Source organism: Dreissena polymorpha, chromosome 15, assembly GCF_020536995.1.
Source record: "Dreissena polymorpha isolate Duluth1 chromosome 15, UMN_Dpol_1.0, whole genome shotgun sequence".
Taxonomy (NCBI): domain Eukaryota; kingdom Metazoa; phylum Mollusca; class Bivalvia; order Myida; family Dreissenidae; genus Dreissena; species Dreissena polymorpha.
The window spans coordinates 66504668-66571511 of record NC_068369.1 but is presented as its reverse complement, the minus strand read 5'-3'; the positions used below and the strand labels follow the sequence as shown (position 1 = coordinate 66571511).

General features: G+C 36.0%; 2 long non-coding RNA genes across 13 annotated transcripts; both read right to left on the bottom strand.

Moving 5' to 3' along the window:
* Positions 1–7584: 7584 nt before the first annotated feature.
* LOC127860992 (uncharacterized) lies at positions 7585–8484 on the bottom strand. 2 transcript variants are annotated; one of them, XR_008040010.1, is made up of 2 exons: positions 7813–8484; positions 7585–7738 (listed from the first exon to the last, which is right to left on the bottom strand). It is a non-coding gene; the product is annotated as an uncharacterized LOC127860992 (long non-coding RNA). The 2 variants fall into 2 exon arrangements; XR_008040009.1 differs by having other exon boundaries at positions 7887–8484.
* A 2215-nt stretch (positions 8485–10699) lies between these two features.
* Positions 10700–35480, bottom strand: LOC127860990 (uncharacterized). Of its 11 annotated transcripts, none has more exons than XR_008040000.1 (13): positions 35417–35480; positions 34744–34801; positions 30605–31348; positions 27130–27256; positions 24735–25863; positions 22117–22301; positions 20672–20902; positions 20090–20143; positions 17076–17185; positions 16363–16491; positions 14778–14883; positions 13116–13209; positions 10700–12040 (listed from the first exon to the last, which is right to left on the bottom strand). It is a non-coding gene; the product is annotated as an uncharacterized LOC127860990 (long non-coding RNA). The 11 variants fall into 11 exon arrangements; XR_008039996.1 differs by having other exon boundaries at positions 24735–25866; positions 35417–35479; XR_008039997.1 differs by having other exon boundaries at positions 20680–20902; positions 24735–25866; positions 35417–35479.
* Between the last annotated feature and the right edge of the window lie 31364 nt (positions 35481–66844).

Sequence of the window (66844 nt, the reverse complement as noted above, 5' to 3'; positions counted from 1 at the left end):
TGGGCTTTAATGACATCAGTAATGTATAATTTTTTCTTTCCCATTTTATGTATTGTAATATATTTTATCAATATATAAATTTGTACACATATAAAAATCGTAATATACCGCTTTAATGTAACAAAATCATCGATATTAGGTCCATTTCTACACTAGGTCACCGAACGATACTTGAAAAAAAGGGGAGCAGCTCATTCATCTGTCTTGACAATGTACAGTTTACGATTCATTTGTTTGAAAATAGAAATTGTATGAATCAGACCATCGTTATATATAGCTATTTCATATAAATAGATGTAATAACACATATTCACCTTTGTCATTACATTATGAGTTTTATATTCCTTACTAAAATGTATTTGTCAAGTTCGTTCACTGAATGATTTGTCAAACGCCGCCATCTTAGGTTACATTCAACTAAAACATCGAGTATCTCTCCGTAGTGCGTAATTTCTAAAGAGTTTTTCTTCTCTTCTTGAATAAAGCTATTTAAAAATCTAAGGCTTGTATTATGTGCCTTTTTCTAATATCCACATGTTTCTGCAGTATGTTTATCACGTCAATTGCATTTTAAGTTAAAAAAAAATGAACTTTTAATTTGCGTTTTCTGTTATATGGGGCTTTTGTCGAAAAATTCTTTGTCGAAATATGGCTGCCAAAACGATTTTTGTACTGGTGCCTGCATTCGTATGACATGCCCTTTTATTGAAATTAATAAAAAAAAACATATCGATCGTTAAAAGTATTACAAAAGTTTGCAATAGGGGAAAGAAGGCTTGAAAATTGCTTTAAAAGGTTGCAGTATTAGGCTAGATTGAACTTTACCGGTACGCAGTTGTTTACCACTATCGACAAAGCGGGGTTTTGGGGGCTGTAGCCCCCGATACTAAGGAAATATATAGGATAAAATGGATTATAAGATGTTGCGTTAGTTGTTATGTGTTAGGTGTTAAGGGTTAGGGTTAGGGTAAGCTGTTTGATGTTAAGTGTTGCGTACCGGTAAAGTTCAATCGTCCCCAATATTATAATGCGATCATTTCGGCATTGAAATTAGTGTAATTTAAATGGTAAAACCACAGATAATGGAATGTTAATCTTGCAGAAATTCATCTGCAAGCATGATTAAAACGATTTTAATGATTATTCGACCAATGTCCAGTGTGACCATTGGAGTGCTAGACAAGATGAGTGATGTGAATATTATGGACAAAATGAATGGGCATGTAAGGGATGGGATGCGGATCCGATTGGGAAGAATAAGTGTTCAATTTTCGAATTACCTACTAGCAAATACGATGATCTCCATATATTTAAATTTCAGATTGGAGAACAAGATTACAAAAATACACAACGATACGCATGCATTCCATTCACGCCATTCTCTCTTGTTTCGTATGCTTGATCTTTTATCCCTTAAGCCACATATTGCGACAAAATCAGTGGCAGTCTTGCTCTAGGCTTGAAGAATGTTAACACACTGTTAAAGCTTTATTTGTTCAAATATCTCAGTTATTGAAATATAGTTGAAAAACATCTTAAGTGCATAAAAGACAAGTGTCTTGCAGTTTGTGCCGATATCTTAATTAAGGTATGTGAATACATCCTTGAATACGTCTGAAATCGGTGACAAAATTTCACTTTGCGTGAAGTATAACCGTGCATAACCGTGCAGTACACAATGAACTTTTAAACAAGAACACAGGCTAATAAAAAAGTAATTCTGATGTATTTTACACTGCCATAGCAGCATAAATCTGTATTTTATGTACTCGTTGAAATTCTTGTTTTAAAAAGTGCTTGTTCCAGTCAAATCTCTGTGTATGTTTGGTATTGAAAGTGTCGTTAAATGGTTTTACCAAAACATACTGTATGTGTGGCGTATTCTGCAATAACTATAATGTCAAGTAAATAGTTGAATGAAATCCACAGGATTCAAATCCGGACCTCTGCGAGTCAGATATAACGCGCTTCCTCTGTGTCTGTCAGGCTTAATACTGTTCAGCCTATTGAAAGTGATATTATGGGCATCTAACAATTTATAGGTGTATATCGCAGCCCGTTTTTTTTATTTTGGTGTTTTCACTTCATATACACTTATATTTGTTAATGCAGCATCAACATCCTATAATGCTAAAACAAGATCCCGAAGAGAAAAAATGCATTTGAATATGAAAATGATTCGATTTCAATGTGAATCAAAATTGAGTGTTAGTGCAGATTCGTTCATACGACACAAGGGCACTATTTTGTTGAACGTATCATTTCGGCTTAGAGGACTGGGTGAGTCATGTAAAATATCGAATATATATATATTTTTATAAACAATTAGAAGAAAGATGAGTTGCAGATAATTGGACAGTTACCACATTTTAACTAACTCTTTTGGCCTGTTATTTCTTTTCAGCTCAAATCAACAGTGAAAAATGCCCATAATATCACTTTTAAACGCCTTGTAAGAAAATACACGCACTTTAAAAATTATCATTACAATGCATTCCAGACGCTTTACTCTATTAATAAATGTATTTCCTTTACAGCTCAACGCGATTTTACAACTATGCCCCAGATCGAAAGGTTACTGCTAATACTGTATTGAATTAATAACCTTAATGATCTTGGGAGTAAATATTTCAGTTTTTGTTTTCAGTATTCATTTAACATCTCCAGACTTATCAGAAGTTACAGTCAGGTCCAGCTGTTAAATCTTCATACTAGTATGCAACAACTGACCTTGTAGTGTGATTAGGATTCTTTAGTTATGCATACATGCATTGCACTTGACAACACCGTCTTCGAATAGTGATGCTTTTTGGTATTTTATTTCAGATGTACATCGATGATGAAAGTTACCAATCTGGACAAGATCTGACAGACGCAATTAAGTGAATCGACATTGTGACGGTTGTTTTATCGAAATTATGTTATTAACGGTATATGGTGATTAAAATGTATTTAACAAATTACAACATGCTTGCTTTGTGTAATATACGAAATCAAAGCCATTGCTTCGGTATCAGCGTTGACTTCAGTTATCCTCGGTTATCATCGGTTGACGTCAGTTATCCTCGGTTATCATCGGTTAACTTCAGTTATCGTTGTCGGTTATCATCATTTATCATCAGTTATAATTCACTCTCATCGACACATCATTGAATAGACCACTTGACATAATTCGATAGTAATATATAATGATTCTTAATAAAATATGTATCGGTATTCACATTTATATTCAACAAACAATGTTTAATAAATACAAACATTCACATATCAGGCATTAAGCAACACAAAAACGCACTGAATGTTTCTACATGACACTTGATGATCTTTGGGTAAATATGAGCCTCGTTCTGGGAAAACGTGGCTTAATGCACGTGCGTAAGTGTCGTCCCCAGATAAGCCTGTGCCGGATAAGCGTACATACGCCGTATGCTGCTATAATGGTGTTGTACGACGCAGACGGACAAACGGACATACGCCGTATGCTGCTATATGGTGTTGTACGACGCAGACGGACAAGCGTACATACGCCGTATGCTGTTATATGGATTTGTACGACGCAGACGGGCAAGCGTACATACGCCGTATGCTTGTATATATGGAGTTGTACGACGCCAGATTTCTTCTTACACGGACTAATGACGAATAGCGTTCCACTCTGCAACATAGACACTCAAAATGTTAATTTAACAACACTTGCAAAATTTTGTTTCGTTTTTATTTGTGAGCGTAAGCTCACAAATAATTGTAAAGACAATTTTGCAAATCAGTATTGGCTTTACTTACGTTAGGAACTGTAACCGTGACTGCCTGTGTGTATAACTGCAGTAAAATTAAGCAGACGACGAATGCTAGGCTAGGAGCGTCTGATCTAACCACCGCATCTAGCCTGTTTATAGTTCCCACTGGATACACTAAATTTTGTGTATGTATTTAAAAGTATTTAACAGCTTGTAAGACAACGTTGGCCAGTCTAGTGTTGATCATTAAAATCTGTACATATTGGCTGCTTTCAGGAAAAAGGGGCTTAATGCAATGTCATATAAGATAGCCTGTGCACACTGATTAACAACACGTCTCAATATGTCTTAAGACACACTCTTTTATAAATTTGAATTGGTTGTGGTCACTTCAAACTTGCGATATAAAAGAGCTATCACATACTTTTGAAACTGAGTTGCGTCTAAGATTAAAAAACAGCGAACAAAGTCAGTAGCCTTCGGCGCCTTGACTTGAAAGTTAATTTTGTGCTGTTGTTTTTGTAAGCAAACAAATAATAATAGTATGAATCTTTCGGCTCGAAGAGTCAAAAGTTTTCTTGTCCGGTCCCGCGACTTCGAGCCATAAGGAGTCGACTAATAATGCAAGGGGAATGGGTGGAGCAGAGCGCCGTTGATATTTCTATTAAAGGCACGGACGATAAAAATACATATTGGGTGTATAACTTTTTTACTAATTCGCCAGGAAGCTCTTTACTGCCACCGCTCCTTAAAGGACGTGGCCTCTGCATCATGATGTATAATGATAGATACATGCGACCTCAGGTCATATCATCTCCGGTTCCAGCGACGAACCTTTTTAGTTAGTGCTCACAGTGAAGACCTTTTAGTTGGTTCGAACGTCTAATGAACACGAAAAATACTAGAAGGTCATGCTTGAGAGCGGTCTTAAATCATTCGACCCCCTGGTGCGAGTGTGTAACCACGAGGCAACGAATCGGCTCAAATAATTTAGCCTATGAAAACGGGGCTTAATGCAGCCCGCACGTGCTTATTAGGTACGACACTTTACGTTTTTATGATATTTTGTCAAATTTAGTCTCTTCTTAGCGAAAATTTTAGCAAAAGGCTAAGCCCCCCGTGCGCATTACAATACCATGCCTCGCTCGTTGTCGTTGTCCGCTTCCCTGAGCAATAGGCAAACAATCTGTGGACGGTAATCACACAAATAATGAAATGAACAGGTCGCTTTATTATTTGAATAAACCGACGAGTTTTCATTCAGATGTTATCAATTATGAAACTCAATAAATATAATAATATAATCAGGATATTTTTTAGACCGATGATCAGACCTCACACTTGGGGCATGTTGGTCCAAAAAATGTGTTAAACATTAAAAGCTAAATAACAGTTAACTTCATAGCGACACGATTCAGATGCATGTGCAATACAAAGACAAGACACTTCAATTTAATGACCATTTAATTACTAAATAATTAAACACATACCAGAAAACTAGAAGTGTGACTGTCTGAGAAACGATTACATAAAAACAAAACGATAATCAATAGGACAACAACATCTCGAATTTATTAAATTGATGTTGAAACAAAGCATCATATAGCTAACACTCAATTCATTAAGAAGTCGAAATAAAGCGTTAAAAGGATAAACAAACATACAGTCGCCGTGGCGTAGTAGATATGGTGTCCGCCTCGAGATCGGGAGGTCACGTGTTCGATCCCCACTGTCGAATCGTTCTTTAAATCTCCCCATAGACACCAAGTACTAGTTCTAGTCCGAGGAAATGGACTCAGGAGCGTGTTCAAATAAGTTTAAGGCTTTCCATGCAATCGAGCTAAAATAAATAGGTTAGACTAAACTAAACTAAGGCGAATCTACAAAGCGGCTGTGTGTGTCCATCTTTGTTCATCTTTAGCAACATAAAATAGTCAGTTGTTTGAAATTAATAATATTCTTATAGCTAGTTACTATTCAAAGGTTATGATGTACCAAAACACCGATACTCACAAGTATTTCAGATAGAAATATCGTCACAAGATGACCTACGTGCGCCAGTAACCGTAAAATCTATTCCGTAGTGAAGTTATACGACCCCTTGCTTGTCAACTTGTTTTTCTTGGTATATCATATTACGTTCTTGATGGATCATTATATTAAGTACCTTTTATTTGATAGTTTCAATGCGTATGTTATTAGCAAATTGTATGATGTTGGTCATTAAAACTTAAATGGTCGAACATCTGGATTAAAAAATATGAGCCGCGCCTTGGGAAAACCGGGTTTAATGCATGTGCGTTGTGGTCCAAGATTGGCCTGTTCAATTCGAAACTATCCGCTTGTATGGAATTTTTCAAGGGAATTATCGTTTAAATTATCAGCCAGTCTATGTGGAAAATGTCGTTTCAGATTAGCCTTTGCTGTTCGACACTTTCCACTTGTATGGTACTTTTGTTTTAAGGAATTATCCTTAAAAAGAAGCCACCCGTTTATGTGGAAAGTGTCGTTCCTGATTAGCCTTTGTGGATTGGGCAGGTTAATCTGGGATGACATTTTATGAACATGCATTAATGCTAATCTGGGACGACATTTTACAAACATGCATTAAGCCCAGATTTCATATTTTATCTTTATATAGGATTATATTCCATGAACTTTTCTTATTAGCACAGTATTTAGTTTTGGCCTATTTTTTACCATTTTCTGTTCAGAAGCAAAGTGAAAATGACTACATGCGAACAGCATAAAACCAGAACAGCATGCACTTAAAGGGATCTTTTTAAGTTTTGATAAATTGACAAAATTGAAAAAAGTTGTTTCAGATTCGCAAATTTTCGTTTTAGTTATGATATTTGTGAGGAAACAGTAATACTGAACATTTACCATGGTCTAATATAGCCATTATATGCATCTTTTGACGATTTAAAAACCTGAAATTATTAAGCGTTGCAACGCGAACCGATTTAATAATTTGGAGAGTTCTGTTATTGTCGTGTAATTTTGTGAAACTACTAAGATTGCTTATATAAAGTACAAAATACATCTCTCATACATACTTGGCAGGATGGCCGAGCGGTCTAATTGGTTTTTACTCCAGGACTCCGGGGGTCACTGGTTCGAGCCCTGCTGAAGGCTTCTTTTTGCATGTTTTTATTTTATTCTTGTTTTTTTTACTGGAGCTTTTTAGATCCAATGTTTACATTTATCAATATAAAGCATTTAATGAAAAACTTCAAAACATGCCAAAATCTGTGAAAAGGCCCCTTTAAATCGTCTCGTTCGTTTGATTAATAACTGAACTTCTTGAACGAGCTTACAATTTTCTTCCTAGGTCAACGTTTGTATGCCAAACACGAGTTTTTATGCACTAATTGGATGAAATATACTCGTGTTTATAAACATTTGCACACGAACGTCCTGATAACGCAAACATTTAAAGAAACAATGGTCCACATCTTCGGTGTGGTATCATCAATATTGATTTCTTAATGAGATAATAATCGTATTAGATATGATCTGGTGACCTAGATTTTGGATGCACGTGACCCAGATTCGCACTCATTCTAGATATCGTCAATATAAGTATTCGGAGAACGTTGACTGCAGATCGATTAATAAAAGAAGCCTCTGCAGTGAAAACAAGTTTTTTTTCTAAGATTTGACCTTTAGTTCTAGTTTTTTGACACATGCGAAACAGATTCTAACCGTCGTCAAGATATTTTCAACATACTCATTCGGAGAAAGCTTAAATTTTACAGTATTCACTACGGATGCTAGTTGAGCTCAACGCTGATAAAATGTAACAATAACTTTTCAGCTTTAAGCCGAAACTTATCAAGTGTAATCTAGTTGGAAAGAATTTAATAATGATAAACATATACACATTTGTTTAAGTGACATTTTTTGCAGATCATGTACTTTTAATAGTCACAATTACAAAACTTGTAGCACAGTATGGTCATACCTGATGAATTTAATAACGCACATACACTATTCACCTTATCTTGTAATCGATTATATAAAAATATATTTATCCAATGTTTATTACTAATAACGCTCATACATTTTTCACCTTATCTTATAATCGATTATATAAAAATATATTTATCCAATGTTTATTACTAATAACGCTCATACATTTTTCACCTTATCTTATAATCGATTATATAAAAATATATTTATCCAATGTTTATTACTTATAACGCACATACACTTTTTACCTTATCTTATAATTGATTATATAAAAATATATTTATCCAATGTTTATTACACAAAATTCATGAGTGACTTACGGGTGCAGATAGTGAGAACTAATTTAAAATACTTAAAGTAAATGACTTGACATGTTCAGAGGTACACAACACCTATTCAACAAGGAGACAACATTGTATTTGTTTGTTTAAGGATATAACATATCTAGAATACAAATAGAGACAATAGCAGTTTTGACATTTTTAAGTACATTACATCATTATCCCTTGACTTTTAATTGACTTATTTCCAATAACCAATTTTAATTTGTATTTCTTATATAAGAATAGATAATTTAGAATAGATAACTTAAGATATTTTTACAAAACAATGAAACATATTTTCAAGAAGTTCAATTTCAAGAGTGCTTTTAATATTATTAAATGAAAAACATGGCATATAACAAGGTTTTTCAATTTAAAGCATGGTTTTCTGTTTACCACAAGCCCACAGCAGTCATTTGATATACATCTGTACTTCATTTTTGTGTATATATAAGTTTCATAAACTAAATTACACAAGCGTTGCATCTTAAAGATTGAACAAAAATGAAAATGATTTGAACATATGCATGAAAACAGTGAAATAGTTTAACTGATTGAACAACAATACAGTATTTATTTACACTGACAATTCATTTGTTTTTCATTTTTTAAATAAAAATGGCAAAATGTAAAACGCATAGTCAACACGAATTTCATCAGGCTATTAGCACATTTAAGCACATCAAAATATGTTCTGGTAAATGGGGATCTACATTATATACATATAAAGCACAGACATATTATGTCCGTATGCAAACACCTACACTTGATGAGCAATTGATCACCTTTGTAATAAATTTGTAATCGAACGACTGAACTATATTTTCATAGTATTTTTATTTGAAATCACAACACACTTTCAATGCATAATAATATTCTTTTTCCACTTGAATATTCTTTAATCAGAATGCAAGAAATCAGCACAAACACATCAATAAAATAAACATGTAAGTCTCTTCAAGTCACATAAACTTAAATATTTGATAACAAATTAAGAGTACAAGGCATAACACAATCAATAAATAAATCAAAACTAATGTGAACAACCAAACTATCTGATCTTAAGATATTTTCTGGTGTTTTTCAATTGGGAGATTTCTGGAAACTGGCCGCAGTGAATGCACTCCATTAACAGCTTATGTGGCCATGTCAACGTGTAACAAATTGTAACATAACTCGTAAATAGTCACATTCACTTATCAGCTGCACGTTCATAAAATATACTATAAAAAGTACAGAAAGTACAATGTATAGATTCATCATTAAAATATACACATTTCTGAAGAGACATTTTGTGTCAAACATTCACTTATAATCGTCATAATTACATGTTATTTTTTATTCTACAAATTCCATTAGACTAATTGTCGAGTATATCATGTAAATAATTTGATTTTCTCTATGAATTTACTTGTTATGTTGAGATGTGAACACATTAATTTTCTTACAAGGGAGACTGTGTTTTTATTTTTGAAGCAAACAACATTGCTCTAACCTGAGAACAAAAAGAGACAACTGCACTACTTAACAATTGCCAGCATATTACATCACTCTGCCTTGATTTGTAACTGACTGATTTGTTGCAGTTGCTCTATATATCAATTGCACAATTTACCTATATACAGAGATCCAACATTTATTGTTGGTAAAGTTACTGAGTGATTGAGAGGATGAAAATTTGGACTTGTAAATGTGTATATACACGATATAAAACATAAAAAACTATTATGTTCAAAAACAAATGTCAACACTTATGAGCATGTAAGTACATGTATATTAAATATCAACACAAAATTGGCAAAATCAAACATAACTTTGACATCAGTCATGATTTTTCATAATTCTTTTAATAATTCATTTTTAAATACTCAGTTTCAAAACATTGAAAGCTTTCCAAATAAAGAGGCATTATCTTATAATTTAACAAACCATATCAAGTCAAATAAATAAGGTAGTAGTAGTACATACAGAATTGACAATTGAAAGAAGATTAAATGATTTTGTCTTTATTTAATGAATATTCATTTCGAATAGTGCCATACACGATTCTTGATAATACTTCTATATTGCATCTAACAACAGAAAACTGAAACTTGTTTTTTACATGAATATAATCCAATACATATTTTGTATATAATGTTACCAGCATAATTTAAACAGCTTTCAATTTTCTTAAGCTCAACGTATGAAATAATGTCTTAAGTACAATTTAATTTTCATGCATTTATCATTATCAGGTGCAAGTTTCATAAGTTATTGATAGACGTGCTATATTTGTGCTTAAAGTAATAATTAACATACACGACTTAATCAAATATCCTTTATATCATTATATTTAACTATATTTAACAAAAATATTCAATGTTTAATGAATGACACCATCAAAATTCAGTCCCCAAAGACATGACATATTGTTTTGCTTTAAACACATCTTTGCTGGTCACATTAATTTATGGTTTCCCCTTAAATTGTTGTGCTTTGTCATTCTGCCATTTCATTCTGAACAAGGTCATTTATTTTTCGCCCGTTACAAAGTTCAAAGATGAGATCTGTCAGAGTTTGTGCTTAACATACCATGAGGAATGTAGAGAATATCTATCTTAAACAGTATTTATCTCTGAGCTCCTAGTTTTGACTGGGGTCATACGGTAACAACTGCTGCAACTGGCTGTGTTGCTGATTGTCTCTGAGCTCCTAGTTGTAACTGGGGTCAATTTGGTAACAACTGCTGCAACTGGCTGTGTTGCTGATTGTCTCTGAGCTCCTAGTTTTGACTGGGGTCAATATGGTAACAACTGCTGCAACTGGCTGTGTTGCTGATTGTCTCTGAGCTCTTAGTTTTGACTGGGGTCATACGGTAACAACTGCTGCAACTGGCTGTGTTGCTGATTGTCTCTGAGCTCTTAGTTTTGACTGGGTTCAATATGGTAACAACTGCTGCAACTTGCTGTGTTGCTGATTGTCTCTGAGCTCTTAGTTTTGACTGGGGTCATACGGTAACAACTGCTGCAACTTGCTGTGTTGCTGATTGTCTCTGAGCTCCTAGTTTTGACTGGGGTCATACGGTAACAACTGCTGCAACTGGCTGTGTTGCTGATTGTCTCTGAGCTCCTAGTTTTGACTGGGGTCAATTTGGTAACAACTGCTGCAACTGGCTGTGTTGCTGATTGTCTCTGTGCTCCTAGTTTTGACTCGGGTCAATACGGTAACAACTGCTGCAACTGGCTGTGTTGCCTGACCATGAGGAATGTAGAGAATATCTATCTTAAACAGTATTTATCTCTGAGCTCCTAGTTTTGACTGGGGTCACTATGGTAACAACTGCTGCAAATGGCTGTGTTGCTGATTGTCTCTGAGCTCCTAGTTTTGACTGGGGTCAATTTGTTAACAACTGCTGCAACTGGCTGTGTTGCTGATTGTCTCTGAGCTCTTAGTTTTGACTGGGGTCAATACGGTAACAACTGCTGCAACTGGCTGTGTTGCTGATTGTCTCTGAGCTCCTAGTTTTGACTGGGGTCAATATGGTAACAACTGCTGCAACTGGCTGTGTTGCTGATTGTCTCTGAGCTCTTAGTTTTGACTGGGGTCAAGATGGTAACAACTGCTGCAACTGGCTGTGTTGCCTGACCATGAGGAATGTAGAGAATATCTATCTTAAACAGTATTTATCTCTGAGCTCCTAGTTTTGACTGGGGTCATACGGTAACAACTGCTGCAACTGGCTGTGTTGCTGATTGTCTCTGAGCTCCTAGTTTTGACTGGGGTCAATATGGTAACAACTGCTGCAACTGGCTGTGTTGGCTGACCATGAGGAATGTAGAGAATATCTTTCTTAAACAGTATTTATCTCTGAGCTCCTTGTTTTGACTGGGGTCCATACGGTAACAACTGCTGCAACTGGCTGTGTTATCTCTGAGCTCCTAGTTTTGACTGGGGTCAATATGGTAACAACTGCTGCAACTGGCTGTGTTGCTGAATGACAAGTTTTATTTCGTCAATTGGCGTCTGCAAAAAAAGAACAACGTGATACTGTAAATGTGTTTCCGTCTATTTTTGATACCAAACGAAAAACAAAACTTGCATAGGGTGTTACGACTTATATGACTTGAATCCATAGATGAAACAATGGCTCGATTGGTCAATGTGGATTTGAGTGCTACTTAAAAGTACCCCGGGTACTCTTCAAGTATACTACAATATACCCCGGGTACAGAAAATACGCTTAAATGCACCCAGCCAATATTTCACTGTACTCGAGGTTTACTCCTACCCAAAATCCGATGTGATACAATGCGCTAACGAATTACGAAACTAAATTATCTTTGAAAAAAAACTGACTCAACATTCTTTGAGAGTATGAGTTTCGATTATACTGGGGCAATTTTACAGAACACTGATATAAATATGAACATACTAACTAACTTGAGAAAATGATCAAACAACGGCCAATTTAGCGTTAGTATTCCTGGGTACATTTTCCATACCCTGGGTACATTGTAGTATGTTTAAGAGTACCCGGGGTACTTTTAAGTAGTACCCGGGCTGACAAAGACCAATCAAGCAAAATGATGGACCTGGGACTATTGATACAATAATAATTAATAATAATTATTTTAGATAAAGTATAACCTCTTTGTTACAAAATAATTTGGACTGAGTTTTTATAAAGATCCTTTTTATTATCAAATACTACCTCATCAATAATGACAATAAGCAAAGGCCTACTAGACGATAGTCCCAAAAACATGAATTCAGCGAGAGTTTTTCTGAGAAAACTCAGATGATTTTTATGAAGTAAGAAAATGGTTTGGCCACCATGAACCCACATTCCAATTTTGTGTCAAAACTCTACTACTTATGTCAAAGGAAACATGAATCCAAATAAACAAGAAGGAAATTTCACATGATAATAAATATATTTGGTTTCATCACACAAGAAGCAATACTTTTCGAGGTTCGAGGTTATACTAGAACGTACAGCTGGATGGATGTATCGACGAACAAGGGTCAATCTACATGCACCCACCCATCTCTGAATTCAGGGGCTTGCCAAAAATAAACACATCGCTTGAAAACTCACCCGTAGACTGAGGGTCCTGCTTCAGGGGGATGCTTAATGAGCTGTGACTACAAATGCTTCCAGAACAATCTCAATGCTTTGCTATCCGGGTTTCCTGGAAATAAAGTAAATCATGAGCAAAATGAAACAACAAAACTGAAGACAACACTAGCTTTTTCAAGGATAAAAAACTGGCTCAACCCGGTAACATAATTGTGAGTGTCTTAATAAGATATAGACTTTCATATAAACGAGCACACATATTTTAACAAAAGCTCGCCTTGTGCCCACGATGTTACAGAGCTGGGTAACCACTTGAAACTGTGTACACGTTCAATGAAATAAAATTAAACTATGTAGTTGTTATAAATTACTTTCATTTGGTTTTAAGACCAAATTTTATTTCAATGGTGTTTATACAAAACACAAATATCAAGTGGTGTGTAAGAAAGACCAGGGTTATATATAAATTGTTCTAGAACACTTTTTGAACATTCACCAATTGCAACAGATTTTGCTTTTATGGTTAAGTATAAGAAGAAGAAGAGCTTCGCTAATATATTGTTTTTTGTAAAGGTGAAGGGACCTATCTCAATACTTCATCAAACAGAAGGAGGGATGGGTGGAGAGGGTGTATAGTGTGAAGATGTGGTCTTTTATTACATTATCTTTCAAAAATGAAAAAAAAGTTACATAACTTGCCTACACAGTCCCCCTTATGATAGTAAGCATGTGTTCCAAGTGCGAAATCAATAGACATGATGCTTAAGAAGTAAAGTGCACCAAATCACAAAACTTAACAAAATTTTCAATGTTCTAAGTATAAAAGGGGCAATAATTCTGTCAAAATGCCAGTCAGAGTTAAATAACTTTGCCTGCACAGTTCCCTTATGGTAGTTAGTAATTGATGCAAGTATGAAAGCAATAGCGTTGATACATTAGAAATAAAGTGGACATAAACACAAAACTTAACCTAAATATCACTTTTCTAAGTATAAAAGGGCACATAATTATGTCAAACTGCCAGCCAGAGTTATCTCACTTTGCTTGCCCACTCCCCTCATGATACATGTAGTAAGTGTAACAAGTTTGAATGCAATAGCTTTGATACTTTATAGAAAAGTTGAACTTAACACAAAACTGTTTATTGCATCAAACATGTGCTCAAGATGGTTCCGGAATATGCCCTTACTAGACAGGGCTATACTTCTAATAGGGGTCGCATGAAACAACAGTTATAATATACACACCCTAGTTGTATTGAATCCTGTCAAACTGACACCTGTTTGTTAATTGAAAACTCTATTAATATGGGCATTGGTCATAAATCTGAGACATGGTGGGTGCGCGAAAATGATATCTCCTTAAAATAAGTGATTCCACAGTTTGACGTCATTGAAATGTGCGTAAAAAACGTCAAACTTTGTTTAAATTATAGATTGGTGGACAAAACTAGTCATAATGTGCGTATCTTTATCAATAAATTTAATATGATTTATGACAAACACATGTTTTGTGGATATTCTTCAGACATATTATATTTTAATACTTGCGTTTATATATTTACTCTAGTGAAAAACATAACATCTTTCATTTGTGCATGGAAACCAATTATTATTTCAATAACATAAATCTGTACTCAAATAAAAATATATAATGCGTACGTTAAAACAAAACACATACAAGAGTAGGTAAGCTGCTTGAAATTATCACATGGTTTCTTGGCTTCCTCAATTGCATGGTTTCTCCTTGCAGACTTTGATGCCACATTACGCAGTCAACTTGTTTACTGCAAATGGCAAAACAACATTTTACAGATAACGTTTAAAGATTATTTCTTAGCTGTAATCAAATCCCTTATCATTCAATAAGACACTAGTTTTTCTGCATATATTCTGCAAACAGAGAAAGAGTATGCAATTTTTAAAGGAACGTTTTTGGTTGTTCTTGCTACTGCCCTGTGTAAGAGTCCCTTTATTTACAGATAAAGATGGAATATTATTACATAAATTGGTTTAAACGTGTGCAATATGTTTAACAATTATTATTCAAACGGAACTAGTACAGTTCATGGAATAAAATAAAATACATATTAAACAAAGATACGCTTGTATATTTTAAAAAAAGCCTACTTTAAATAATCATCAAATTAAAAGCAGCCAAAGCATATCACAATACCATACAATATGTAATGCAATATATTGGAATAATTTGTAGTTACCGGTAAATCTGTTTTTATGTGTTGGCGTATTAATTTCTTTTAGTTATGTCACTGACTTATGTCAGTCAACTTTCTCACAACATATTTGAACAAGTCTCTTTAAAATGTTACACTTTCTTACTTCCATGACCATCCAAGCCCATATGACCATAACATGACCCACAGGTCAGTACAGGGGCAGGGTGCAGGCCATCCTTAACATGACCCACAGGTCAGTACAGGGGCCGGGTGCGGGCCATCCTTAACATGACCCACAGGTCAGTACAGGGGCAGAGTGCGGGCCATGACCCACAGGGTGCGGGTCATGACCAACTGGTTAGAACAGGGGCAGGTTGCGGGCCATGACCCACAGGTCAGTACAGGGGCAGGGTACGGGCCATCCTTAACATGACCCACAGGTCAGTACAGGGGCAGAGTGCGGGCCATGACCCACAGGGTGTGGGTCATGACCAACTGGTTAGAACAGGGGCAGGTTGCGGGCCATGACCCACAGGTCAGTACAGGGGCAGGGTGCGGGCCATCCTTAACATGACCCACAGGTCAGTACAGGGGCAGGGTACGGGCCATCCTTAACATGACCCACAGGTCAGTACTGGGTGCGGGTCATGACCAACTGGTTAGAACAGGGGCAGGTTGCGGGCCATGACCCACAGGTCAGTACAGGGGCAGGGTGCGGGCCATCCTTAACATGACCCACAGGTCAGTACAGGGGCAGGGTACGGGCCATCCTTAACATGACCCACAGGTCAGTACAGGGGCAGGGTACGGGCCATGACCCACAGGTCAGTACAGGGGTAGAGTGCGGGCCATGACCCACAGGTCAGTACAGGGGCAGGGTGCGGGCCATGACCCACAGGTCAGTACAGAGGTAGGGTGCGGGCCATCCTTAACATGATTAGAAGAGGCAGAGTGCAATAAAAATAAAACATAATAAAAGCAAATTTGAATATAGCAATATAATAAAATATATTCTTAAACAAAACAAACTAGTTAATATTAAATGGTTCAGAATATACTAATATCATACAGACATATTTGCATTCATACCTCTCGTAGTTTAATGCATATGCACCACTGTTGTTGATGTTTAGTATACGACTGCTGCTGAAACTGTTTTTGCTGCTGTGCTGACGTGGCTTGGTTGCTAGGATTCCGCTTGACACTGAACAACGGCCACTGAAAAATAAGTTATATTGGATAATTTGTTATAATGTAATCAAAGATGACAAGTGGTTCAAGGGATTTAATGCTTTTGTTGTTTTTATACACAAATATTAACACACTTCTGTGCACACTATTAGTTAATCCCCCTGAATAAAATAAAATTAACACAGCCTCTGTAATTCCATGTGTGGTGAGATACAGAAACAGTAAATTAATATTATGCAAGAGAGTTACTTGGCCAATGATAAGTTAGAGCTTTGTCACAAAATGATAACTAAACCTCAACCCAGACTTCATGGGGCTCACATGATTGAAGTTTCATCTGATTCCCTTTAGAAATGTAGACATATACATATGTGGTGAGGTAAAACTATGTTTACATAAAATGCAGACGAAACGCCCCTCTAACAGACCAACTTACAGAACATTGACTCCCATATAACCTCTGCATGGTTTGTGGGATTTAATACTCATTGTATTCACATCTCCACCTTGCAGGTCATGTTTTTGTAATATTACTGTGAGATTGGAATGTTAATAGATAATAGATTATAGACTGAGGCTGCTGCTTGAGCCCAGATTGGTACTAATTCGACCTTCGGCATGGAAGCCCCTTTCTCTAAAGGGTCACGCTTGGCACAGTTACACAGTTCTTTAGATGGTCGTGATTTTCAGGGTACTGTTCCATGTTGATTGACAAGTTGTCCTGTAAAATAAAATATCAACAAACTTAAACTCCAGTAGCATCAGCAAGAGATAATTCTACTCATCACTTAGAATGTCCTTTACTTAAGGCAAGTAACCATGTGACAAAATTAGACATATGATATTAATTATACAAAGCATTACACAGTTTTGTAACATGAGCAGCAAACTTAAGAGTGTATGAACTATTATGAAACTTACGCCAATTGCATAAATTCTGGTGGCATTAATGCATAGTCGAGTCGCAACTTTTCCGACATTTCACACACCAAAAAAATGAAGAAAGATAAAACCAACAAAATACTCCCGGTTAGAAGTCTGGTTTACATTGATCGTGTGTACAATGTTCGAAATGTTTAACGGTCTGGTTCACATTGATCGTGTGTACAATGTTAGATATGTTTAACGGTCTATGTTCTTCATTAAACAAGACAATGCGATCTGGCTGGTTACTAAACTTGTAAAAGATAGTATGCCCCAAAACAATATTGAACATTTTCATGATGATCCAATAAAACTTATTTTGAAACGGATAGCAGATGTTAATAAGTGTCAACACTTTTGCTTTTATTGATTTTTTGGTTTTTAAGGAAGCATTTCATTATCAAAATCCAGTTTTTGCGGTAAGTGGTTTCCCTGACTAGCCTGTGCAGATTGCGTTTCCCAGAGGTAAGTGGTTTCCCTGACTAGCCTGTGCAGATTGCGTTTCCCAGAGGTAAATGGTTTCCCTGACTAGACTGTGTGGATTGCGTTTACCAGAGGTTAGTGGTTTCCCTGACTAGCCTGTGCAGATTGCGTTTCCCAGAGGTAAGTGTTTTCCCTGACTAGCCTGTGCAGAGTGCGTTTCCCAAAGGTAAGTGGTTTCCCAGACTAGCCTGTGCGGATTGCATTTCCCAGAGGTAAGTGGTTTCCCTGACTAGCCTGTGCGGATTGCGTTTCCCAGAGCAAGGCTAATTCATGTTTTCAAAGCTACCTTTTAACTCTTATAATAACAACACAAAGTGAACATAAGTTGTTACATAAAAATCCTGTAACATATTATTATTTTTGTCTGCATTTAGTATGAATGGCAAGGTGCAAATATTGACTTCATTTCGCAATAGACATAGAAACCCAACAGTGCTAAGGTTGGTACAACAAAGACATAATTGTTCAACTTGTGAATGGAATAATAAAAATTTAAATTGATGAATAAATTGTGATTGTTAGTGGGTTCGGGAGGTATAAAATTGATGACTTAATGTGTGATTGTTAGTGGGTTCGGGAGGTATAGAATTGATGAGTTAATTTGTGATTGTTATTGGGTTCGGGAGGAATAAAAAGTCACACGGGCATGATAATCAGAATGACATAAAAATCTATAAAATTGTAAGTATCAAAACAACAATTAAAGGACCATAAACACTCAAAATCAATTAATATTTCGTACAATATTTCAAAAAATAAAGTTAACACATAAAAAAATCAATGTTCCTTATAGCAATATCCAAAATTTGATCACTAGATGTGGTCTGGTAATAATGATCAAGATACACATTGCTCTTTTTTTGTTTTGTGTGAATCAATATATTCCACACATGTTCATGCACCATGTAAGTGTCATATGAATAGATATTGTTGCGGAAAAATAAAATGGAATATATTGTGCCACACATATTTAAAAACGAGCATTTTGTATCTCATTAAATCTATGTGTGCATTGGACATCCCGTGTTGTAATTACACTGAACATACACAAATCCTTATATGTAACCTTTTTTCTAAATCAATCAAACTGTTTCATAATTTAAAAAAGCTCAATGGTCCTTCATGGACAAGTATCTGAATGTTGAATTGTTGTAAATGGAAAAAAGTGCCTGAAATGCTCACCTCAATTCAAGGTAAACCTACTGTAGAAGACATGACCTTGTTACATACTTTTTGACCTCACTTTAAACATTCTGATTAACTTTCATAATTGATGTGACATAAATCTGGCCTATAGAGTGATAACCAAGTTTGTTTCAAGGTTTGAACTGGTGACCTAGTTTTTGGAAGCAATGTGACAGATTCAAACTTAACCTATAACATATCATGATAATCATCTTTGATCATGATTGAGTCATGACAATTGAGATGTGAGACCTAGTGTATTGTTACACAAGTGGCCTTGGTTTAAACTCAGGCTAAATATTGTCATAATAAACTTTTTGCCTTGATAATGCCAGAACATTTTGACCCAGTTTCATCAAGGTTCAATAAACATTCAGGCCTTTAGATTCTTTAACAAGCTGACAGTTGAAGCAGCACACAGCACGCTCAATGACATAGGGTGATCACAATTACTTCTCGGGGGAATATACATATGGGAAATTCCTGATGCACTCAATACACAAGCTATGGACACTTGTATTTACGTGTGATTTTATAAACCATTAAAATTATAATCCAATAGTTCATAATTTATAATTAGTCTCTAAACTAGATGTTCGGATCTCCACAAAACAAAACAACATTTTATGCAAAGCTACAAACATCAGTGACCCCTCTTAGGTATCAATTTTTTTTTATAAACATACTTACATTTAAAATGGAACCTCACTTTGTAAAGAGTTAACAATTTAGATATATTGGAACCTGCTGAAAAAGTGTGTGTTTTCCATGTTATTCTGTGTTTTAATAAAGCTCTGGATTCCTAATTCAAGTCTGAATGTCAGGGATTAGCGTGAAACTGTTGCATCTTCTTCGAATGTCAAAATAGTAAAATAAGGTTGTTGATGAACCCTTGAAATGAAATAATTTGTACTGGTCTTCTTAATTGAAGAGCAGAAACCCCAAATCGCATTGAGTTTTAACTATTTGTAAAGCCAGGGTCTCCAGAATGCTTTACCAAAGTTACCCGTTTTGCCATGGCAACGGGACTTACCGATTAGGATGTTGTGGCTGAGTTGTATTTGGGGAACCTGTGAGTATAAGGCCTCTGTAAACAGAAAAAAAGATCTCAGGGCATCCCAGAAATGTTTCCCTGTAAACCAAATAATTCAATGCATTCTGAAATGGCATTAGTTATATTTGAATCAATTTTGTTTGAGTTAAAAAATAATAAGAAATACATTAAATTTGAAGACTTCTGATAGAAAAGAGATACACAATTAAACACTAGATACTATACTTCTATATGCTGTACACTTGATACAAACCTAGCCTACTAAATAATTGTTTATCCCTTTCTAAAAATATTTATTAAGTTACGTGTAACTCAAAAAAGGTGGGACGGACATAAGGACGGATTTAAGGAAGGGCAGAGCGAATAACAGGCAAGAACAAATATTTACGCCCCTCTCCTGCGCCCTTTCAAGGCAATACAAATTGGCGGCTATTATAAATATTACCAATATCATAATAACTGTCAGCTATAATATAGTTTAATCAATATATAAAACGCACACACTATTTAAATGGAAATTTGGAGTAAAAAACTCATCACACATTATACATGATAAATTACCAATGTACCTTGCAGATAAAGTAATCTTGGCCCCTGGGTAAGACAGTCTGGAGCCACAGGTCTAGAGACGCTGCACACTTCGGGTAGAACTCATTGAGCATTTGCCTCACGGTACTTGGGCAGGAAGTGTCCCTTGGCGTCCGGGTCCAGCTGACCAGAGAGCCTTTTATTCAGCTGCGTACAAGAGTCACATGTGCATAATCAGTGCATCGGGTCCTGTAGGAACCGGCTCTTAAAACATATTCCAAGAATTTAAATAAATATCGAAAAATAATGAAGACAATAATTTTATAATGTACTGATAGCATTTAAATAATTGTTTTACTAAAATGGAATAGAAAAGTTTTCATGCATGGAGAAACTTTTGGTTCAGGAGCTGAATTTCGGCCGCAAAATAGACAAACTATGCCCTGACATAGTAAGATTAAAACTTATATTAAATCCAGTGTTATTTGCATTCATTTACCAAGTTTTATCAATATAAAGACACAGAATTCCCATTTGATGCTATGAACTTTTCCTCAATCAGTCAGACAACGGAAAATACTGATGTTAAGTGAACTATATGAGCCACATTCTGGGAAACAATAGGTCTTAATGTATGTGCAGTCTGCACAGGATATTCTGGGATGACACTTTAATAGGACTTAATGTATGTGCAGTCTGCACAGGATATTCTGGGATGACACTTTAATAGGTCTTAATGTATGTGCAGTCTGCACAGGATATTCTGGGATGACACTTTAATAGGACTTAATGTATGTGCAGTCTGCACGGGCTAATATGAGATGACACTTTAATAGGACTTAATGTATGTGCAGTCTGCACAGGCTAATCTGGGATGACACTTTAATAGGGCTAAATGTATGTGCAGTCTGCACAGGCTAATCTGGGATGACACTTTAATAGGACTTAATGTTTGTGCAGTCTGCACAGGCTAATCTGGGATGACACTTTAATAGGGCTAAATGTATGTGCAGTCTGCACAGGCTAATCTGGGATGACACTTTAATAGGGCTAAATGTATGTGCAGTCTGTACAGGCTAATCTGGGATGACACTTTAAGCACATACATGAAGCCGCATATCCCAGAGCACTGCTAAGATACTACTTATTGTTCTTGTTGCTGCTGCTGCTGCTGCTGGGACTGGGCCATAGACAGAGATGGAGCAAGTCCTGACGCTGAAGTCGCCACCCCAAACCTGAGAATTGCCAATAACAACTGTTGTTGAATGGCGTCAATCGCATACTGCCCTCCAGTCCTAAGGTTCACATTATTCGAGAACAACATATCGAGGTCAGTCACATTAACGGACGTGTCACGCAACGCCTGCTCTACCTGTTGGATCAGATCATTTCAGTTTGAGCGACTTGTCCGGCCTAATTTGTCGACGCCCATCATCCAATTGTTGCTAAGCGACATCGATGACGGAAGTCGAACTCACCAAGGCTCTGCTGTTGGAAGTGTTGATGTAGCCAACATGGGAGAAGATATTGATAGGAGGCTTGGTAGTCTGACGCAAGACGTCTCCGTGCTGAATTTCTTAAGCAATTGTAGTATTTGTGCAAGAAGGGGGTTGTCATCGACTTTCACTTCAATGACGTTTGTCATGTTTGCTAGTTAAGTTCACTGAAAAGGAAATGGAAAGTAAACTAAAACCGGATTGTTTAGTGACACATGAATAAGCCTTGCAACACCTTACCTTACAGACCTGTTTTTTAAATGCCAAACATTGTGCCTATAATTGATATTTAGAATATTGCAATTAATTTTTCACTAATTAGAACTCAGAATAACGTAGTATCAATGTTTTACGCGCACCAACTTGAAATTGGAATTTTTTGTGTTTGTAGCAAGGTGTAATATTTATTTTTTTGTAAATCAAAAACAGGCATTACTTGAGCAATTTAGAATGTGAGACTGTACACCTTTAATTGTGTGACTATAGAACTTTAAATGTGAGACTTCATAATTTTAAATGTGATACTCAGCAATTTAAAATGTGAGACAACACAACTTTAAATGTTACAATCTACATTTTTAAATGTGAGTCTGCACACCTTTAAATGTGAAAGTTTATGACTTATACCTGAGACTTAACAACTTTTAATGTGAGACAATATAACTGTATGGCATTTAATAAGAAACAATAGATGTGAGTTCAAAATAGTTATTAAACTTAGTGAAATAAGCAAACTAGAGCTTTGTCACAGACGTGACGAATACCCCCACATGCCGCATTGACACAATATTTTGCATGTCATCTTCACAAAAAACAGCGGACACCATGCTCAATTTTGAAAACGCGCTAAGTGACCCCTTGACCTAGTTTTTGACCCAGAAAGGCCCATGTTCTAACTTGGCCTTAAGATCATCTCCATAAAACTTCTGACCAAGTTTGGTGAAGATCGAATGTAAACTACTTGAATTAGAGAGCGGACACCATGCTGAATGTTAAAAAATGCACAAAGTGACCTGGTGACCTAGTTTTAGGCCCGGAATGGCCCATGTTCTAACTTGGCCTAGAGATCATTAAGATAAAACTTGTGACCAAGTTTAGTGAGGATTGGATGAAAACTACTTTAATTAGAGAGCGGACAACATGGTGAGGTTTAAAACTCACTAAGATACCCCGTGACATAGTTTTTGACCCGGCATGACCCATATTCAAACTTGACCTAGACATCATCTAGATACAACTTCTAACCAAGTTTGGTGAAGATTGGATGAAAACTACTTGAATTATAGAGCAGAAAACATTGTGATGTTCAAAACGCAGTAACTGACCAACTGACCATGTTTTTGACCTGGCATGACCCATATTCAAACTTGACCTAAACATTATCAAGATACAACTTCTGACCAATTTTGGTGAAGATTGGATAAAAACTATTTGAATTAGAGGGCGGACAACATGGTGAGGTTTAAAACACACTAAGTGACCCCGTGACCTAGTTTTTGACCCGGCATGGCCCATGTTCGAACTTGACCTACACATCATCTAGTTACAACTTCTGACCAAGTGTGGTGAAGATCTGATTTAAACTACTTGAAATAGAGAGCGGACACCATGTTCAATGTGTAAAACGTATTAAGTGACCCTGTGACCTAGCTTTTTATCTGGTATGGCCCATGTTCGAACTTGGCCTTCAGATCATCTAGATAAAACTTCTGACCAAGTTTGGTGAAGATCGGATGAAAACTACTTGAATAAGAGAGCGGACATCATTCTGAATGTTTAAAACGCACTAAGTGACACCGTGACCTAGTTTTTGACCCGGCAAGGCCCATGTTCGAACTTAGCCTAGGCATCATGTAGATGCAAGTTCTGACCAAGTTTAGTGAAGATCGGATGAAAACTACTTGAATTAGAGAGCGGACACTTAATACGGACCGACAGACAAGTTCACTTCTATAAACCCCCTAAACTTCGTTTGTGGGTGTATAATTAAGCCAGTTATTCTGATAAAAAACTTTAACATGTGCTATAACTAGGGGCTAGCTCTGTGCAGAGTTTATTTTTACCATTTTTGGATTGGGACAATTAAAAATCATAGTGTTTTGAATTAAATTGGGAAAATGGTTGTAGTTTTTGCTAAACATAATTAAAAAAATTGAGAATAAGTGCTATCAAGATAAATTGCACTAAGGTTCAACTTATAGAGCTGCATAAGGAAACAAACTCAATTTGTAACCTATTAAAACATTGTTTCGGGTCAAACCTTGAATTGAGAACTATAGCCAGTAATTATGGAAAAAATAAACTGTTTAAGATTAGGTATAGGACTCAATTTTGGCCCCAATTTCGACAAATGAATAACACTGTATGATCTCACCTGAAGCTCAAGAAGCTGAGCTGATATGCTGGCCTAGCTGATATTGCCAAAGGCTGAATTTGAGTTCTGATTAACTCAATGTTGCAATCAAAACATTCTTTTTCTTCCGGGAAACCATGAATTGAGAACTTTAGCCAGTAATCATGGATATAGACTTTATGAGATAAGAATGGGGCTGAATTTCGGCCCCAATTTCAACAAAATAATTAACACTGTAAGGTCTCACCTGAAGTTCAAGAAGCTGAGATGACATGCTGGCCTTGCTGATATTGCTAAGAGACGAGTTTGAGTTTTGATTTCTTCAGGTTGAGAGTCGAAGGGCGTATTGGACCAAACAACAACACTGCTGTTATTTTTCAAAGCCTTCTCTCGCATCAATTCAATGCGAGGCCTTTTGGACTCGGAGTGCTAAGTGCTCATAACAGAAACCAGACGTGTTCACTTTAAGCACCTTGTTCAAAATAGTGGGCGTAATTTGCGTCTGTTGCACACCGCATGGATGTATGGATCTCTTAGTGTTTACAACAAAGTCATTACTGCCTTTCTGTGTCAGCATGGATGTATTGTGCTCTGGGTGTTCACAACCAAGTCATTACTGCCTTTCTGTGCCAGCATGGATGTATTGTGCTCTGGGTGTTCACAACCAAGTCATTACTGCCTTACTGTGTCAGCATGGATGTATGGCGCTCTGGGTGTTCACAACCAAGTCATTACTGCCTTTCTTTGTCAGCATGGATGTATCGTGCTCTGGGTATTGACAACCAAGTCATTATTGCCTTTCTGTGTCAGTAACATTGCCAAAAGTCCGTTCTATTATGATATTTTGGCCGCTGAGAGGACAATCTGGGGCAGTCCGCAACCCTACTGTTGTCCAAACTATCAACAGCAGATGTATCCCACTAGGAAAGCTTACGCTTTTTTGTTCCTTGATTTTCTTCCGTTCAATTTCTGTTTGTCCCATAAAGATTGGAACAACTTATTGAAATTTTTATTCTTCATGATATTTGTTGTGATGTCCAACAGCAACAACTGACTGTTAGCGTTACCATAACTACTGCTATAACTGTTTGTGTCTGTAACACTCATCCCTTTCAGGCCCACGCGGAACTCTAGCTTAACAAAACTACCCAGGCTTATGTTTGGAAAACGTGACGTGGGCATTGCGTTTGTTCAGAACAGAATCATGCTCAGAATTTGCTGCAGAACGGAGTTGTTCAACGATGCTGACTTTTTGAGGCAGGCGGTCAAGGGAGAGGAGCTAGAAGTCAAGGGAGGGGAAGGGTCGTTCTGGACTGGGGCTCCTGCAGGCGGGACTGGTGCGGTTGCTGGGCCAACTCGATATCAATGCTGGTGCTCTGCTGAAAACAACAACAACACAGTGGGTGATAGGAACTTGTTGCAAATTATTTTACAATCTATCACAAATTATGCCTCTTGACTGGCTGGGAAGGTTTTCAACAACATGAATTTCTAATCTGGCATTTTATTGGTTCCTTGTCCTTAATAGCATGAAGATAAATACAATTAAGTCATTTTGTATAAAAACAAGAAAAGTGTTGGCTTATGCTATACTTATCTGTTCATTTATATCTATTTTTACTCCATTTTCAGAGATGTATTTTCATAAGCCAATATGCGGATCACTAATGTTAGAAAGTGTCGTCTCAGATAAGCATGTGAAATTCACATCAGCTTATAAGGGAGGGTACTTTCTGACTAGACTGGATTTTCATAAAGAGGATTATTTGTTCAATGAAAAATACCTTTAAGAGGAAAGTGTTGTCCATGATTAGCCTGTGTGGGCTGCACAGGCTAATCTGTGACAACAATTTAAGCACATGCATTAGGCCCCATTTTTCCACATCACAGCTTATTTATCTATTAGCCAATTTTTTTGCTGCATAACAAAAAGAAGGAAAACCATCTGGTTAAACATTTAATATTTTTTTATTGTACTTATTCTATTAATCAGGTCTACGCTGCTGACCAAGGCCTTTTTTCCAGACGCTAGGCATAAATGGGTTAATAGTCCTTGTAAATTTAACTTAAATGGGAAATTTGTTAGCTTTTGGGGTAATACCGTGAATTCTTTTTCTCAGCAAAGTAAGAAAATAGATATGTTTACGAGCACCTGCGGAAACATGTAAACTTCCTCACTCCACTGAAAACAATAATTGACTGTCTTACCCCAAAAGCAAACAAATGTTCCTTTTTGAATATTCGCAATAATGGCATCAGTTATATCAGAAGTCAATCAATGTTGTTTGATTAAAAATATATTTAAGAAATAAAGTATGTTTGATGGATCTTCATACAAATGAGATATAAACTAAACACTTGATACAAGCATTATATGTCCCTTTGGGACTTAAATAAGGATGAAAGGAAGGACAGGGAAAATTACAGACAAGGACAAATTTGTATGCTTCCACTCCCATCAAGCCCTTTCAAGGCAATACAAATGGCAGCTATTATAAATAGTTTACAATTACATAAATGATTTGTTTTAGTTAGCAGTAAGAATAGAGTTTTATTAATATTGCACACACACAAACTATTTTTATTGACATTTGGAGTAAAACACTACAAATTATACATGGTAAATTACATTACCAACATACCTTATTGACGAGGTAGTCTTGGCCCCTGGCCAAGAAAGTATGGAGCCCCGGATTCAGAGTGGCTTCATCCTGTGGGTAGTACTATTTGAACATTTGTCCAAAGGTCCTGGACCAGGAGGAACAGGCTCTTAAAACAAAATGCAGGAATTAAATTAAATATTGAAAATAAATGAAGAAAATAATTTTTAAATGTGCTGAATGCATTTAAATATTTTTTTGCTCAAATTAAAGAGAATTCAACAATTCGATTTAAGCAGATATTTTAATTATGCAAGGAGAAACTTTTGGTTCAGGGTTTAAATTTTGGCCCAAAAATAGACAAAACTATATTCTGACCTTCTATGACTAAAACTGATATCAGATCAACTTTTATTTATTATTTATTAGTGCTGCAACAATACGTCAAAAACCGTATTGCAATATATTGTCAGTTCAAAAACCCGTATTGCAATATATCGCAATATATTGCTAACTTGTACCAAAATTATAACTTGCCAATTACCCAATAATCCCATAAATTCCAATTTTAAAGCAAATTCTGGTAAATATTTACTATAAATGTGCTCAAGAATAATAAGAAACACAAACATTTGCAAATTTTCTTAAGTATCAAATACATTTTTGCAATTGTTACTATTTAAAGATGTGATGAAATAACGTCCAACCGGGGCGTTTTTCCCGCTGAACACGCGTAATTCAGCTGACGTGATGTTCCCGTTTTTATACAACACAAAATACACCCATACTTTCCATGCGACGTTCTACATGTCTGTATAATTTTCGCGCGCTTTTTATTGAGACAAAGGATACAGCACTTTTTATTTGACGCTATAATTTTTTATTGTCGCGTTAGCATTCAAATTTGGAAGCGTGTTTCCGAAATTCGGATTACAAATAATGCTCAAATCAGAATCGAACGAAACATTTACAGCTGTGCGCAATTAATTCAACGATAATCTGTTCAAAAGCATCGAATGAATGCTCCCATGTAACAATGCTACTCCGTATAATACACTTTTTAGAATGCTTTTTTTACATAAAAAATAATTTACACTGCTTTGTTTTGTTTACCTTTTTATCATTATTTCGGATGGCTTTTCTGGACGAAATGTGAATGAATTTTTGTAAAATTTTCGTACCGGTATGATGAAAATCATATCGCAATACAATATGCGGATTGCGTATTGCGATATATACCGATATACCGGTATATTGTTGCAGCCCTATTATTTATTTTCCAAGTTTGATCAATTTAAAAACGAATAATTCACATTTGATGTTAGGAGCTTTTCTTCAATCAGGCAGAAAAAGGACTGATGTTAAGTCAACTATATGAGCCTCATTCTATGAAAATAGGACTTGATGTATGTGCAATCTGCACAGGATATTCTGGGATGACACTTTAATAGGACTTGATGTATGTGCAATCTGCACAGGATATTCTGGGATGACACTTTAAGCACATACATGAAGCCCCGTATCCCAGAGCACCACTCAGATACTACTTGTTGTTCTTATTGCTGCTGCTGCTGCATTGACCGGGCCATAGACAGAGATGGAGCGAGTCCCGACGCCAAAGTTGCCACCTCAAACCTGGGAATTCTTAACAACTGTTGTTAAATGGTATCAATCGCATACTGGCATAAGGTTCACATTATTCGAGAGCAACTTATCGAGGTCAGTCGCAATAAGGGACAAGTCACGCAACGCCTGCTCTATCTGTTGGATCAGATTGTTTCTGTGTAAGCGACTCGTCTAGAACAATTTGTCGATTTCCAGCATTGAATTGTTGCTAAGCAACATCGATGCTGGGATGGAAGTCGAACTCGTCAAGGCTCCGCTGTAAGAAGTGTTGATGTGGCCAACATGGGAGAAGATGTTTGGGGGCTTGTTACTCTGACGCAAGACGTTTTTGTGCTGAATTACTTACAGTGATTTTTTTTGCTTTAATTTGTTACAGCCTGTGCCTTTTGAATTGGGAAAATTAGCGCGATAAACCGTGAAATTGGGAAAAATAGCGCGATAAACCATAAAATTGGAAAAAATGAAGCATTATAAATAGGATTATAAGTAACAGAAGTGATATTGTTTTTAAGTGCATGTTCAGGGAGTTTTCTAGAAAAGGAGTCTGGTCAAATTGTTTTTTTTTTAATCAATAAAAGTGGCAAGTTTGGGAATGATTTATGGACAAAAATGACTAAATTCAAGTTATATATTTTGTAAGATGTTTAAAAAATTAAGTTGAGACCTAGATTTAAGAAATTATAATTAAGTTATATGAGACTTCTTTCTAAAAAAAAATAAGAACTCAGAATAGCGTTGTATCAATAAGTTATGCCCCAAAAACTTAATATTGAAAATTTTGGGTTTTAAACCGCGAAAAATACATAGTAAAGTACAGTTCATAGCAATGTGTAATACTTTTTTTTTACAAGGGATGTGTTTGTCAGATACACAATGCCCCTACTGCGCCGCTTTGATTATATATTTTTGTTCTTGATTATACCCCTTTACAAATATTACTTCCCTTGAAAAAATGATATGTACCTGACAAATGATAAATATAAATTATCTCCCTTTTAAGCGTGTTACTTCCATTTTATTTGTCTGTTTTTACCTTTTATCTTCAGGATGACTTTGACCTTTCACCACTTAAATTTTGCAACTCCATGAGATACACATGCATGCCAAATATCAAATTGTGATTTTTAATAATGCAAAAGTAATGGCCTATGTTAACGTTTTCAGACGAACGGACTGACAGACAGTTCAACTGCTATTTTGCCACCCTACCGGGGGCATTAAAATAAATATAAAAAAACAGGCATGACTTCAGTAATTTTAAGTGCGAGACTTTCCCCATAAATAGTTTTGACTAAAACAACTTTTATTGTGAAACTTTACAACTTTAAATGTGAGAATTAACAACTTAAAATGTAAGACTAACATTATTTTAGATGTGATTCTCGGCAACTTTAACTGTAAAACAATAAACTTTTAACATGACACTAAACAACTTAAAATATGAGACTGTACACATTTAAATGTGCACAACTTATTACGCAAGATACTAGTTGATGTCTACATTTTATGCCATTGTTTTTGTAAGACAGACCTTAGATGTAAAGTTTAGTCACTGGCGTTGAAAGTGTGTGCATAAGGATATGAAAGCAGTATAGTGATTTTGTCTTTGCAAACATCCGGTTTCTAATTAAGATAAAAATCATAATCAGTTATACGTGAACACAAATACTTAACAATTAAGAATTTTTGATTTGTACTAAGTTTCAACTTATGCAGCTTAATAAGGCAAGTAACTCATTGTTCCAACCTATCAAACACTTTTAATATGGCAAATATTGCATTGTAAATTTTAACCAATAAATATTTATAATAAACATTATAGACTTTTTGAGGAATGGAGCTGAATTATGGCCCAATCTTTGACAAAGTTACTAACACTGTAAGGTCTCACCTGAAGCTCAGAAGCTGAGCTGATATGCTGGCCTCGCGGATATTGTTAAGGGCCGAGTTTGAGTTCTGATTAACTTCGGGTTGAGAGTCGAATGGCGTACTGGACCATACAACAAAACTGGTGTCATGTTTCAAAGCCTTCTTTAGTCTCAATTCAATGCGACGCCCTCTCAATAATGGGCTGAATTCGCGTCTGATGCGCACCACATGAATAAATGGTGCACTGAGGACAGTCCGTAACGCTACTACTGTCCTAACTATCTACAGCAGATATACTTCCCAATATATTGTTTCGATTGTTCCTTGATTTGCTCCCGTTCCTCGCTGAATAAAAAGCTGTCTTATAAAGAATTAAACAAATTATTCAACGTTTAATTCTTCGTGATGTCCACAGCGAGAACTAACTGTTAGCGTTAACTGTTAGCGTTACCATAAGTACTGCTATAACGTCTCTCTTCTGTAACACTCATCCCACTCGGGCACTAGAGCTAAACAAAACTACTCGGGCTTGCTTGGGGAAACCTCGACACAGACATTTTGGTTGTTCATAACAGCGCGTGAAAACTTGACGTGCTGAGGATTTATTGCAGAACAGACTTGTGTAACGATGCTGACCCTTTGAGGCCGGAGGTCCAGTGGGAGGAGCTAGGGATCAGGGAAGGCAAAGGATCATTTAGTGTTGGGGCTCCTGCAGGCCGGACTGGTGCTGTTGCTTGGCCAACTGGATATCAATGCTGGTGCTCACCTGAAAACAACAACACTAGAGTGGGGGATATGAACTTGTAACACATTTTTATATTACAATGTATAATACACTACATATATGCCTCTTGATTGGATGTGAAAGTTTTCAACAGCAAAACATAATTATCTGAATTACTAATTTGGAATTTAATTGGTGCATTGTCCTAAATAGCAATTAATGAAAATTAATGCAATTAAACCATTTCATATTAAAACATTAAAAGTGTTGGCTAATGCTTTAATAACCTGTAAATTCATAATTATTATTCTTACTATAACTTTCAGTGTAATTTATAAGCCAAATTGCCGCTAATCAATATTAGAAGCTTTCGTCCCAGATTAGCATGTGAAATCCACATAAGCAAATCATGGAGGACACTTTCTGACGATACTGGATTTTCACAAAAGAAGATACTTATTTTCAACCAAACATACCTTTAAAGAGGCAATTGTTGTCCCTAAGTAGCCTGTGCGGACTGCACAGGCTAATCTGGGACTACAATCTAAGCACATGCATTAAGCCCTATTATTTCACAGCGTGGCTCATTGATGTTTTTAGCCAGTTTTTCCTGCATAACAACAAAAACAAAAGGAAAATCATCTTGATGCAATCCGCTAAAGAACTTCCAAGATTTGGCTCCGTACGAATGGATGGACGAAAAGACAGACGGACGGACGGACAACGCCAAAACAATATCCCTCCACCTATGGCGGGGGATAATAATAAATGGTAGGCAACAACTTCATATTTATGTATTCCCAAAGTAACAAAAACACACACACCATTTTTACCATGCCTTTACAGGTCTTTGGTGTTAAACTCTGTTTAAATTCACACTTGACAACAATTCCAAAGTAAACCATCATGTCATAAAAGTTGTAAGACATATTACAAATTAATAAATATGAAACAATTTAATGGCAACAACTCACTGCTGGTACATATTGGCAGTTCTCTCCCTTGTTAGTGTAAGCTAAATTTATTAAAGGCCACAATATACTTAATGATTTCCCTATATAATTCAATGTAAACGCGACAACTTAAAGAGAAAATAAATGCAACATTTTGAACATAGAGACCACCATAACGATACTTTTTCTGAAAGTTCATTCTAAGCTGAATCGATTTAAGCAATAAAAAAGATATGTCATGTTAAACTAAACATTTACTTTACTCAAATCAAACTCTACTTCTTTTGCGCCTTAAATTTTGCGGCCATTTTCTAGTGCAATGTAACTGTTTTCAGGTCAAACTTGTACTTTAGTCTCTAACTTTATCATATGTCAGGGATTAAATACTGAGCACCTTTTCTTTCCCTTCCAATATATCCAAGAGATAAAGTCAGAACACCAGTCTAAAGTGTAAAACATGGCTTCGAGTAAAATATGATTTTTTTAGTCAGTACAGCCCTACATGAAAAGATTATTTAGTATAATGTAACCTATAAGACAACCTGAACTGTTTAAAACGCAAAAAATATGCACTTCCTTATCATTTTTCATCTATCCTCAATGTGCATGCCAAGCTTCAGATTGATCCTTTACGTAAAAATGTTTGAACAATTAAAATTATTATAATAATGCCTGATAAGACATATGGCTTCCATAGTCGGTGCTTAAATTTATAAAGGGCTTTCAAGAGCAAATAATATTAACTTATATAACAGAATACAGTAAATATACTGTAAACTTCTTTTATGCTATATCGAAGAATAAATATAATATTATTAAAACGTGTTTGGGCTTCTTTCAGTGCGAATTTGTGAGTTTAGATGTGCTCAATACGAGATTCTGTACTTTTTATTATCCCCTGCCATAGGCGGAGGGATATTGTTTTGCGCTGTCTGTCAGTCCTTCCGTCCGTCCGTCTTTCCGTCCGTCCGCCCGTCTGTCCGGAGCCATATCTTGTAAGTGCTTTGGCGGATTTCATTGAAACTTGGTATGAGTATGCATATGGATAAGAGGATGATCCACGCCAAATGGCATTGTACACCATCAGTTAATAATAGAGTTATGGCCCTTTGTATCTTGAAAATGCTTTTTGTGTGTCCGGAGCCATATTTTTGAAGTGCTTTGGCGGATTTTATTGAAACCTGTAATGCGTATATATATGGATAAGAGGATGATGCACGCCAAATGGCAATGTACACCATCTGTTCATAACGGAGTTTTGGCCCTTTGTATCTTGAAACATTGTTGTTTTGAGTGTCAAATATAATACTTTTGTGTCCAGAAGCATATTGGCGTGTGCTATCAATTCAACGAATTTGCTTGTTTTAATTATTTTCCCATACAAATTTTCCAATTTAATTATTTTTCTTTACACTTTTCCATACTCGTTAATTCCATGAAACAAAACGCATTTATTCCATGAAACTAACAAGAACGCATAATATCCTGTGAAAAAATGGTGGTTTTATGTAAATCATGCTCCTTTGTGACGGGGCCTGTTTTGACTAAAAAAAAAACACTGTATACTCAATGAAAACTTAACACCTCCTCGCAATAAGACTCTATACGGCATTAGATGGAATAGATTCCAATCAAATAGGCTTAATTAAATATCTTACAGCTTTACAAAAACTCAAGGCCTGCATGGGGATGACAGAAATTATTGCCGTGTTGTGTTTCTGAGGTGTCTGTATCGGTAAGTTATAAAGCATCGAGCTGGAAAAGGGTTTGAGTTATTGATCATCAAGTAAAATAAGTTGTACTGAAAACACGATATACACAAGAATAGACGCCATTTTACCTTCTGTGAAATCATATCATATCATTCTCGTACACTTCACTTATTTATACACTGCAAAAACACTATTATTCGCGGGACATTATTTTTTATTGATTTTAAGGGTTAAACGATCCACAAATTAAATACAAACACACTGGAAAATAACTTACACAAATTCCATATTTATTGTTTCCAAACTGAGAAAGTCATGCATTAACTACCACGTCCATGAAAGTCTTTTTTTAACCACGAAATAACATGCGGACGAATATATATGATTTTACAATAAACAAACAATTTAAAAGGATATTTTACCTTATGTAAATTCATACCATTCTTTGCCACCTCATCTTAATAAACAGGAAATACACAAGCAGTACTTTTCCTTGAGTATTCATGGGTCTGTTTAACGGACCCATACCCAAAGCGTGTTATATGCTGTTCCTTATGAAAATTATATCTAAATTATGTTTCAATTAGATCTAACAAAGTTTATAACTATTATAATAGGATTTTATTCCTATAATTTGAAGTATAATTAAAACTTATATTAAATGTGTTTTTCCCAAATTAATGAACTTTTAGCACAAAACAAATTCAAAATCCCAAAATTGCATTTTTTCCCAAAGTGGCCAAGAAAAGGCCTGACAAAGCGTCTCTTTTACCTTCTGCGTCATGCTTGTCCCCCACATCCTCAGCATCGTTGTCCCGACCCAGCAGCAACTAAAGCAGCAGAATAGCTTGATGTATTTCTTGTATGTATATTTAGGACTCACGCACACTGATATAAATTTAATAACAATCAATAAGACATGTTCAACATCATAAAATATGGCAAATTAATAAATCTCACATCAAGTGTAACCTTTCTGTAAACGTTGCGTAAAATATCAATATATACTCCTCCAAAGATAACTTAAACAATTTCATATTTTATTAAAAAAGTATTCATCCATATACATTTCTTACATGGCATGGTGTTTATAGAAATGAAAGTCTAAAAATAGCCTCAGTTGCTATGTACATGTGCATATATGTAGAAATATTAAATTTTCAGTTGAAATGCTTTGTTTTTTCATGCACAGTTTACAAGAACTAAATGTTAGGACCATAATGACACAAATGTTATAACAACATAACATAATATGCATTACATCTTATGTTCCAACAAAAACCCTCACATTGTATAATCAGATAACAATATGTGCACATAAATTATTTGTATCTTTAACTACACACACAATGTTGTATTGTAACATCACACACTACTATGTTCGTATGCTAAACAACACATTGTCATTGAAATACTAATCACTAATTACAACAACTAATACATACATGTACACACTATTCCACTCTGAACACCAGGATTGTGTTGCTATCCCACTGTCCCACAATGATGGAGGATGTTGTGCTGCAGTAGCAGACTGACCATGGGTACCTCACTCCATCCTCCCATGTAGCAAGATTAGCCAGCTTACTCTCTCCCTCCCAGCCCACCTGTAGTACAGTGTGGGACAGGTATCCACAGACCAGCACCTGGCCTGCAGGGGTCACATGTAGACCATGTGGGCGCCATAGTGCTGGGTCTGTGTATGTAGCCAGGAGTGTGCCATCCCTGGCCAGGGTGAGAAGCTTGTTGTACCAGCTGGTGATGTACAGCCTGTCTCCTGTGGGACTCACAGCACACTTGTTAAATACTGCAAAACAGAGTAACATCAAGATATTGAATTACTGTTAATGTTAAATAATCTTATTAAACATACTGCAGTGATATTGTATTACATATGTGTTGGTTGTTATAAATAGACAATAAACATATGTTAACATATGCATACATTTGAATTATTTAATAGTTATGTATGGCAATAAATTTCAGTGTTATTGTGTAAAAGTGATATGTCTAAATGCGACTGGTGAGGTAGAAATGAAGTGATATATACAATTGCAAAGATGGAAACAATTACACAGATGAAAATCATTACACAGTTCAATCGTCATGTGCATATGAATGTTACTATATGCAGCAATAATAGATTTCCAACCCTTGTACACATGTGATAACAATGTACTGACATACATGAAACTTACACAAGCAGACATACTTCATACATGTGCTGTGTTAAGACTTTAGTTACGTATGCAAAGTGTTTATAACAAGAACAATAATTTTTCAAACGAACAAAATATTGAGGCTTTTCTATCAACAAAAGCAAGATGTTAAAATGAATAATAATAATTACATACATACAATGTACATTTGAAAACTTCTTAATATCCGTCTTCAGCAATTTAAAGTGTATCCATTTTATATGATCATAATTTATTTTTATTTACAAAACATATTGCATATGAACAGTAATTTGACAACCACAAAACTGAATGATAGGTCAGAAAGTGTGTCTTTGCCAGGAACTCAGTTTCTATTTATAGACACGTCATGTAGTGACAGTCAAAATACTGCATTACTCATATATATAAATCAATAACAGAGAACAACTTTCCTGCTGTTATTATAATTCATTGACACAAACACATTTTACAAATATTAAGTTTAACAATAATTTGTAATACATATTCCTGATGATATCAGGATGAAACCACCATGATTCTTACCTGTATCAGAAGCTGATGTATCTTCATACAGTCTGCAGACCAGTGTCCCACTCAGTGAGTACTTGTACAGGGCAGTTTTAGAGCAGATGAACAAGTCTCCCTTGTGGTGGACAATAGCATAACAGTCTTGTCGTAACTGAAGCCTCCTGTCAGGAACTAGCTTGCTCTGGGTGACAGTGATAAACTGGACCCCATCATCACCCAAAGCCACTGCAGCCTCACTGGGTGTGATGAGACACATGTCCCCTAGCGTAACATTCACACCCCAGTGACTCACCACCTGGTACTGCTGGTTCAGCAGCTTGACTTTGTCATTCTTCCAGTCTGCAACCAAGACTTGCCCATCTGGGAGAGCACATACCGCATCGATCGAGCATGTATCTGAATCCCTAAATATTCTCACTTTGTACTTAGACACCCCTTTCACAGAGAACAACTCGTCTGAAAAGTTCTCATTCATATATATCTCACACTGTTGTATTTTGTCCAGACATTTGTAATGGGCTACTAAGGAGAGTTCTGGTTGATACTTCACTTTCTGCATGGCTTCATGGAGTGGTAACAATTCACCATGATGTCTGATGCAGGTTTTGATCACACTGATGAGAGGAGCTTGATTAAGTTTCAGCTCTTCTTTCTGTTCCTTAATAGAGCCATTTTCAAATTCTGTTAATAATAAGTTTACTTTCTGACGAATTTTATCTACTGTATATTCCACGTTTTCAAATGTTTCATTCATGAAGGTGTCGTCACATTGGACTAAGAAAGATTGTATATTCAGTCGCATTTTCTTCACCTTGTTTCGCTCAAATTCAGCATAGGAGCCCTGCATAGATCTCCTGTTGTCCTCCCTATAACTCTGGAGCTTCTTTAATCTTGAAAGAGTTTTAGAAACTCTGACTGACAATTTCTTTACATCTGATGACTGCCTTTTGACTTCAGAGAAAACTTTAACCTGAGTGCACCGACTGAAAGGAAAAACAAGGATATCAGTAAAACTGATGGATGCTCCCAATGATGTTTTGTCGATATTTGGGTTGTGTGGACAAAAAGTGTTACCTTGAGAAAATCTATTATTAGCCTCGATGACCTTGACCTTGACCCCAGTAACCTAAAACCTCATCAAAAGGTTGAGGTCCATGCAAGGTACCTACATGCCAAATATGTAAGAAATCTTAAAATATTGAAGGCGCTATGAGAAACTGTAAAAAAATGTGACTGAAAAATCTATGATTAGCCTCTGTGACCTTGACCCAAGTGACCTCAAACCTCATGAAAAGGTAGAGGTCCATGCCAGGTACCTACATGCCAAATATGTAAGAGATCAGTAAAATATTGAAGGCGCTATGAGAAACTGTAACAAAAGTGTGACAGAAGGAATTAAGGAAGGAAGGACAAACTGGCAACTATATGCTCCCCATATATATATATATGGGGAGCATAACAACATTTATATAATGAAATCTTCATAACAATCAAGATAATTGGAATACATTATTAATGTACCACATGCTAATATCATAGGTATGGATACGTTACTTAAGATATACATGTACATACAAACACATTGCTATAGATATACTGGCATTCACATTTTTAAAGATCAAATCGATTACATTTCTTTATAAGTTCATTGGCTAAATATGCAAAGCTGCTTAAACTGCTTTTTAGATAAATAGGACATTGTTTATCTCAATTTTAATGCACAGAGATTTTTGTGTGTGTTCCAATCCATATCCACATTATGCTTTGAATTTCTGAAGCTAAATTTATCTAGATACTTCTTGAAAAAATGTTTAGCTCATTTTAATCAAGCGCTGTGTTTGCGATATACAACAGCCCCTATTGCACTTTGGAGCCAAACTGCAGCTATTTAAGAGAAAATTGTTAAGTTCAAGGCCAGTAACTTGGTATAAGATCAATTGACCAGAACAAAACTCAAACTTGATGTTGGAAGACTCACACACACAAAATAATGAATGTATCAGAAAATTTATGGAAAACAATACTGGAAAAGTGTTATTTTAAAGAAAATTCTGAAGCCCAAGGCCATTACTTTGCCAAAAATTAATGGCCCAGAACAAAAACTCGAACTCGATTTGTTAGTCATGTAGGTAGACCCACACACCAAAAAAAGGTCAATATATGACAGTGTTTAGGAGAAAAATTCTGGAAAACTGTTATTCAAGAGAAAATTGAGAAAAGTGCAACTATGCCTGTATTAATTGACCAAAATGAAACATGATTTGAAATATATGCAGATAAACTCACACACGACATAACAGGTGAATATCTTAGGTCTGTAACTTTACCAAAAATCAATGGACAGGAGCAAAACTTGATCTGTAAGTCATGCAGGTAGACGCACATACCAACAAGGGCTGTTTGTAAAAAATGCATGCCCCCCAAGTGGGCTGTCAGTTGTAGTGGCAGCCATTGTGAATAAGTAGAAACCATTATACTGCTTCGGGTCACTGTGACCTTGACCTTTGACCTAGTGACCTGACAATCAAAAGGGGTCATCTGCCAGTCATGATCAATGTACCTATGAAGTTTCATGATCCTAGGCCTAAGCATTCTTGAGTTATCATACAGAAACCATTTTACTGTTTAGAGTCACTGTGACCTTGACCTTTGACCTAGTGACCTGAAAATCATTTGGGGTCATCTGCCAGTCATGATCAATGTACCTTTGAAGTTTCATGATCCTTGGCCTAAGTGTTCTTGAGTTATCATCTGGAAATCATTTTACTGTTTGGAGTCCCTGTGACCTTTGACCTAGTGACCTGAAAATCAATAGCGATCATCTGCCAGTCATGATCAATGTATCTATGAAGTTTCATGATCCTAGGCCTAAGCGTTCTTGAGTTATCATCTGGAAACCATTTTACTGTTTTTAGTCACTGTGACCTTGACCTTTAACCTGGTGACCTGAAAATCATTTGGGGTCATCTGCCAGTCATGATCAATGTACCTATGAAGTTTCATGATCCTAGGCATAAGAGTTCTTGAGTTATCATCAGGAAACCATTTTACTGTTTCGAGTCACTTTGACCTTAAACTTTGACCTAGTGACCTGAAAATCAATAGAGGTCATCTGCCAGTCATGATCAATGTACCTATGAAGTTTCATGATCCTAGGCAAAAACGTTCTTCAGTTATCATCCGGAAACCATTTGGTGGACGGACCGACCGAAAGACGGACTGACCCACAGACAGACATGTGCAAAACAATATACCCCCTATTCTTTGAAGGGGGGCATAAAATCAAGTAAATAATTCTGAAAGCATTTCGTAAAAACACATAAATAACATATGGACTGACAGACAGACGGTCGGACTACTATTTGTCACCCTACCTAATCATGATCATGAACACCTACGTTTGATCTTTGCCACAAAAATCTACTTTCGCTTTCGAGTCAGGATCGGATTCATTCGGGTTGCGCTCATTTGCATAATTTATACAAGCCATTTTCTCATTCGCTAAGTTCCAGTTACCCAAAATTCATTTTGATTTCACAGAATGATTATTCATGAGAGCTACGTCATGCTTCCGACGCTTACCGTATCCAATCTTGTGTTCGCCCGTAAATGTTCGGATATTTCACGGGAGATATAAATGGAATTATTTGTGGCCACAAAAAATAAAAACGAGCATTTTGTATCTCGTTAAATCAATTCTACCAGACAACATCTAACGTTGAAATTTTGCATTTTGCTAAAAGGAACATTGATTTTTTATGGGTTAGCTTTATTTAACGAAATATTCGATTTTTTTTAGCATGATTGTTACTTTAAGGCCTTTTTGGTTCATTTTTTGGCCTTTTAGGTATGCTTTGGGGCCTTTTTGGTAAGGCCTTTTTGGTATGCGCCTTTTTGGATTTCGGCCTTTCTGGACCTAAACCATCACCAATTGGTGAAATCTAGAGCAAGAGATGTATAATTTCTTGAATCGATGCAGTTACTTTTAAGACTAGCTATATTATGTCAAAATTTGCGTTGTGTCTTTAACATAAGACCTTGCTATTTGAGCTTGGGAAACAAATCAAGCAATTGATACACATTCGGATTATTCCCCACATGGTAAATGTTTGTGGTATTACGTTTTTAAATTCATGATTAAAGATAAAGTTACAGTCCAGAAAATCTCAGACAGATGTAGACAGCATACACACACTTAACATACACAAAAGCCACTCAACCATTGTAACAGCTATGTCAAGCTTTCTGTAATCGTGTTACAATAAAGGATACTACTTATTGTGACAGCTGTCTATGAAATATTTTTTACAGTCTTGAAAATAGTTATGTTTAAAAACAAAATCACTTGTATCAGTTTTCTGGAAAACATACATGCAAAGTAATTGTAAAGACGTCCTGAAAATGACCTGAAAATATTTGTATTAATAGGAGTTCAATCACAACAGAAGATAGTGTTTTTTAGAAGCCACAATAAGAAAACGACAGAAAATGTCTCTAGGTAGCAAAAAGCTACCACAGTCATTTGCTACAGCATGATTATTATTAAGAATATAATCACTATGACTGAATTTTGCTAGTAACTATTGCTGAATATGGTAGAATTATTGGCATTAAAATATACACAACAATTTAAGAAGGTAATAAAAATGTATTTGAAATACCTGTGGTCAAGGTCAACACATTTAGAGCAGCACAGCTGACTGTGGTCCTGGCAGAACTTTGTTTATTTATCATGTATGTGAATATCGCATGTTAAAAGATAAATCTTCATTTTCTTAGAAAGTGGCCACTTCATTATTTTATCCCTTCCATAAGGAGACTGTTTATTGAACCACAGACCATGCTTACTGTGAGAGTGAATACATTCTCCACAGAAAAATGTAATGCATTTTTTACAGTAAAATTGCATTTATTTGGGTATTATGCTCTTCACAGATTGAACAGCAATATTCTTTATCCAAAACATGTTCCTCAGCACCAGAAGACACAGGAAATGTTGTGATGTTTAATGATGAGATTTTAGCAAACTTTAATTAAATTGAAATGTAACGTCAGAGTATGGCTATTAAACAAAGTTTATTTTTAAGAAAAACAGTGTCAATTTTGTTTTGTAAGTCAAACAACAAAGAATTAGATCTGAACACAAACCAAGCTAAGCTTGAAAGGACATTCATTGGTCTGATAACAGTGTCTGATAACAGTGAACACATTAAGGATATCAACTGTCAAGTTACTATTGGCTCACATGACAGTCAGATTACTTTCAGCATTGGTAGGCAGTGAATAAGGTTGGTAACTATGCATTAGATTACATTAAACCTGATTGTTACACAGACCCAATGCCGTTGTTATACATATTCCATTCCCACCTCTGATCCTTTTTATACCTTGTTTAGATGTATCAATTTAGTTATTTTAACACAAAGGCTGACTAGGCCAGTCTGGCCTGTAAATTGTGACAGTCTTTCGCCATGATGTCTGTTCTCTATACATGGTCAAGAAATGAAATGCTCAACAGACACACCAATACATCGACAGATCATTTGATCGGAGAGGGATAGGGGCCCAGGAAGACACCAATAGAGGTATTTCAGATTACGTAATCAGCCAATCGCTGAAACCGCTGGAGGCTAGGTCATTTTACCCTCGCACCGGTTGCACTTAACAAAGTACACAGAGGCTATCGATTTAACGCGTTTTTTAACCAATTCAACTGTCAAATTTGACAATAATGGTGTTAAAGTGTGGAGTTTATGGCTGCTCAAACAAAGCAGACCGAGAGGAAGGCTTACAATACTTCAGATTACCTGCTATTATTACGAATCAAGGCTCATTAGCTGAGAAACTGAGCACAGAACGACGGCATCAATGGCTTGTAAAACTCAACCAAAACTTCGCCGATAAGAACCTGGGAAACCTCAGAATCTGTTCTGAACACTTCGTAACTGGTATGTAGTTGCATTATATGCGATTTTTTTGACATGCAACCATCACACCACATTATGACATAATGAACGAAGTATATATTTTGCTTGTGACAAATTCTATTTTTAGAAATTAACTTGTCATCTGTATATATAACAGCTAATAGTACACAAGTTAATAAATATTGATATATAAAATTCAATCTTCCCAACTACCATGATCTAAGTTGGTCTTACAAATAAAATTATTACTTGCAAGAAAGATTGTTAAAGTGGAGTTAATTTTGAAATACAACTGTTCTTCAGGTAAAAAGGCAGAGCTCCATGACAAAGACAACCCAGACTGGGTACCAAGTCTGAAACTAGGAGGGCAGAAGGTGACTACACCAAATCCTGGTTTCATTTCTCCACAGCTGGGCAGGTACAACCGAATCCAGCAGAGGACCAAAAGGAAGCTAGATTTAGACACAGAAGAAGTCTACGACATACAACAATGTGATGATAGCACCACCACCCAAGGCACACAAACTGACATAGACAGTAGGTACATGGAAGGCATGCAAAGTGAACTGACTGCCCTCAGGACTGAAATTGATTATCTGAAATCAGTTTCAGTAAGCAGCAAGATCTCAGAGGAGGCTTTTCAGGGAAATGATGTGAAAGTCAACTGTTTCACAGGTCTAGCCTCCTTTGCAACACTGATGGTTCTGTTTAACTATCTGAAAGAGTTCATTCCAGTGTCCGACAGCTTGACAAAATTCCAGATCTTGATGATGACCTTACTTAGGTTTAGATTTAATTTATCTGTACTGTTTCTTGCGCATGAATTTAATATCTCACAACCAACAGTATCACGCTTGTTAAACTCTATGATAGATGTAATGTATTATCGCTTGAAGAGATGCATTAACTGGCCTGAAAGAGAGACGCTTGTAAAAACTATGCCAATGCAATTCCGTAAACATTTTGGCACCAAATGCGCCGTCATTATAGACTGCTTTGAGATTTTTATTGAAAACCCGTCAAATGTGAAAGCCCGTGCTGAAACATGGTCTGCTTACAAACACCACAATACTGTGAAATTCTTAATTGGAATTACACCAACAGGCAGTGTGTCTTTTCTTTCAAAATCATGGGGTGGCAGAGTAAGTGACAAATACATCACAGAACATTGTGGCTTCTTAGATAAAATTCTTCCAGGCGATTTAATATTAGCAGACAGAGGATTTGATATAAAGGAAAGCGTTGGATCATTATGTGGACATGTGTATACGCCTGCTTTTACTAGACGACAGCGACAGCTATCAGCAGCGGATATAGAGTCGACACGAAAACTAGCAAATGTTAGGATTCATGTGGAACGCATTATTGGGACAGTTAGACAGAAATACCCCATATTAAATGGAACAGTCCCTATTCGCCTAATCATGGGTAAAGATGAAAATGGATTGACCATGATTGACAAAATAGGAGTTGTTTGTTGTTCACTGATTAATTTGAATAATCCTGTTATCTGTTCCGATTGAAATAATTTATCACCAAGATCAAATCAATCATTTGAATTAACTTGGCCAGACTATTAAGTTATTTTACCTCAAGCTTGTTCAATCATACATAACTGTAGCTCAATTGAATGAAGTAAAGGAAGAAAACAACTTGTTTATAAACAATTTTAATTTGGCTATATTTTAATTCACATACTGACAAGTTACTGTGTATCTGAGAATTATTTTACTGGCATATTTTCTGTCACACAACTCATTTTATAAGTAGAAACAACAAATAAATACACAAATATATTTATGCAATGCGTTTATTATCAATTTTATCAGAGTAATAGAATGACTTGCACAAACATTTGTTTTTAATGGCACTGATAAAACTCAACACATGGTAGCATATTCAAATGAGCCATTCTCTGGGTAAACGGGTCTTAATGCATGTGCGTAAAGTGTCGTCTCAGATTAGCCTATGCAATCTACACTGGCTAATGAGGAACAAAGAACTACACTTTCCGTCAAGACTGTAATTTTGCTAAATAAATATCGAGCCTTCCTTTAAATGAAAAATATGCTTAAAGCGAAATGTTGTCCCATATACACCTGTGATGACTGAACAGACTAGTCGGGGACGACACTTTATGCGCATGCAATTGGTCCTGTTTTTTCAGAGTGAGGCAAATATAATTAAATTTCTGATTAAACCTCTAAGACAAAATAAAAAAGTGGTGCAATCTATTTTGTTAACTCTCACAACTCAGAAACACTTTGAATTCACCGCTTTCTTTTAAAAGCAGGTAATTTCCTGCATTCTGGACAGTACCATTTTCCTTGGGGTTCATTCTCAATGCCCACACATCCCCAGTGGAACCATTCCATTGAACATTCAGTATTGTCACATGCGGTCATTAGCCCAAACTCCACTTGTCCGCACACACAGTACAATTTTTCATCATCATCATCATCATCCTTGTTTCCGCAACCTCTTTTTTTGGATTTCCCAGATGCCAAAGTATTGGTGCTGACCGGTTTAAGTATTTTCGAAGATTGGTCATTGGGCTGACCATTTTTGTCGTTTGCTGGCTTTTTATTGCATGGCAATTTTGAAAAGTACTTTACAATTAATTCAGGCAAAACACCACGGACGAAGAAATTCTTCGATTTTACACAAATTTCATCCCACACATCCTCATCGAATTCTATTTGCTCCAGATGAACATTTTTTTCTGACCATACAAAGAAGAAACATAAGTCATTCTGTGTCACACCTAGCTGAGCCTGAATCTGGTAGTAATATTGATGGTTTTTCTTCAGGGTCAGTTCTCCATCACGCAGTGTAAGAAAGGGGCAGGATTTTTCGGAGATAGGTTCCTCTTGTGTATGGGGTTTGAATGGACATTTTATTTCCACACATGCTGTCCCACAACAGTCACATGACCAAATGCCATCTGGCGAAGCTCCTAGGAAGGGCAGTTCTTCGCTGATGACCAGTCCACTATCTGAGATTAAGGCATTCTCATGATCAATTTGAAGCATGTCAAATAACATTTGTCTGGCTTGTTTTTCATTATCACGTCCATATGTCAAAGCTGGAATGCCCTTTGTTTTAGCACTATTTAAGTCTGGATAGCAAATTCTCTTCACTAGAGATCCAGATGGCTCACTTGCACTTGTGCATACTGCTTTCGCATTGGAAGCTGTAATGCGTCCAGCACGAAAGCGGTACCACAGGGCTGAATCCGACTGCTCTCTGGTCTCTAACTCAGCATTCTTTGCCTGTTCTGCAGAGCATTGAACTTTGACTGTCTGGCAGTGTGTCACTAATGAATCGTAGTCCTTGTCAAACCACTTGGGGTCTCTAAGTGCAGACAGATCCTGTGGGTAGTCTTTTGTAACTGTTTTTGGAATATACTGGTCAGCATAGGGCTCCACTGTTGACAGCAAAACTGGCTTGCTGTCCAATTTGCTCAGTCCTTCACAAAATTTCAAAAACTGTCCTTCGGTTGCCTCGGGGACAGTTCCTTTACTAGTCGGAGTTGGTGTCTGTGCGACTTGGCTTACACATGCAGCATTAATTATGGAGTCCAGTTCTTTTTTGGCTGACCGTGCTGATTGAAAGTTTATTTCAGACACTTCTTTGTACTCAACAGCCTTCATTGATGTAGGCAGCTTCCAGTAAGCTGGCTTTTCAGTGACAGTTTTCGAGTCTCTGATTTGGACAAATGTTGCAACTGAAAACAGCAGTGCTGCTACATGAGTACAGGCCTCGCCGAGTCCAGCCATGCAGTCACAATGTGCCCCGGCAATGGCTCCATCTGGCCGCGCAATCACCCATGGGTTAAGTGGCTTTTCCCTCATTCTCTGGGAATGCATGACCTAAAAACAGAGAAATTAAACAGGTTTAATTGTTTTATCAAAAAGATGATGATATATAAAAATAAAGATACGGTAACAGCCCGCATCCCCTTGACACAGGATGAGGAGGAAGTTTTGCTGATCTATAAGTTACAAATCAAACAAGATGGTTAAGTAGCCAATGATTGACATGATTTTTAATCTACTTTCTATTGAATTAAGTAAGAAATAAAATAATACATTATGAGTTGTGTAAATTATGGCAAAGTGACAATGCTGACAGAGTTGTATATGATGCAGAAACTCATTCACAAAAATAAACCCACCTTTGCTGTGACAACAACATGGTCTCCTTTCACAAGGGCCTTTTTCTCTCTCACCCATCCTTGGCACACCTGATTTATTGCCTCCAAGGATTTCCAAGCCTTCAAATCTTCTTGAGTGTATACGCTAGGAGTGTGGATAAGGTAGAAAAAAATGTCAGGATGAGTAATGGGTGGGAAAATATCCTCTTTGTCCGACCACCCTTCCTTTTCCTCGTATGGATCTAACCCATTTATCAGCGACAATTTTTCCTCGTAGCGCTTCCTTGCCACAGAATCTAGTCCATCTTTGTATGGAACACGACTTTTAGACATCTCAACAAAAGCACACTATCAAATTTTATCACTATTTGAACAAATAACCGTCTTAATACGCTAGCGAATTCCTTTGTTCCTTTGTTGACAATCGATCGATAAGCGGTGCTGCAGTCCGAATGCCTCCAACCGGTGTTAGGGTAAAATTGTTACCTCTCATGGATATCCTCTATATATGCAAAGCATTATACTTTTGTCAAACGTTTAATTTCTCAAGGCCATAATCTCTAAAATGAATATTTGAGGGTGGAATTTCATTTTATACCGCTTAGTAATTTTTGTAGTATTCTATATACAAAAATAAGCATGCAAACAAATTTATAATGAGCAAATACTTTTGCTATGTGAAAAACTACCCTCTTTTAAAAGTCTTGAGCTCTGAAAAGAAATTGACTTTATTGGCATATCATTGAAACAGGCACTGTACATGATGATCAAACCAAATGATCAACAGCATGCAACTAGTATGATCAACATGATCAAAATTGTTCATCATCCATGTTGTATAAAATGGCTGTAAAACTTCACTTCACTTAAAACATTGACTGGCTAGAAATTTAAATCAAAGCGCTGAAGGCACTGAAGTTGTTCGCTGTTGTATAATCTTAGATGCAACTTAGTTTTCCAAAATTATGTTATAGCTTTTTATTTTGCAAGTTTGAAATGAACACACCCCATTCAAATTTATAAAGAGTGTGTCTTAAAGCACAGGTTGAAATAAAAAGTTTTCTTCAAATCATTAATAAAAAAGATAATTTAAGCTTCATTTTGGGAAAACAGGACTTAATGCATATGCATTAATTGTCATCCCAGTACCAGAGACTCTCTTTAAACGAAAAACACCATAAAATCACAAAGTGTCGTCATTGATTAGCTTGTGCGCATTGCACAGGCTAATCAGTGTGCACAGAGCTCCAGATAAGGTTTTGTGAAATTCTTAACGTTACTACCAGATTTTCAAAAAGAATTCTTAACTCTGAAATGTTATTCTTAACGTTAATACTAAGTTTTGGAAAATAATTCTTAACTTTTCTAAATGACTTAAAAATAAATTATAATGGTTATTTTCATGCAAAATATAAAAATAAACATACAAGCAACTTTATTTATACGAGTTCAACAGTGTCTATTCAGTATTATACAATTTTTTTTTCAAATACCTTCATAGGCCCAAACTGTGCTTAGATTGCATGCCTTCGAGGAATTTTTACATATTTCACAATTAAAAAGGGTCTCCCCTTCAATCTTTTCAACGATAAGCCACGGGAATTGTCCCTTCCACTCGTTCAATGTTTTTTGTTTGTTTAAGTTTCGACCCGTCCTGTCGCGTTTTTTTTATAGTTTTTCCGACTGTGTCGGCAACTGAACATACAACATTTTATAAGATCTTTTTTATAATGTATTTCTTAACATTTAACTTCAGCCCACTTTGCGTACAATATGTTAAAAGCGTGTTTTGCACAGTTTGCAGTTTTTTAGGACGCTCTCTGGGCGCCGCCATTGTTTTTTGACAGATAGACTGTACACGCTGTTTTTATTTGAAAAAAAGCGCTTTGTTAAACAAACCCGATAACCATTCTATATAAGCACCGAACAGATACTTTATACCCGAAAAGAACTCAATAAAAATCGATACGAACCGATGTAAACATAATATTCGTAACTTGATTTTGTAATTCTTAATGGTACGACAAGATTTTAAAATAAATACGTAACGGACTTGAAAATAATTCGTAATTACGAAAATATGACCCTTATTTGACATGCTTTAAGCCCTGTTTTCCCTGAAAGCAGCCAGTATGTACAGAAATAAATGATAAACACTAGACTTGCCAATGTCGTCTTACAAGCTGGTAAACACTATTGATTAAATACACCCACTGCTATAGTAGAGCAGACGCTCCTAGCATTCTTCGTTGGCATAAATTTACTGCAGGTAGTACAGACAGGCAGTGGTTATCGTTACTAGTTTCTAGCGTTACTAGCGTAATAGACTAAAGCAGACTGACAAAAATGCCTCTCTATGTTAGTCGTGAGCTAAACCAACATGACTCATGAGATATAAAAGGTGAATCACTTGACATGCATACTCCGGTCTTGTTAACAGTTTTCTAATTCAAAGTTTACTTCATTTTTTGACAGACACTCAGGCTGTGCCACAAGAATTAAGTTTTTTTTTAATGAGTATGTACTAACAAACTTCTAAATGCATATGTTTTGCCAGTTAATCATTTGATTATGTTTGAAAAAAAATTTAACAAGAGCACCGCCTTGCGGGTGCAGACCGCTCATCTATTTTCTTTTTAAAGGTGAAGGGACTCTCATTTTCAATCACAAAGGAGGAAGGAGTGGAGTGAAGAGGGGTGTATAGTGTGGGGTTGTGGACATTTATTACATTATCTTCCAAAAAAAGCGAAAAAAAAAAAAAAATCGGGGGGGGGGGGGGGGGGGGGGGGGGGGGGGGGGGGGGGGGGGGGGGTTGGGGGGGGGGGTGGGGGGGGGATGGGAGGGGGGGGGTTTGGGTGCGATGGTTGGACGGTATTTCAAACATAACAGTTTTTAAAAAAAAATGGGAGGGGGGGGGGGGGGTATAGTGTGAGGGTGTGGTGGTAATATGTGAGATGATCTTAAAAAAAAAAAAAAAAAAAAAAAAAAAAAAATTGGGGGGTGGGGTGGGGTGGGGGGGTGGGGGGGGTATAGTGTGAGGGTGTGGTAGTCATTTGTGAGATGATCTTAAAAAAAAAAAAAAAAAAAAAAAAATTAGGGGGGGGGGGGAGGGGGGGGGAGGGGGGGAGGGCACGGGGGATGGTTTGGGTGGAGTCTATTGTGGTATGTCAGGTAAGAGTAGTTTCATCAAAGTATCAATCAAATCTAATCATAAATAAAGAAGTTATGGCAATTTTAGCAAAATTTAATAATTTGACCTTGAGAGTCAAGGTCATTCAAAGGTCAAAGTAAAATTCAAGTTGCCAGGTACAGTAACCTCATGATAGCATGTAAGAATTTGAAGTTTGAAAGCAATAGCCTTGATACTTAAGAAGTAAAGTGGATCGAAACACAAAATTTAACCATATATTAAAAGTTACTAAGTCAAAAAAGGGCCATAATTCCGTAACAATGACAACCAGAGTTATAAAACTTGTCCTTTTACTGTACCCTTATGATAGTTTGTGAGTGTTCCAAGTATGAAAGCAATATCTATGATACTTTAGGGGTAAAGTGGACCAAAACATAAATCTTAACCAAATTTTCAATTTTCTTAGTATAAAGGGCCCATAATTCCGTCCAAATGCCAGTCAGAGTTACATAACTTTGCCTGCACGGTCCCCTTATGATAGTTCATAAATCTTGCAAGTATGAAAGCAATAGCTTTGATACTGTAGGAATAAAGTGGACCTAAACACAAAACTTAATCAAATTTTCAATTTTCTAAGTATAAAAAGGGCACATAATTCTGTCAAAATGCCAGTCAGAGTTACATTACTTTGCCTGCACAGTCCCCTTATGATAGTTAGTAAGTGTTGCAAGTATGAAAGCAATAGCTTTGATGCTTAAGGAATAAAATGGACCTAAACACAAAACTTAACCAAAATTGTCAATTTTCTAAGTATAAAAAGGGCACATAATTCTGTCAAAATGCATGCCAGAGTTATCTAACTTTGCCTGCCCAGTCCCCTCATGATAGTAAGTAAGTGTACCAAGTTTGAATGCAATAGCATTGATACTTACTGAGAAAAGTGGAACTAAACGCAAAACTAAACCAAAATTTTCAATTTTTTAAGTATAAAAAGGGCACATAATTCTGTCAAAATGCACGCCAGAGTTATCTAACTTTGCCTGCCCAGTCCCCTCATGATAGTAAGTAAGTGTACCAAGTTTGAATGCAATACCATTGATACTTTCTGAGAAAAGTGGACCTAAACGCAAAACTTAACCGGACGCCGACGCCAACGCCAACGCCAACGCCGACGCCGACGCCGACGCCAAGGTGATGACAATAGCTCATAATTTTTTTTCAAAAAATAGATGAGCTAAAAATGATTTACATAAACCTGTAAAACATGTGTTTTCATACGCTAGATTGTTTTCCGTTTGAAAGTATCTTCATTCAATGCCATTGGAGTTCAATGCTGTACATAGGTGTACACAATATTGCTTAATAATTAACCCATTTGTTAGTTTTAGCAATGGAATTTCATAACTACTTCCTCAGTGATCTTTTGGACGCTTCCTTATCAGCCCTTTTTGATGGTGTGTCATATCTTCCAGTTTTTAATCTTACTTCCAAAAAAGGTCACTATCTTGAACAAATTATATATAATAACTGACTTTGAGCTCTGTTCTACGAAGAAAAATATGCTTTCTTATATGGTGTGAATTGTTTCCATTATATATATTCATTGATAGTAATCGTTGAAAACTGGAAGGAGTTTGCACTTCACAAGTTGCGGAATTCCACAAAAAGTGTGGGATGCGGCAGGTTTAAATAGCTTAAGCCCATTCTTGCAGGGAGAACTCAGTTTGTGTACTTATTAAATTTTGATAAAGCTTTTAATTTGAAGTAATTTACATCAGCAAACACACAGCCTTTGAAATATCAGGCCACACTCACTAGAAGCAGTGACAATGACAAAGGTAACAGTACCAAAGGCAGCAACAACAGAGCAGGAAGCATGGTCATAATTAGCGTCAGAAGCAACATCAGAAATTGTATAAACAATGTGCAGCAATAATCGACAGCAGCAGCAGCAGCAGCAGCAGCAGCGTCAACAACAATGGTATCATCAGCAGAAAAACTGACAACAAGGTGTCAATATAATTATAAACTGTAGCAGTATTAGGACAACTTCCATTACCAGCAGCAGCAAAAGAAGTAGCAACAGTAAATTGTTTCTGTATAACTGCAACCATCATCATTGACAGCAGCACTTACAAAACAGGTAATGGCTTTGCCATAACATAGGATTGGCACTTAAAATAGCGAAAGCAGTAGTTTAATGATATCACTTAATTTAATAAAGTAACAACGAGAGCCAGAAAAAGGAAAAGAAAAATGACCATGCCAAGAAACTAACAATTCACCAATTAATTAGGTTAATAAAGTTTGAAGCATGTCTTCCATCATAACTTACGGTATCAAACCGGATCGAAACCATTTTTCTACTTTAAATCAAAATTACATTTAACCAACTGGTCCACAATGCTATCCCACCCTGGGTCTTCATGTAAACTACTTAGACACAGAATTAAGGCATAATAATTCCAGCCAAACTTAAGTTTTCCAGTGCAAATCATTTTTTTTAGTAACAGTGACCTTCACCCCACTGTCCCCAAATGCAATCATTATGTGACCTACCTTAACACATAATTTCAGCACAATATATCCATCCTATCTAAAGTTATTCAGTGCAACACTGACCTTGGCCAAACGGCCCCAAAGAAAACCTAATAAAAAGAGCTGTTGTGCGCAAACATATTTAAAGACCTTGTTTGGTGACCTCAAATGAATTTCAACTTGTGTCTTACTTTACTGACTTTTCTCTAAGTAACACAGGGGTATCATCATGTTCGAGCTCGTCAAAGTTATTGCACTTTGTATGTGATTGCGTTAAAAACAACTGAACCAATGTGTAGTTTTATTTCAATATATGTAGACATACAGACTGAACCAATGTGTAGTTTTATTTCAATATCTGTAGACATACAGATATAAAGTTGTTGCACGCAATTTCCAGACTTGTCTTAGAATGAAATGGGATTACATTTGCTTAATTACTGGTCAGAGTTATTAGCCTTTGTCAGAGCCCACAAATGATAACACAAAAGAAATGCGTGAAGTTTCAAATTGAGGGTCAGATTTATAGAATTTGTAATTGATCTTACATAGTGAACTCAAACACATGTAAAATTCACTAATTAAAACCAATTATTAAAACCTAAATCTAAAAACACTATTTTTGATACAATAATTGTTTGCCATTGATCAAAAATCAAAACAGAAATCTATGCAGTGGGACTTATTTAACTTAACACTTTTTTTTGGCCAAAAGATATCTTTACTGGTTACCTTACATCAATTGATCAGGCAATGTTTAAACAAGTTTAGCTTTGGCAAACAAAATTAGTCATGACAAGATAATGCAACTTTGAAAAAAATGTTACTAAAGCAATGCAATCTGCTTGTCAAGAAAACCGACCGCACACACTGTTTTATCAATTTCAATTGGAAAATTAATCTGATAGATATTTCAATTCAATGCTGTGTCATCCTTGGCTGTGATTTGGCACGTCCACCTTTAAATATACACTGTAACTCCAATATAAAGCGCTCCGTTATAACGCTGAATCCAATATAACGCGGAGGATGCTTGGATCCCATTTTTTTCTCCAACATTCCATTTGATTTCTGATTCAAATCCGTATTATGCAACTTCAAGTATTTTCAGACAATTCAAAGATGGCGGCAATCACATGTTGATTGCTTTATTCAACCGTCCGTTGAACCGATTATAATCGCCTCGAGGTTAAACAACACCGACAGCTAATTGGTGTTAATCTGTTGTGTAATGTCAATAAAGGTGTGAAAAACTCGCGTGTCAGTGTTTATTACATGTATTCCTCATCAGAGCGGTTCAGTGCGATAATTTCCAAAAGTTAAGTGCAAGCGGGATAGTTATACAATTAAAGTAATTCAAAACGATTCAAACATTCTTACTTTGATATGGTTGCAGTTTGACTATATTAAATGAGCGGCTGTGAAATATACTGCCTACTGTATAAAACAACTTTTTCTGTCATTTCATTATCATTCTAGTATTATGTCATTTAATCTTTCAGTTCGTGTATAAGTAATTAAATAATGCAGACGATTTATTTACATGCGAACGCAGTGTACCGGTAATTGTTAACAGAGTTTCACTTTCATTTTCGCGCGATATCAGAAAGTCCCCGGGAAACACGTTTTTTGCATGCGTATGACGCAATAAAACAATTTTTTGTACATGAGTCGTATTGCATTCAATCTAAATTTAAAGTCGCTCGTCCAATGAAAGCTCTGCCCCATAATGCACTGTACTCTTAACACTTCTGAAAATGGCATATATGCGAACGGTTGTGTTTACGAAGTTCTTAAACATATATCGTAATTAATGTTCAAGATTATTATTTTTTAAGTGATGTTGCTATTTTATTGGATTATCGGATAAATGTGCACATAAGAAAAGCGGTATGTATACTGTTATCGATACGATTCGGTTTTTGTATTTGCGTCAACACAGCATGGCAATATACATGACCTATATTATAGGCTATTCTATACCTGTTGTTTTTATAGCACCCTGCAGAAAATGAGCTCAAACCTATATCGCAGATCCGTTATAACGCTGTTTCCCGGCTTGGACCCCATTGACCGCGCTATATTGGAGTTACAGTGTATATAGGTCTTGGTCTTGGTGAAATTTGCATCCAAACATGACGGATAGTAAGGCTGCTATATGCCCCCTGCCCCTCCCCCCCCCCCCATTTACAGAGGCAAAATCAACTTTCATCTTCATTTTTTTTGTACAAAAAAACGTAACAATTTCCAAAAGTTAGTTTAAAACAGATATTTGCCCCATTCCTGAACTATTGAAAACAACAACTGATATTACAATATGATTACAACTGCATTGCTTATCAGGCATTCAGCGTGCAGTATGTTCGTACAGCAGTGCGCCTGAAAAGACCATGGTAAACTTGAGAATATTGGAATAAACTTCTTCTTGTTTCATCTCAACTATTATGTGTTTGATGGAAAAACACTTCCATATTGCATAACAGACTTCATTTTAGTTTTCTATTGCATCTTTTTATATTTTTCAAATCATTGACAAGGCATTCAAAATATCAACAGTAATTATTCATTATTGAACCTTTTTACGAAGTACCCCAGAATTGTGTAACTACCACTAAGAAGAGCCTTTATCAAGGGAGACAACTGTCACAAGAAGTGTGACTCACTTCAGGCTCTTGGAAGAAATAGTACTTGGCATTTTTCAGCTGGTATTTAATGTACATCTTTACAACCTGTTCATTTCTTTTAAATATTCTTAAATTATTTCATTGACATCTTTGTCTCATTCCTGCCAATGTTTGGCTTACAATCTATACAATTATTTAAAATCAGATTTATATTGATGCTTATGTTTGTATTTTAGGCAGCGTTTTTTCCAATTTGGGGGAGATGGCAAGTCCCTTTTGATGGAAAAATTTATGAGGAATGTAGGGGAATTACATTTTTTGATAAGAACAATAACATAATTCTATTCTACTTTGTAATAAAATATTCATTTAATTTACCATTCAGGGGCATTTGACAATTAAACTGTGATCACCTATTTTTTAGTTTTGAGCATAAGCTCACGACTAAATTTTCAGAGCATGTTTTGCAAATCAGTATGTGCTCTTAGAAGCCTTAGCTACGCAAAGAACCTTAACTCATTATGCTAGGAACGATTACCAGCTTGTAAGACAACATTGGCCAGTCTAGTGTTTATCTGTACATACTGGCTGCTTTCAGGGAAAATGGGGCTTAATGCATGTCAAATAAAAGTAGCCTGTGCACACTGATTAGCCTGTGCAATGTGCACAAGCTAATCAAGGACGACAACAGCGAACAACTTCAGTGCGTTCAGCGCTTTCATTTTATTCTATTTGTTTCCTTTTTGTGTAAAGGAAGCTACGTTAGCGTTACCGATTGCCGAAATTGCCATTGGTGATTACAATTCCTGGCTGGCAATTAAAATTATCATTTCCATGAAATTGGCTATTGAAAAAAATAGACCCCATGCTTAAACAAGAGGGCCATGATGGCCCTGAATCGCTCACCTGACTAACCTTGCTTCATGAACTTAAATTTTATTAGACCCATATACAATCCCAAGCCAAATTTTATTAATTAATACATTCTGACAAAATTTCATTAAGACGTGATGAAAACTGTGACCTCTTTCATCTACACAAGGTTTTACTAGAATTTGCCCGGTGACCTAATTTTTGACCCCAGATGACCCATATACGATCCAAAATCAGATATTATCAAGATAAACATTCTGACCATATTTCATTAAGATCATATGAAAACTATGACCTCTATTGTCTTCACAAAGTTTTTCTATGATTTGACCTAGTTTTTGACCCCAGATGACCCTAATACAATCCCAACCCAGATTTCATCAAGATTAATATTCTGGCAAAATTTCATAAAGATTTAATGAAAACTGTGGCCTCTACTGACAGTCTGTCTACAAAAGTTTGTTTTTTTAATCTGACCTAGTTTTTGCCCCTAGATGACCCAAAGTCAATCCCAATCCAGATTTTAACAAGACAAACATTCTGACTATATTTCAATAAAATCTGATGAAAACTGTGACCTCTATAGTCTACACAAGGTTTTTCTATTATTTGACCTAGTGCCTAGTTGCTGACCCCAGATGACCCAAATACAATCCAAACAGGGCTCCTCTTACCCAAAAATGTCTGTGGCCAACATTTTAGCCAAATGGAATTTTGTGTAGCCAAATTTTAGAAACTGTAGCCAAAGTTTTAGCAAAGCATTTGCAGGGATCAAAGTTGGATATTTTGAAAATCCTGAACTTAAAGCTGGGGGCCAGGGGGCCGCAGGGCCCTCGGTGGGTCCAGGGGACAAGGGGGCCAGAGGCCCCCAGAAGCTCCTGGATTCGAAACATTTAAAGGGTGCCTGTACCTGTTCTGGTGATTCTATTTTCTTAAAAAAACAACATACACATATATTTAAAAATCTTCATGTATTTGATAAGGAACACACAAAACTTAGTCAAAAGGCAATTCATTCACATGCACCCTCTGTCTGGCATGGACTCGACTGCAGGTGTTGCTTGTGAAGAACCAGATAAAACCTGTAACAGTGGTTACAAATTATATTTTTCATACATACTTTAAAAAAGTCAATAATACATGTTTAATTAATGCAGAATCAAATGTCACCATTTATATTCACAGAATCATGCTGCCAGAAGCCTCCACATACACCTAAGAAAATTGGGTATGGTGGCTTCTGCTAAACAGTTAAAATTGAAAATTTCAGCATGGGTTCCCCTAGTTTTTATCCCAATCGTTGTTTGAATGCTAAATAATTGTATCCTGGTGTGACCCAAATTTGACGATGTAACGGTTACATGAAGCAATATTTAGCAAATAATTTAAGAAATAATGAATGTTTAATAGCACAAAATAATAATTTTAAACTCGGCTGTATTACTTTGAAATGATTCCAAGACAATAATCATCCATTTAATCGATAAAAATAGAACATCGTCGAATTAAGGTGTCGGCGAATTTGGATTACGGTAGGTTGCCCATATTTGTTTTACAAAAAGTAAAAAAACAAACATTTCTTGCTGCTGGGCTCATATGTTGGGGACAATAAAACATTTTATTTAACTAAAAAAGACCTGTCCCAGTCAGCAAAAATGGCGTATTTGATCGTATTTTTCAATTACTGTTAAAATTCTTTTCCTGATTTATGCTTTCTTCAAAGGTCAAAATGTTTTAAAAGCTCACAATCAATGAATCATACGTTATTAATAAAAAAAAATTGGCAAAATTGCTAGATCTATCTTGCCGATTTTTTATGCAAAACAACCTAAACAGTAAACTTTAGCAACAGAAAATACGACCAAATTCGGGGTGTTAGTTTAAAAAAATAAAAACCCTACCTGGTTGGTCTTATATTCTTTATGTGATAAGGGCCCTCTGCGTGGAGACCCAATGCCTTCTTCCCACAAGACTGATAATTCAGGGTTTTCTTACAAACTTCTCAAACCGCTTTTCCACAAGCTTCCACTTTTCACAACCAGTTCACTACCCGCCCGTAGACTACAGCTGGGAATGGCCACCCATTATAAACTGTACGCTGAAGTTTCTTTAGCTACCAACAGGCAAGTATCTTGTTGCCATTTTTCTGAACTTAAGTCTAAACACAGCTTCCCGTTCGGCATCAAATATACGCAAAAAGTACTCAAATTGATTTAAATCGGCAGCAATCTTTAATCTTTAATCAGATGTAATTGTTTATTTAATCCTCTACGATGTACGATTTGTTTTCACATCAGTAATTTGTCTCGATGACCGGTGTAAATGCCGACTGCGTATGAATTTTTCAGGTCAATAACACGGCGATGTATTGATGCACAGTCTACAGCTGAAAGCGGTTAATATCTGGGACGGCATGTCAGGAAAAAAATCAATACCGATAATTCCCATTGTTCATTAATTAAGCAACGATTAATAACACTTATCCTTTATGGATTTTCATGAAAGAAAAACCATAATAAACAAAATTTTATTCTCTTTAATCTGATATATAAACAAGTTTGGAAAGAATTGGATGAAAAATTTGGACTTTATTGCATAAACACCATTTTCTCAATTCAAGGGGAGGTAATTCTGTACTTCATGAACCAATAATGCTCATTTTTTGTAGGGTTTGTGTCCTCATTGATATAAAGACACTGTGCAAATTTGGAAAGGATCGGATAAAAAATGTGGAAGATTTTTGAAAGTTTTCACAAAATAGGCACTATATAAACATATAAATGATTTTGTGGCCCCATGGCAGGGTCAAATTTGACCCCTGGGGCATAATTTGAATGAACTAAGTAGAGGACTCATATGTCACTACATTCCAAATTGTCTAGCCCTAGGCCTTAACGTTATGGACAAGATTTTTTTTTAAGTTTTCACAAAATAGGCATTATATAAGCATATGTTCAATTTTGTGACCCCGGGGCAGGGTCAAATTTGACCCTAGGGATAAATTTTATAGTAAAAACACTCTTTTATTAATATTTCGCCCAAACGGGCTTTATCAAAGTTTACAAATACGAATTCACTACATAGTTTTATCAAAGTTTACAAATACGAATTCACTACATAGTTATAACTGTCGTATACGACAGTTATAACTATGTAGTGAATTCGTATTTGTAAACTTTGATAAAGCCCGTTTGGGCGAAATATTAATAAAAGAGTGTTTTTACTATAAAATATGTATATCTTTATCCCTACTGGATATAAAACTGAGCCTAGGGATAAAATTTGAACAAATTTGGTAGAGGACTATTAAAGTCAGTATATACCAAATTTGATAGCCCTAGGCCAGATGGTTATGGACAGGAAGATTTTGAAGTTTTCACAAAATGGGCCTTATATAAGCATATGTTAAATTTTGTGACCCCCCAGTGCAGAGTAAAATTTGACCCCAGGGGCATAATTTGAACAAACATGGTAGAGAACTATAAGATGTCACTACATACCAAATTTTGTAGCCCTAGGCCCAATGTTTAAGGACAATAAGATTTTTAAAGTTTTCACAAAATAGGCTCCATATAAGCGTATGTTCAATTTTGTGACCCCCAGGGCAGGGTCAAATTTGACCCCCGGGGCATAATTTGAACAAACTTGGTAGAGGACTATAAGATGCCACTACATACCAAATTTGGTAGCCCTAGGCCCAATGGTTATGGACAAAGGTTATTTTTAAAGTTTTCACAAAATAAGCACTTTATAAGCATATATTCAATTTTGTGACCCGCGGGCCGGTTTCAAATTTTACCCCAGGAGCATAATTTTAACAAACTAAGAAGAGAACTATTTCATGTCACTTCATACCAAATTTGGTAGCCCTAGGCCATGCGTTATGGACAGAAAGAGTTTAAAAGTTTTCCCACAATAGGCCTTATAAAAGCATATGTTCAATTTTGTGACCCTCAGGGCAGGGTCAAACTTGACCCCAGGGGCATAATTTGAACAAACTTGGTAAAGGGCTATTAGATGTCACTACATACCAAATTTGGTAGCCCTAGGACCAATGGTTATGGACAAATGATTTTTAAAGTTTTCACAAAATAAGCCCTTTATAAGCATATTTTCAATTTTGTGACCCCCGGGGCAGTTTCAAATTTGACCACAGGGTCATAATTTGAACAAACTAAGAAGAGAACAATTACATGTCACTACATACCAAATTTGGTAGCCTTATGCCATACAGTTATGAACACAGATTTTTAAAGTTTTCCCACAATAGGCCTTATATAAGCATATGTTCAATTTTGTGACCCTCGGGGCAGGGTCAAATTTGACCCCAGGGACATAATTTGAACAAACTTGATAGAGGACTATAAGATGCCACTACATACCAAATTTGGTAGCCCTAGGCCCAATGGTTATGGACAGGAATTTGTACAGTTTTCACAAAATAGACCCTATATAAGCATATGTTCAATTTTATGACTCCCGGGGCAGGCTCAAATTTGACCCCAGGGGAATAATTTGAACAAATTTGGTAGAGGACTATTAGATGTCTCTACGTTCCAAATTTGATAGCCCTAGGCCCAATGGTTATGGAAGACAAGATTTTGAAAGTTTTCACAAAATAGGCCTTATATAAGCAAATTTTCAATTTTGTTACCCCCAGGGGCAGGGTAAAATTTGACCCCAGGGGCATAATTTGAACAAATTTGAAAGAGGTTGACCCCAGGAACATTCCTGAGAAACACAGGACCATGACATAAGCCCCCCTAGCCTTTGGCCAGTGGAGCTAAAAATGTCTGGAAAACTGTATTCAAGAGAAAAGTCCATGGCCTGAAATGTTGCCAAATATCAGTGGACCTGAAGAAAACTCTCACTTGATATAAAAGTCATTTAAGTAAATAAAATCACACACTTAAAAGTCATGTAAAGATCTGAAAAACGGTTATTAGGGTGAACATTTCCAAGGCCCAAGGCTCAAAACTTTGCCAAAACTCAATGGACCAGAACAAAACTCAAACTTCATCTGTAAGTCATGTAGGTAGACTCGTATATAAAAAATCAGCTAAATATCTTAAAACATTTTGTAAAAAACCTCTGGAAAACAATTATTATAGTGAACATTTGTAAGTCCAAACCCATAACTTTGCCAAAAATCAATGGACTGGAATGAAACTCTGGAATGAAACACTGCATCTGTAAGTCATGTAGGTAGACTAACACACAAAATATCTAATCTTTATCTGAAAGTGTTTAGGAATAGGAACAAACAAGAGGACTTGAAAGGCCCAAAGTCGCTCACCTGAGATAAAAAGAAATGACCTGTTCTTTGCAGCCCAAGATATCAATTGAACAAATGTTCTAACCAAGTTTCATGAAGAGTGAACAACAAATGGCTGCCTGGCGGCCATGTTTTTTTAACAGACCTGAACCAATTTTGAACTCTTCCAAAATATGTCCAAATTTCATGAAGATTGGGCAAAAAATGTGTTTTCTAGACTGTTCACATGTTTTCACTATATACATTAAGAAAACTGCCCCACCCCCTGGCGGCCATGTATTTTCACTGATCACTTCCATTTTCAAACTCGTCCGAGACATCCACATAACTAATGTTTTGACAAAATTTCATGAGAATAGCAGTGTTTTTTTTGGATGAAATATTCCGCGTTATACGGCCCCATTCCCCCATCTCTAGAGTATATATTTTTCCCCCAAATATTTGAAAAATCCCCTCTCAGATGTGTAATTCAATTTTAATCAATACCTCATTTAAATACGTCTTTTGTTACGAATTTATTTACTATAATTTTCCTGAACTGCTGAATCCGCGTGTTTACTTTCTATAAGCCTTTACAACTTTACCGCAAACCGTACGTAGTTCACTATCACGACGTTCACTTTACGACATCTACCGCAAACCCTACCTATTCCACCATGTCGCACAACAGCAAAAGCTATTGGAAAAAAAAATTGACAACAAATCTGTTTTAACTTAAAACAAGAGGGCCTAGATGGCCCTGAATCGCTCACCTGACTAACCTTGCCACATCAACTTAAATTCTATCAGACCCATATACAATTCCAAGCCAGATTTAATTAATTAATACACTCTGACAAAATTCCATAAAGACGTGATGAAAACTGTGACCTCTAGGTCTGTTTTTCAAGATTAACAAGAGATGTGTTTGTCAAAAACACAATGCCCCTTATAGCGCCGCTTTGAAGCCATATATTTGACCTTGACCTTTCACCACTCAAAATGTGCAGCTCCATGAGTTACAAGCAACCCCTGTTAAATTTTAAAATTTGTCATACATTAGTTTTATTAATTTAGCTAGATAGATATTCCAAAAAGCTTTCCAAAACAGTTTGAATTGTTAAAATATCCCCACCCGAAGAGAAGTTATGACAATTTTTGTCACGGAAATTTTGTCAATTTATTGGAAAATATTGGTACTTATAACAACATAGTAAATGCGTTAAATCGCAGCACCTTCACCTCATGTTATTACTGAAGAAATTGACATAACTTTTGTTCTAAAGGAGATGTTTATTACTATAATCATCATGTGTGCATAACAAAAATAAACAGTTAACAACAAACCATTTATAGATATACACACATCATAACTCAAGCATATGTTCATAAAATAAGCATATGATCAATTTACATTACATGAGCACATGATATCCTGAACATACATTTTAGCAGAAGGCCATAATCCACATTATGTGTGCATAACAAACAAAAAACAGTACAACAAAACATTTATATATATACACACATCATAACTCAAGCACATGTTCATAAAATAAGCACATGATAAATTTACATTACATGAGAACATGATATCCTGAACATACATTTTAGCAGAAGGCCATAATCCGCCTCAACTTCAATCCAGCCCAAATCTTGAAAGCACGTTTGAAATCAAACTTATCCATTGGTGGGCTGTCTATGGACAAAATCAACAAGTTCTCCAAGTTTTCAATTTTAATAGAATTTCTGAGGGATGTTGAATGTCAATTCCCTTTCTACCAAACAAATTAACTACATCCTCATATATGCTCTCTGCATTTGCTCTTTGAAGTTCAGCCACACCTAAAAAGCAAGTATGTGGCAAAGCCATTCCAAACTCATCAGTTTTCAAAAGTCTAACATAGGTCTCTAAATTTTGCTTCACTGAAATGTCTGTACTCTCATTGATCATGATACTGTACTTGCATGATGTCTGTATCTTCTGGAGAAGATCACTCCTCAGAAAGTCTGCCATACAGTTTTGAAATTCCGACACACTGGAGCCGTGTTCATATGACGTGTGGCTGTCAACTCGAAGGTCATTGAGCTGGGTTGCACCCTGAAAATATATTAATACAAATTTGCATCCTGAAAATATAATTTATGATTTCAAGTATATTTTGCTCAACATTTGTAGCAAACATAAACAAAATCAAATTTTATCAATCAATTTAAAACAAATAAAACTTGTTTTGAAGATGTTTTATTTATTTTTTTACCTGCAAGACACACAATCTGTTCAGGTCTGGAACCAGAGATGATGCGAGAGTATGTCGTGCAGCAAATTACACATCCGTCATAGCAGACACTACAGCCGCTTCACTTTGAGATATTGCTGCAGCCTGCGCATTTGTCATTGATGTTTTCAGACTTTAAGCTCGTGAGGCCTCTTTGCGATCTGAAATAAACAAAATTAAATATGCTAAATTTCAAAACAAAAAGCTCATTTTGAAAAGTGTCAATATATATTAATTATGAACATAACAAAATATTTTTGGTATTTTTAATATATTATTAAAAATATAAAAATTGTTCATGTAAATTCATTTTAATATTGATTGTCATTTTTTTTTAATTACCTTTTGATTTTTCGTGTTTTGAAATGTTGTCTTTTTTCAACATACTACACCCAAAGTGAATGAATTTGTTTTTGAAACTGTATGCATATTTTGCAATACATTGTTTTTGATTTTGCATTTTAGTCTAACCACTTGAATTCCGAAAGCCAAACATATTTGAATGATCTATTATCAAATTTGATTTTTTTTAGACCATGTTATTAGATTCGTCAGAGTCCAAAGGACGCTTATTGCCTATGGTCGCCATAATGGCAGTCGCAATTTCCGACACTTTCGCCAAAACTGTCAAGGGTTTTATACCCGTTCATCTATTGTCATTCACAATTAAAACACATTTAGCCTTTAATCATTACAAACATTATGAACTTATCAAAATTAATATCAATTATCAACTTCTTTACTTACGTTCATTGTGTGACTAAGTTGATAATTCGCTTACGGCTTTTACTCAAATTGATTGAAATTGGCAGCAATCTTTAATCTTTAATCAGATGTAATTGTTTATTTAAGCCGATAAGATGTACGATTACACCATTGCTTTGTTTTCACACCAGTCATTTTCCTTTGTCTCGATGACAGGTTCTGACAGGTGTAAATGCCGACTGCGTATCAATTTTTCGGGTCAATAACACAGCGATGTATTGAAGCACAGTCTACAGCTGAAAGAGTTTATTATCTTGGACCGCATTTGTCAGGTAAAAAATCGTTTGCAGAATGTTTTCGCCAAACAATTATTTTATTCGCTTAATTTGCTAAATTTTCCCCATTGGCCAATCTGGCGAACCACAGCGGGAGCCCTGTAACGATTCAAAATCACTTATTATCAGGATAAACATTCTGACCATATTTCATTAAGATCAGATGAAAACTATGACCTCTAATGACTACACAAGGTTTTTCTATTATTTGACCTAATGACCTAGTTTTTTGACCCCAGATGACCAAAATACAATCCCAACCCAGATTTCATCAAGATAAACATTCTGACCAAATTTCATAAAGATTGGATGAAAACTATGATCTCTACTGTCTACACAAACAAATTGTTGACAGACACGCACATGCACGCACAATGGACGCCGGACATCACATGGTCACATAAGCTCTTCGTGACAGGTGAGCTAAAAAGAGATGCCAAAGGATGTTCTACGAATCTCAGAACCTTCGGAAATTACTCCCTTTAGTAACCCTGAACAGACAGTGCCATGGACGGACTCGGACGATTTTACACAGCAAAATGTAACACTAACTGAGTAAGCATCGTCAACGTCTTCCCTGGAAGTAATGCCAGGGCCGTCAATGACGAAATTGGCAACTGAATGCTCGGAGCCAAGTAAAAAACATGCCCAATATTGCATATGTTTATATAAAGAAGACAAAATAACAAATACAATCTCATTTATTTGTTAAAACACTGACTTATTTAAGCATGATAAATTCCCAATGTTTTCCAAAAATGAGCCGTTTCAACGAAGCAAAAATTCCAAAATGGACAATTTTGTCGATAAAAAATTCCCAATTTGGTCAGACTCCTTTTCCCAAAATAGGCAGAAAACCCTCTGGGCAGAGGAAACCTTGAGACATACATTTTGAAAAAAGTTTCATTAAGAATGGGCATAATATGTAACAACACAATGTTTTAATATAACCATGTAAGAGAAACTGCTCAGCTCCCTGGAGGCCATGTTTTTTTTAAACAGCCTGTTACCGCTTTCAAACTCGACCGAGATTTCATTGGGAAACATTTTCTGCCCAATTTGCATGACGATTATAAATAAATGTGCCCTTTACTAAGTTAAAATTGCAAGTTGTAGACAAACAGCGCACACCAGACAAAAGGGGATCATTAACGCTCACCATGAGATTTGTTATGTGAAGGTGAGGTAAACATGTACATTATGTACAATAACTCAACATATTTATCTTAGAAATTACAGACTGGTATTCAGTGGCATGAAAGCTGCCATTTTAAGAGAAAAATCATCCTAATAGATGTTATGCTAGAAACAAGTATAAAAATGAAGTGCAAAGAAAGTAGTTATTACCTTATTACTTACATATATAAATGTGTAAATGTATCAATGTACAGTCAAACCTGAATTCAGCGGTCAGTCAAGGGAAATTACCAAAGTGACTGTTGTCCACAGGTGACCAATGAATTCGGATCACAATTTTAAGATGGTTGGTCAGTTGGTAGTATTGCTACTTCGTTACCCCACCCAGTCGTTTGCATACAGTGTAAAACAAATGCTCATAACTAAGCATAATAACAGACTTTACTTAAATTGAATAATACAGAACAATATCTTATAGATTGATTTAATTTCATTTTGTTAAACTACTGTGAAACCATTATTATTCATCCGACATTAATTTTCGCCTTTTTCGTCCTTCGACCGATGGACGAATTCAAGATCCTAACGAACAATCATGTCCCATATTTGAAACAAATAAAACTGAATTACAGTAGGCATGAGGCATTTAAATCTAGCGTAATCCACGCATATACACAGGGCTCGAAATTAACACTCGCACACTCGCAAAATGCGAGAAAAAAAGATTGCAAGGTAAGTTATAAGCACTAGTTTTTTTGCAAATAAAGAAATAGTGAAAAAAACGAGTTATATTGCTTAATGCGTTCGACGGCATGAACGCTAAACCGTAGGTCAATTTTTTGAACGTCCGAATACCCATATGCGGAAGCGCGCACCTTGTTTGTTGACTGGTATACTTATAATACAGATACACAGATGGTATTGATACAAAGAACATGAAACAGTCGACTATTCACACTCAAGTTAAATCCAGTTTTGACACAAAGGGGTGTTCATTATACAGTGTACTGACAACTGACATTTCCTGTAAAACGCGAATGCAATAAGGCTGTATCGAATGCGTCGACTTCGTTTAGGTATAATAGTGTTGATTAGCGCTTATTGTTAAGAACTTTATTACCCATTGTGTGTATTGTGTTTTTCAGGGGTGTTGCAGATTATACAGCCTACACGCGGCGAATCCGGATTAAAGACAATACTATTAAAC